The sequence below is a fragment of the Carassius auratus genome, unplaced genomic scaffold (assembly GCF_003368295.1).
Source record: "Carassius auratus strain Wakin unplaced genomic scaffold, ASM336829v1 scaf_tig00006687, whole genome shotgun sequence".
Classification (NCBI taxonomy): Eukaryota; Metazoa; Chordata; class Actinopteri; order Cypriniformes; family Cyprinidae; genus Carassius; species Carassius auratus.
In genome coordinates, this window is record NW_020523778.1 from 1 (window position 1) to 52883 (window position 52883).

At 34.9% G+C, this 52883-nt stretch overlaps 2 protein-coding genes across 2 annotated transcripts; both read left to right on the top strand.

Moving 5' to 3' along the window:
- The first annotated feature begins 4699 nt into the window (after window positions 1-4699).
- LOC113071242 (ras-related protein Rab-31-like) lies at window positions 4700-11245 on the top strand. The gene is made up of 7 exons (XM_026244605.1): window positions 4700-4915; window positions 5840-5919; window positions 6289-6370; window positions 7240-7311; window positions 8292-8398; window positions 9054-9163; window positions 9391-11245. Exons 1-7 carry the CDS (start codon window positions 4880-4882, stop codon window positions 9486-9488), a joined length of 585 nt encoding a protein of 194 aa, XP_026100390.1. The 5' UTR covers window positions 4700-4879; the 3' UTR covers window positions 9489-11245.
- Window positions 11246-17694: 6449 nt separating this feature from the next.
- LOC113071243 (C2 calcium-dependent domain-containing protein 4C-like) lies at window positions 17695-24730 on the top strand. Its single transcript, XM_026244606.1, has 2 exons — window positions 17695-17797; window positions 19600-24730. The coding sequence occupies exon 2, from the start codon at window positions 19637-19639 to the stop codon at window positions 20900-20902; it is 1266 nt and encodes a 421-aa protein (XP_026100391.1). The 5' UTR covers window positions 17695-17797; window positions 19600-19636; the 3' UTR covers window positions 20903-24730.
- The last annotated feature ends 28153 nt before the right edge of the window (window positions 24731-52883 follow it).

A 52883-nucleotide genomic window follows, 5' to 3' on the forward strand; every position in this document is an offset into this window, starting at 1 on the left:
AACGAAGAGCTAGAGGTGAGAGCTTTGTTCATATGTTTTATTTGACCATTGCCGAGTCCTAACCTTTTTAGTTAATGTTGTTAACTTTTTCAAGCTTTCCTATTTGTGCTTGTTTTGTTGCATTGTCTGAATTACATTAGTTAATAATAAAAATGATAATAATCATTATTGTTATTATTCTTATTATTAAACGAGTCCTTAAAAAAAAAAAACTTGAAGTTTTAGAATCTTAAAAAAAAAACAAAAAAAAGAATCGTCTCTCAAATCTAACTGGATAACCATTTTAAAAACTGCTGAAAATAGTCAACATAACAGTTATTTTAATATAATTCAGATAGTATCGTTTTATTAATATTTTGAATTTTAATGTTTATATATAAAATTTAGTTAAAAATATATTTAAAAAAATTTTTGTGTGTTTTTGTCATTTTTATTAAACATTGTTTTGTTGAATATTGTACAAAAAATAAGTATTCTAATACATAAAGTTCAACTAAGTTAAAATTTGAAATGTTGAATTCAAGAAGCTTCCGATGGACAAATTCAAGTGCCATCCTACTTTTTTTTTATACTCAAGAATATATTGTTTTATAGAAATATATTGAGCCGCTTGGCTTCTGTAAATGGCTAATTACTTAATTATATTATTTGCTTCTTAGCATTTGGCCTAAACTACTCGTTGAATTCTGTGCATTAGTCTCATCTTTGTCTTTGTTTTGTGTCACTGCAGAATAAAAACACTCATCTGAATCAGGCCATTCACGAGGAACAGGAGGCCATATTGGAACTGCGTGTTCAGCTCCGCCTCCTTCAGACTCACAAGCTACAGCAAGAGCTCACATCCCCGCCCACTTCCGAACAGGCCCCACCTCCCAGCCCAGCCCAGAGGAGCGATCTAGAGCGGACGAGCCAATCAAACGTGCCGCAGCGGTCGCCATAGAACCCACTGCTGCTGCCGCCCCAGCCAATGGGAAGCCTGGAAAAGATGCCATGAGCCATCGCCCAGCAAAGACAAGAGGGAGGCCAACCAGTAAACCATCTGACCATCACTACACCTGCGCTTGTGTTAGCTCATCACATAACTGTGACATCTTGGGTCAAGGGTCAGCAAGGTGAAGTGAGACGGTCGTTACACTGGGAGAAAACTGGACAGCAGAGGACGATGGCGAGATGTGATGTGTAGGTCAATAGTCTAAAGAGAGGCGAGTAGGGGAAACATTTCTGATTGGTCATCGTCACAATGGAGTGAATTGGATTCTTTTGACACGTTTAAGCTTGTATGTGAAATTGCAGCAGCACATCAGCTCTTTTGTGAGTGCTCAGATTTGATCTGCCCTTTGACCCCCATCTAAAAAGATAGGCTACTTCTCTTTTTTCTAAATAGTTAAGAGTATTAGGGGTTTGTGTTTAAAAATCCAAGTTTGTTAAAACGTCCAGGTTGATTTTTACCTCCAAAAATCAAGAGAAAAAAATAGGTATTATATTATATTATATTATATTGCTTTTTTTTTTGGCATTCTAACATTATTTACATTACTATTAAGCACTTTTCTGCATAATTGACATTATCTTAATTTAAATAAAATGTCATTCTCATGACGGAAATAGAAAAAATATTGATATATTATTTACATTATGAAATATATATCATATTGTATCTATTATGTTGTACTGCTTTAATGCAGATTTAAATAGAAAACTTATTATTTTAAGTGCAAATTGTTCTTAATAGTCATTAAATTAATGTCACAATGCATAAGAAACAAAAAGTTTAATTTTCTTTATGCAAACATATTTTTATTTTCTATTTTGGGTTAAAATATATGAAAGCCTGTTTCCATGGAATAAAAATAAAGTGTAATTGCATCTCCCAATTTTGACAAAAAAGGTCTTCTCTTGCATTTTACTTGTTTTCTTCAGGATTTTGAGTTTACATTTCACAATTCAGTTTTTCCACTACATAAAAAAAAGAAAGAAGAAGAGCTAGTTGTGACTCAAAATTCAAAATTCTTTGTTTCCTGCAGTTGCTAGTTTAACTCATAATTCTGATGGAAAGATTCTAATTTTGATAGATGATTTCAACAGAGAACGTTTCAAGATAAAAAGTTGCTATTACCTTTTTATTTATTTACAGCATGAACAGGCTTTTATATAAATGTGAAATTTTTTTCTTAAAATAAATACTTCAAGCATTTCATGAAATACTAATAAGATGTTATGATTCACCAAACCACAGGTGACGAACATCCATAACTTCTGTGTTCACATTACATTTAGTGCAAAATTTCATTTCAGGCAAGCAGTTATACTTTATTTGGTTACAAATGCATTTTATTTATGCAGTTCTGCTCATAATTAAATCCCGAAGGAGTAAATACATTGAGAATATCCTGGATGTCTGTTGCCAATACAGAAATAAGGAGAAGAGAATTCTTAACGGGCTGCCAGCTCTCCAGTTGTGGGTCAGGTCTAGAACCGAGATCAAACTGAGTGAAAATCAGTGAAATGAAGTGCCATAGGTGACTGTGTGCAGCCGCACGGAAGAATTACTTTGAAGATGCTCTGGGACATTGTCATACAACTAGATTGTATTTGGAGCTATTAAGATATTCAAAGGAGATGGTTTTGAATGTTTATTATAAATTTCAATATTTAATAATCCTATAGAAACATCTAATCTGTAAATGCACTAAACAGTGCAGATCTGCACTTGTAGAATGAGAACGAGTTGATTGCCGTTTGTTGTGGAGTTGATACGTTTTTGTCAGTTTCCGTACGTGTCACGCAATGTTTTTTAAAACAAATTTCGTGAAGCACAAGAATATATTTGATCCGTGATAAAGTTTGAGGGCTTATTATGGGTGAAGTTCAGGTGATCAGAATCAAAGAAAAGATATTGCATGAATAAAATGATTCTTATATTTGAAAGAAAGCTTCATTTTCTTTCTGCATAATATCTTATTTTGAAATATGAACAACTTTTTTTCTGCTCCTGAAGTTTTGGCACAGTTGTTACAGATGTTCTGAAACACTGATCAATAGTCATTTTGGAAACTTGCTGTAGATTGTCACCAATTCTTAATTTTTTTTTACTACCAATATTCTCTGTTTCATTTTTTTGTGTGATTTATTATTATTTTTGTCTAAAGTGCTTGTTGAATGCTAGTGTACTACTGGACTTTTGTATGTTCTTATTCTCTTTCAGATATAACACATTTCCTCCCTCATTTTGCTTTTGGTTTGTTTTTTTATTTTACTATCTTGTCATGCTATCAGATCCTGTTCTAATCCAAGCTATTGACAGACTGTTTGTCAACTACATTGTATGTGTGGAAAAATAGAAAAAAAGAAAGAAAAGCTCTTATTTCCCCCCAGATTTCTCTCTGTTAGAACTGATCTCAAAGAGATACACACCTGCTCATCTACTTTTGGAAATGATAGTTTTTCATATTATAAACAAAGCTTTAGCCCATGATCATTGTGGACAGAATGCTGCCATCTAAAATAAAATGATAGGTTGGACATTAATTCAAGTCTGAAGATTTTTGACTGGAACACAGAATATGAAGGTGGAGATCATGCTGCTGTGATTAGTGTTACCACAGTTATGGACAGACAGGACAGGTATGTGGTCTTATTTAACACAAGGTGAAGGTTTTCTCTGTCTAGGTTCCTACTGTAGGCCTTGTTTGATTTACATACTATTTAGTGTAAGTTACAGGCAGAGAAAACCTCTGGATACAAAGTCATCTAATCATACTGTGATTTAAACAGCATTCATTTTCTTGTGTTATTGCATATGAATTTGCATGATAATGACTATTATGATAATGAATAGCAAAATATATGTTATTTATTCATGTTACATTAGTAATTTTATTATTATTATACAAGTATATTATGGCTTTATAAAGTATCCACATAATTATGCATTAATCCATCACGTTAAAATGTGAGCATGGACCACAAAATCAGTCTTAATAAGTCGCTGGGGTATATTTGTAGCAATAGCCAAAAATATTGCCTATTGTATGAGTCAAAATGATTGATTTTTCTTAAATTACAAAAATCATTAGTATATTAAGTAAATATCTTGTTCCATAAAGATATTATGTAAATGTCCTACCGTAAATACATCAAAACTTAATTTTTCATAAGTACTGTCCGTTGCTAAGAACTTCATTTGGACAAATTTAAAGGTGATTTTCTCAGTATTTAGATTTTTTCTTTCTGCACCTCAGATTGCAGATTTTCAAATAGCTGTATCTCAGCCAAATACCGTCCTATCCAAACAAACCATACCATAAGCAAAATAAAAAAGCCCCTTACGATTGGTTTTGTGTTATATAAATAAAACAAAATTAAATGATTGAAATAAAGTTTACCTCGAATTCAATTGAAACATTGATCAGTAAGATACGTATACAGTAAAAACGTAGGCCTTGGTGTACAGACAGACAGACTGACAGATAGATAGATAGATAGATAGATAATAGATAGATAGATAGATAGATAGATAGATAGATAGATAGATAGATAGATAGATAAAGGTAACTAGACTAAATACTAAAAATATGAAAAAATAAAATCATATGCGAATAACAGTAATCAAGAGCGTACATTTGTTCAATTCACACTGTTTTATTATTATAATTTATATTATTTGAACACTCTCTCTTTGAGGCGTGGTTTATGTCACGTGATGTAAGTGACAGCTCGGTCGAAATTCTCCAGTCGGTTTCCGTTAGCTTTGGGAAGAGATGGTCAGAGTTTGTTTTTTACGGATGAACAGTCCGCTGGCACCGTGATGGATGAGAGTCGACAAAACAATACAGGAGACTGCTAAAATAATGTTTCAGCTGCCCTAACGTGCTTTCCAATGGCCATCAGGGAACTGAAAGTGTGTCTGCTCGGGGTGAGTTGAGATTCCTCCGTCTGCGGCTTCAGGATCATCGACACAAACACACCGACTGACTGGAACTCCTTATTTCTGAGTCGTTTTCTCATACTCAACACGCACCGTCACGAAATTCCTCTTTCAGTCATGTGAACCATCGTGATTTGTACATACAATATCGTCGGGTGTTTTATAAGAGAGCTGGAGCTAAAGCTGGACGTGGTTTCGCATAAATTCATTCTTTTGGAATGTTTGCGGCCATGACGTCACCGCCGGCTGTGTTCGAAATGGAATTCTAGCGCCCTGCGCTCTTCACATTGCGCAGTATATACTGCGTGTTGCATGTTATTTAAAAATGAACAGAAGAAAATACTACCATACTACTTTCTGACTGTGTCTGCACTATGTATACTGTGCACAGATTTTCTTTTTACATTGAATACCCAAGCTGTAACAAACTGTGATTTAAAGGTCTTAATGACTTTTCGTCTGAAACTAACATAAAGTAAAAGACATTTTATGCAAAGTTTGATTTAAAATACATTTCAAATTGATAACCAATGTGATTAAAGCAAACATTATATAATAAAACCAAATGAAAACAATACAGCATACAAAAGTTCAAAACACTTATTCACTAGAAACTGATGTTAAGTGCTTTGTGGATATGGTATTTTGTAAAGCATGCTGTGTGTTATGGCAAAAGTATGGCAGCCAGGTATTTTATACATTCATACATTTCTATTCCATACAGTGTACAGTATGCATACTTCAGAAGTTACATACTGAAAAAAAAACTTGAAATCTCTAATTCTTAATGTCCACATCATTTTATGTAGTTCTATGATAGTCACACACCGAAAGACATGTAAACATTGATCATTGGTCGTATATTTCATATTTCACAATCTTTCAGTGCTTTTGTTTTTCTCATAATCACAGGACACGGGTGTGGGGAAATCAAGTATCGTGTGTCGATTCGTTCAAGATCACTTTGACCACAACATCAGTCCAACGATAGGGTAGGTGCATCTGGTGAGGTGAAGAAATCACATCTGGAAGAGGAAGAATGTGTGCCTAAATATACCTTCATGAGTCAAACCAACAGTTTTAAACAGCTGACTCAGAGTCAGTTCAGTTGTTTCCTCTCAGTTTTGTTTACATCAGCACATGCTGATTTTCTCGGTTATGTTACTCATTACACTTGGATAGAAGAATATTTTTAGCTTTGCACAATTTGCATTTAAACTCTTTTTTCTTTCATATTTTAGTCACTGTTACTGCAAGATAATTTCCTGCTTAAATGAAGACTGTATTACACATTTTATATACATGTATACTATAACAAATAAATTCATATGTTTATCATGATAATGTAATCTGTTTTGCAGTGCATCTTTTTTAACTAAGACTGTCCCCTGTGGAAATGAACTTCACAAGTTTCTGATTTGGGACACCGCGGGGCAGGAACGAGTGAGTGAATTTTTATTTTGTTTTATTCATTTAGAAATTGAAGTTTAGGTATATGTATCTTTTATGAACCTTTTACTTATATATATGTGTTTGTTCATTTTTGTTTAATCTGAGACAGTCTTTTTCTTCCTTAATGTCATAATTCTGTAAAAATTTCATGCAACCTGAACCAAATTTATTAGCTAAAAAACTATATCCCATGATTCCATAGCATACAGCTTCTGTTTTTCACCCACATATATACACACACACAGGTTTGGGTTCCTGTCAGTGTATCTGTGCCCCTTAACACCCAGCCAAAATCAATAGTTCAGAAAGGAAAATGCTCTTATTTCTGTTTGGAACATCTTGTGGGTGAGTAAATGATGACAAAAGTTTATTTTTTGGATGAACTCTCTCTTTAACACAAGATTAAAAGATGTCAGAAGATTCTAAGTCATCCCTGTGTGGCACATTTGACATCACAGTTGTTATTTAGAGAAATCTCATTTCATTTCCAACACACACACTCAGAGTTAAGAGTTCACTGTAGGTGTGACTCATCGGGTGTGTGTGAGTTTGGGAAGTTCTGGCAAGACTTTGTGTTCACGTCTGTATGTCCAATATTACTGTCTGTTCAGATCACTCGGAAAATATGTGTCTCCTTTTGAACTTTACATCATCTTCTTTACAGCACACATATAAGTCATCCTAATATGCTTTATTAAAACAATACTACAGGAGCTACATTTTTTTTTTAATTTGCCTCTAACCCCATGTAAGAGCAAAAGTATTAGAGATGCTTGCCTTATTAAAAAATATAATCATCAAAATGAAAATGTGAATCTTTGAAAGCTCCCAACATTGACATGTATGTTATTTTTCTGCAGTTTCATTCGTTGGCTCCCATGTATTACAGGGGCTCTGCAGCAGCCGTCATTGTTTACGACATCACAAAGCTCGTAAGTTGTATTATAGTATGTTTGCGCAATTCATTTTCAAGTTGCTTCTATTTCAAAACCATGTGTTTAAGGTGCAGTACACTGAAATGTGTCATTTTGATTGATTTCATGTGTATTTGTTTATAATCGTGGAAGGAATTAAGAAGTTTTGAAAGAGCAATCACAATTGAGATTCTTTGTTTCTTAAACTGATTTCGCATCAATGTCTCAAACTGTGCTCAAACTTTTCAAAACAAAAGTCAAAGATATCAGTATGAATATTTCTCTTCAAATTCATCCAAGATCAAATAATCTGAGCTGCTATCCACGTTTTATAACTGGAATCAATTTCATAGCTCTGTACTCTTACGGGATGACAATTACTGATGCATTGGTGTCTATTTCATTTGATCTCCTCTGGAATATCAGGGGCTGTTTACATAAACGGGTGTTTTGACTGTTCGTTTACATCAAAACAGCGTTTTGGGGACTGAAAATGCATATTTTTGTAAAGAGGTTTCAAAGTGTTTTTAAAAAACTGCACCGTTATCATTTCTGTGTAAACACCCAATACAGGAATCTTTGAAAACGATGACATCATGGGCGTGTGTAGCACGTGTTAAGTATGTAGACATGTGCTGTATGTGTCGATTTTAAAAGCAAGTGTGAACAAACATTCACAACAGTGGCGGAGTACATGGTACTGTTGTTGCTGCTCAAGAGTTTGCTAACACTTCTTCAGCAGACTGTGGATTTTACTTCACCAGTATTACAACCAACAGTCATACACAACATATAATTGTTTCTCTTTTCTGTTATTGTTTACTAAGAAGATGACAGCGCCAACTACTGGCCTGGATTATGTAATAGAGCGTTTTGGGCCATTGCATCCTTGTCGTGTAAACATAGCATCAGAAGCATCTTAGACAAAGTTGATACTTAAATGAAATGTACAGTATTTTGAAGCTCCATGTGTTTTGTGATGTGTCTGGTTTCTGAAGGACTCTTTCCAGACGTTGAAGAAGTGGGTGAAGGAGCTGAAGGAACACGGGCCGGAGAATATAGTCGTGGCTATAGCAGGAAATAAAACCGATCTGGGTGATATCAGGTTAAAAACAAACCTTCCTCTTTCTGAAAATGCATTATACTCTCTAAAGTTTCTTTCCAAAACCTGCAGCCGCTCAGCTTACATTTTCATATTTGATATGTAGTATGTGATCATTTCACCTGAAGTCGACATGAAATCAAAATTGCACATTAAGAGCTGATCAAATTTATCAAAATGTCCATAACTAATGTTCACAACTTCATAAATAAAACGTAATAGTTTGCTATCCAGCCAGTTCCTAAAGTGTAAACACAAGTGCTGCTTTCACATTGTGGTGGTAAACAATGGTCTGCGAATGCTGTTTCACTTTAGTTGTGATTATTATAGAGTTTTTTTTTTTTTTTGACTTTTCACTTCTGAGAAACTTGGACTCACCATCATCTCAATGGCAGCAAACTGATCCTTCAAGACCGTGTCACTGTTAATTCAGCAATTTCCATTTAGAAATTTTTAATCACTTTTCCCAATTCTCTGTCTTTGTGTTTGTTTAACTATTCGACATTTGCAGCAGTCCAGTGCTCGTTTACCACAATCCCCCCTGATGTTTGTGTCAGCCCTGTCCTCAATTGAACACCTTCCTCAGGCTAATCAAACACTCAATGATTTCTGAGTGAGCTGATGGTTTACTAATATTCAATGGGGTTCTTTATTTTAGGGAGGTTCCTACTAAAGAGGCAAAAGATTTTGCAGAGTCCATTGCAGCCATATTTATGGAGACCAGTGCCAGAAATGCAGTAAACATAGAAGAGCTGTTTCAGAAAATCAGTAAGTATTACCAAGACTAGTCAAGTCTCCACTCTATATCTGGCCCACTGTAGTAAACCCGAACACTATAGCGTATAGTGATTTGTCGCATCTTCTCCCTCAAGTCAGTATGGATGTTTATTTCTTGCATATTAAGTTTGCATCTTTTCCCCCTGAATTTTTAAGCAGAATTCAGAGTAAAAAAAAGTCAAAATTCATGACATGTTCATGTTCTCACCTCTGTGTAGGTCGACAGATCCCTCCACTTGAGAACACAGATGCTGACAGCCATGAGTCTTTTAAACTGACACGGCAGCCTCCTCCCTCAAGCAGACGCTGCTGTTAGACATCCATCCATCCATCCATCTGCAAGTCACTACAAACACCCTACAACATGACTTCATGTGGCACTTGACCCAAGTGATACATAGATGAGGATCACAGTACACACAAATCAATGTGTGTTAATGTAGGAGTCTGTTAGTCTGATGTGGATACGGTCACATGACTGATAGACACATAATGCATTAGGAAACACAGCAATTCTGCCTCTGAACCATTTTGTACCAAGTCAGAATGGTTTCTGAATATCGTTTTTTTCATGCTGAGCAACTCTTGAGACATGAGTTATCTCAACATGGAATAATTTTCTTATCAAGTCTTTTTAAATGCAGCACAGATTTGTGACAAATAGAAATGCTAGTAGTTAGCCCGAAGTTTACACAAGAATAAGTGCCTTAGAAAATGCCATTTTTATGTTTGGCATTGCCGCTTTGATTCATAAAAACAATAGTTTTAATAGGTTATTTCTAATCTGGCTTTGACCGTTTACGATGACATAGGATCTGATGAAGCCTAGATGAAAGATTGACATTCGCAAATGTGTTAGTCACACACAGTGTTGTTTATTGTATTATGTATTTACATACCACTACTGCTTCATACTAATAAACCGTGGGTCTAATATGTCATTTTTGTAAAGCTGTGTGTAATTGCACATTGTTTTTATTTCAATAATTTTAATTAATTATACGGACACTGTAAAATAAAGTGTTTGTCAATTTATTCATTCTTAAAATAAATAAAGGTTAAAACTGGTTATTGGTAAAAAATGCAAAACATCAATATAATGTAGAAATTTTCCTTTATTAAATGGAAATATGTGGAAATCAGCCACCAGGGGGCACAACTGGCTTTAAAGTGAACACATGTTTTGTTAGTTCTTCTGCAAACCTCTGCTTACCTGTTGCTGTCAATGTTGAAAAGCCTCAACTGTCCATATTCTCCCCACTAAAATTTCGGAGGTTGGTGATTTTTTTCAATTTGCAACCGAGAAAATGCCGTTCATCTGTTAAACAGGTACACTTGTTATCTGGTCAGATAGTTTGCAAGTAAAACAAACCATCACTAGGTTGATTCCCCCATAAAGGTAAAACACTGATTCAGTGGCACTTTCTCTCGTGAGTTACAGGAATCGGTTCGACTGATCTGTGGCACATGGGGATCATGCCGATGGTTGGGTCATTATTTTTGCAATTCCATTTGGTGACACTAGTGCTTCAGAAATTACACACTTCACCTTTAAGGCTAAAAGCATAAAAGCAGGGTAATTGTGCACTCTTATATAACCAGCCTACCTTGGTGTGGTCGTGAGTGGATTGATTGCCTGTCCTGTGCAGTAGTTTTTTTAATTTAGTAATCAGAATGATCTTTTCTGTCAGTCACACGCAGCACTGGTTCTCCTCTAACAGTTTAGTTTTTTTGTTCATAAATCATCGCAGTCATTATTGACAAAGCATCACATGTAATTTAACATTTAATATATCTGTCTAATTATATCTCTTTTCTAAGTTAGAAAGACTAAAAGTTGGTGTGAATGCACATGGATGCCTTAACGTAGCAAATTCAGTCTGAATCATAAGAGCTAGACAAGATCTGGTGATAATGGTCATATTCAGTTAAACATTTTGTAAATAACTTTATATTTGTATTTTTAAGTCTACCTTTTCTTAGTTAACTTAATGTTTCCATTATGTGATATAACAATGGTATCAAACACACTTTGTACCAGAAGTCATCAATAAACTACAAATGCAGAATGCAGATGTTTGCTTGAAATATTATTGCATATTTTCTTCTTATTTAACTGTTTTTATTGATGAGTATTCATACAGATTTGGACAGTGCTGAAGATGTAATAGTTTTGGGAGATAAAAGTCAAGTTTGTTAGTGTGGTGGTCCTATCTAAAGGTTACAGTAACAATAGGTTTTATAAATCCCAAAGGAGCAATTTAGCACATAGGCAGCTACAGCTGTCCAATTTTTTTCTTCTTTAAGTGAACTATGGGTCTAAACTTTTCGGCACTGTTGCTGTATCTCAGCATTAGACTTTCCAGAGCAAAATATCTGATTCAGTTAAGTGGGTTTTTAGTTTTGTTTTGATTTTCTCTGTGTGGTGTTTGGAACTGGTACCATTTGAACATTTTAATAGTGCTGTGGACGCTTTTTAAAAACAACATGAACCAGCATTTGCAACACAAAAGTCAAAAGTTTGGACACTTGACTGAACTGATATTTTGCAGTTTCCTAAAACCTGTGAAAATAGTTTTACAGAAATAGACAATGTATGTACGTATTTATGGTACTATTCAAAATTTTGGGTTTTGAAAGAAGCTCAGTAAGGCTGCATTTATTTAATCAATACAGTAGTACATTAAAACTGGTTTTATTGTGAAAAACAAAAACGTACGTTTTTTATTGTAATATAATATATAATGTAATTTATTCCTGATGCAAAGCTGAATTTTTAGCATTACTCCAGCCTTTAGACTGCAGTCACATTATCCTTTAGCAATAATTTTAATATGCTGATTTGCAGCTTAATAAATATTTCTTAATATTTTTTTGGAAACTGCCATCTACTTAATTTTCAGGATTCTTTGAAAAATAAAAAATTTAAAATAGCATTTATTTGACATAGAAATCTTTTGCGACATTATAAATGTCACTTTTGATCAATTTAACTTCGGAATAAAAGTATTAATTTCTTTACAATTAAATTAAATCTTTCTGACTCACAATCTCACATCTCTTTACAATTTCCACAAACATCATTGGCTTCTTGTACATTATTTTTTACCGCTGCACTGACAACAAAAAAATCAACAAATTTTTTGCACCTTAGGTTGCTAGAGTGTTTTGAGTGGTCGCCAGTTGGTTGCTTACTGACCCAAGTTAAAATATATATGAAATTCTGATATGGCTCAGCTCCCTTCTTTAAAGCTTATGGGATTTTTCCTGTTTTACCATCCGCCAGTTGGAAATGGTAAGTCCAAACCTCAGAAAAGTAATTGCACACCGCAACAAGCTGTACAATTTGAGGTTTCATGTTTTTAACACAAATTGTGTGGCATGGAACAAACAAGCTACAGGAAAGATTTTAGGCTTAGTAAATGCCCCTAATTAAGACTCTTCTTTTTCCATCTTGTTTGTCACATCACAGTAAAAGACAACCAACTATTTTCTCTTATACACTCTTATAAATAAAGCTTCTTTATTGACATCTATGGTTCCATGAAGAAGCTTTAACAACCATGGAATCTTTCCATTTAGTTTTTATAGTTGAAAGGGTTATTTAGACTGTTAATGTTATGCCAAAAATGGTTCTTTTAAGACTTCTTCACTGCAAAGTGTGGTATCTAAATTGCACCAATGGGGAACCTCAGGGTTCGGTGCTTGGTCCTCTTCTCTTTACAAGTTCCAAACACATCACTGGGTCTCAGGCACATGAATTTATACATATTACTTGTGCACTGACAATGTAAAACCTGTTCTTTAGCACCTTGCTATATGGTTGCTAGTGTGATTTTAATGGCTGCTTACTGACCCAAGTCAAAGTCTATACATGTATTTCCTTATACACGCATATGGTTGCATGAAGAAGCTCTAACAACCGTGAATTCTTTAAAATTCCTCTTTTATAGTAGAAAGGTTCTTTTAGATTATTTATTTTCATTCTGATTTTCTGGGCCATGATATTGTGTTTGCGACATCTGCTGGGTCAGAGCTGTGTCAAGCACAACTCGATCCGATGTTCAAGTATTGTTTTGATTAGGAACCTTTGGAAAGCCCTTGAAAAGAAAGGAAATGGAACAATGTGTCTTACTCTTCTTGCTTCCTATTGCTTCTGCCATGAAAATAAAGGCTTTTGTTCTGTGCAGATTACTTCTTAAGCTCAGCTAACTCTCTGGCTGACCCCGCAGACCCTCTTTCATCTCAGGTAAAACAGCTGTAATACCTGAGTGACCTTTGTGATGGCCAGAGGTGATGCAGGTGTTCTTGGCCGGTGGGTGTTTGTGACAGGTTGACGTTGGGGTTTATTATGCTCGTCTCCACACTTCTTGTGTCTAACAGATCCACGTGCGGACGCCCACTGCTTGCCTGGACTTTCTCGCTGATGAGACAAGTGGGCGATTCAAGAGAGGAGAGCAGAACAAAATAACTTGTGGCCAAATGTCAGTAAATCTTGTAGCCTGCATCACCATGGGAACGAGCTGGGAAGAGACAACAACAGCGGCGACGTCGGACCGGGAAGCAGGTTTTTTACTGCTCCGTGTCTGCTGTTTCCTGAGATGATCTTTTTATTCTTTCTCAGAGGTTCAGATGTTATTGTCATGCATGCTTTGACTATTTTTCTACCTCACAAAGCACCTGGAAAATGGCTCTATTTTAGTCGGAGCCATGCTTTTAGAAGAATCTCACTTAATGAGTGTAATTTTGAGTCTTTGCACACCGGCATGAATGGATGTTAATATAGCATTGTGTGCCATATGGCAGTTATCATTTCATCTCTGTCATTGCAAGCATGTTCTGTAGATGTATGTGGAAGCAAAGGTTTTTCGTCTCCTGCTCCCAGAGTTCAACTGGGTTCAGTAAGTGTGAGAATGCCCCGACAGAGATCATTAGACCTGTTGTTTAGGCTGCTTGTTAAAATATCATACCGTGACATTTGCTCAAACATGTTCGGTGGCTCCTGCTCTTGTTAAAATAAAAGTTCCCAAATGAGGAGAGCAAGTGTTGCCTCCTGTAAATCAGTGGTCAGTGTTTTTGTCTTAAACAACACTGAATTTGAAGGTATATACATTAATGTTTCCTGTTATGTTAAAAGTTTGATAAAGCAGCTTGATTTTGAGCTTTTTTATTTATAGAAACTGGTGTCAGTACATATTAAATTGATTAAGCACAGCTATTTTTGTGTTTCTAGAAATTTGAATAAAACAGTAGTTCATAATAATTACTATTATAAATGAAGTAAGATGATGGTTATTGAATTTTTTTTCATATATGGTAAAATTGCATTAGCAAATATTAAATGCATATGTTAAATTATCCATAAAACAAAATTCAAGCATTTAAACATAGGCCTTTAGATCATTTTTAAAGTTTATAATGGATTCAGACTTATAATATATAAATATTAGAACAGATTCAGTCCAACCTAGAGATGACAGAAAAAAACTGGCTTTAGATTCTAATAAAAATTAGACTCCTCAAAAAAGCGTTGGTTTACTTTACACATAAGATTTAATTTGTTAACATTCGTTTGGATGAACTAACAATGAACAGTACTTCTACAGCATTTATTAATCTTAATCTTACCCTTTTACAAACACATTTTTTAAATAACGCATAGATAATGTAGTCAGTTAACAACAAACTGTTTAATTTATGATGTTCCGTATGACACAACCTTCATAAAAAATGTGAATTTTTTTTTTTTAGTTAGTTTGTGTATTCTGAACTATTTATTTAAATGTTTTCAGTGATATCACTGCAAAGTGGCAGCAAAAAAAATAAAATAATTAAAAACAATCAACTTTTGCTGCACAAAGAAAGTGTGAAAACATAACAATGTGTCCATATTTGGATATTTCTGAATTGGTCTGAAGCCATTACCCTCTCTGTGATGATAGACTTTAGATCTGTAAACACTATCATCAGCGCAGAATGGGCCGCAGTTGGACACCAGCTTTTGTTATGCCACAGTTAAAGTGGATGATTATCTCAGTTGTGTATAATACTTTCTGCAGATAAAAGTACAGTCTATAATTAATATCTAACCCCCCTCATTGTTTCATAGAGAGATACTGTGGGCAAAGCCACCAACCCGCTTTTGCAAGCTCATCTGTGCATGATGAAGACTTTTTAGATGATGAAATAGAAATGAAAGCGTAAATTGTGTGACAGTAGCTCTGCCCATGATGCATCCTGGGAAATCAGAGTGAATGTGATCAACGCTGTACTTTCATAGCCATAATGCTCCTCACCTCTCCAGGCAATTAGTTAATTGCATTTTAATGTTAAGCCCAGACAGCAGATGAGAGACGCCAGAGAGAGAGATGGAGAGAGGATAATAAAAACGCCATACCTGGGGATGTGCTGCTGAACACAATTTGTATTTTGCGTTAAAAAGGAGAAAGACACATTTCTCTACTCAATATCATATAAATAGATGCATGTATTAATTACTCACATGGTTCTGGATTTCATTTTCTGCTGTTTTGGTTGTTTTGTAGTGATTTTGATGAACAGTTTATGGAATAGTTCACCCAAAAATGAAACTGTACTCACCCTCAAGCCATCCAAAACATAGGTGTGTTTGTTTTTTCAACAGATTTATATACATGTAGCATTCCAACACTTGCGCACCAACAGTGTGCAGTGAATGGGTGCCGTCAGAATGAGTGTCCAAACTGCTGATAAAAACATCACAGTAATCCACACCACTCCAGTCCATCAGTTAACATCTTGTGAAGCAAATAGCTTTGTGTTTGTAAGAAACAAATCCATCATTACTGTGTTTTAACTTACAATAGTCATTTCTGGCCAAAATACGAGTCCATAATCCATACTTCTTTTTGTGCAAAGTCTATCTCCTGTTGTCCTCTCACATCGATATCCATCCATATCTTAGTTTAGAACTGTTTTGGACTGTTTTAGCTTGATTTGTGTGTATTTTTCTCCTGATTCAGACCATATGACTGGAGAAAGGAGTGCAACAGGTTCTATTATGGATAGAAGACTCGCATTTTAACTGGAAGAAACTTAAAAATTGTCTTGATTTATTTATTACAGACATGCAGCTGGAGTGGTGTGGATTACTTGAGGATTATTGTGATGTTTCTATCAGCTGTTTGGACTCTCATTCTGACGGCACCCATTCAGTGCAAAGCATCCATTGGTGAGCAATTGATGCAGTGCTGCATTTCTCCAAATTTTAAAACTCATCTACACCTCAGATAGCTTGAAGGCATTTTCTTTCTTGTGTGATCTATTTCTTTAACTGAGCCAATATGTATTAATATAAATAATTCAGGATTTAAAAGATGTCATAATCTTTCCTTGTTTTTTCTTGACATGAGCTAGCCATACGTTTACATGCACAGACCTGAAAAGATTGTGTGTCTGCTGTGACTTTAACATGTGCTTTCTCCAATCAGCTGACTTTTGGAAAAGTTGTCTGCTTTTGCATGAACAATATGGGTGTGCGTTTCCATAGTCCTCTCTCCAAGTTTCCAGGGAAACAGCAGATCAGAGAACAGCAAATCAAACACAATTATGCATCATCTCAGAGCATTATTTCATTCAAAACGCTTCTCTCTCACTGGCCAGCTATAAGATTCCACCAATTGTGAATAAAAGACAAAAAAAAGGTTTAATTGATGAAGCGCTTTGAACAGTGTCTGTTGCAGAACGCTCACAGTTATCTATGCATCATGATTTCCCTGACAGAGAGATGTGGTTTTTCACTGCCCATTTCTGATTGATTCAGTCATGCTATTTTCTGCTGTATGCATATTACAGTATGTGAAGTATGTAATGCCTATGATCCTTATTTATAAATGTATTGGACTGTTTTGGCTTGTAAACCGTGCTTGATCTGTGCATATCTCTCCTATAATTCACACGGTGATTTTTTCACAGCTGGAGAAAGCAATATTATGCAAAGAAAGTTTTAGCTGAAATATTTTATCTGAAAGGAATGATTTGAAGTAAAAAAAAAAAAAAATGTCTTGGGTTTGTTTCTTACAAACATTCAGCTTTTGGCTTCACAAGACATTAACTGATGTACTTGAGTGGTGTGGATTATTGTGATGTTTTTATCATTCACTGCAGATGATCCACTTGGTGAGCAAGTGATGTAATTCTAAATTTGTTTGGATTTAGTTGGATGGCCTGCAGGTAATTAGCCTACATTTCCAGATTTTTTTCTTTCTTTTATGAGCTAACCTAGTCAATATGTGCTCATTTACTGACTATTTTCATCTTTACTTTTTGCATATATTTTTTAAATATAATGCAATGATATACATGTAGTATTTGGTAAGCAGTCTGTTCTGTTCCTGTTGCACTCCTTAAGTAGTAGGCAGTATACAGAAGGCTATACTAGTATTCATTCCGAACTCACTGACGGACTGCGAGTAATTCCAGAGTGGTGCGCGTTACCGCGCGCGCGCACGGTGCGCTATTAAAGCCTCGAATCCACGCGCAGTGCCAACACACAGCTCTGTCCTGGAGTGAGAGGTGAGAGGAGCAATAACCCATGGATTGAAGCGAGGACGCTTACTTCAGATCCCCACCCACAGACCACTTCACGTAAGTTCAACTGAAATCCAACAGGGTTTTAATACAGGAACAGCTTTGAAAAAGTTCAAATGCATTATATATTTGTATATTTAATACATATGTTTATAAAAACTAATTATCGGAGCAAAATATCTGAGTATCAAACTATTGCTCATTATAATGTGTTGTGCAATATGAAAAATAGCAATCGCGTCAGTTTTACCGCGTTATAGCTGTTGGAAATTATTGTCAAATAAGGTTTTTGCGAAGCCTATTTGTTGAGTTCGTTGAGTTTTTGGAGAACAGAAAATGCCACCTGTTGAACATTTTTTTCTCTTCAAAAAATATACCAGGTCCGCCAAATATATTTTATGAAAAATTAGAACGTAACTAATTAACACTTACAAAATACTTGCCTTTATTCCGTCACTGCTTGTGGGAGGCCCCATATTCATTTTATTATTATTATTATTCTAAGTTTTAATGTAGTCATATATTAAAAAATTATATTATCTGTGTAATCACATTAAAAGTCTCTCATGTGCCAATTTAGACGACGCATATGTTTTTTTTAAATAGACAGCGACTGGTAGCTATTATGAATATGATTTACTTTTGATCAGGTAAAGTCTTTGCAGCTCCGTCTTACTTTTGCGCTTTTGCAGTCGCAGAGTAAATGCTGCGCAGTCCATATTTCACATCACTGCGGTCTCCACACGTTAACACTGACCTGAAGTGCAGCTGTTGCGCAGAGGACTCTTTCAATGAGGAAAAAGATCCATGCATCAAGTGTATGGAGAAATTACGTAATAAAGAAAGTGTTTTCAACGTTTACAGAGCCAGAGACTCGCACCAGGAAAAAAAAATATATATATTTTTTAAATTAAAATTATTATTACATTTTTATTAATTAAATTTAATTATTGTTTTATCAGTTAAATATTTAATATGACTAATTCAACTGACTTCATTTGGTTATGCCAGTAAAAATAATTGTTATGGGTCAGATCAGGAGGAAATTACTCACTAATGTGCACAGATTCAGTTTTTTTACAATGCAGAAACGTCATTAAATCTTTCAGTCTCTTTAATATAACCTCATTGTAAAGGTTGCAGTACCCAATGCAGTACCTTCATGGACCCCAGGTGTCCACAGACCTCTGCTTGAGAATCATGGGAATTGAAAGTAAAAACTGTATATTCAAATGTGTGGCAGGACATTGTGATACTGGAAATACAACAAAAATCAATATAGAAATATTAGGTAGTACTTAATGCAATGATGTCTAAACCTACTAGGTTTTATTGAAGTCAAAAATAAAATGTAATATGCCTGAATTAAACTGAATTGCAGAAGAAAAAAAATCTATTTTAAGATGAGAAAAGGGAGAAATAGCTAATTAAGATAAAGTCATTTTCATGTTTTTATTTATTTATTTTTATGCAGAGTGCCTGCACTTACAGTTAATAAAATGCACACATAGTGTTCATTAGCTTTTTGAAACCATCTGTGTACATTCTGCATATATTTCTTATGTAAATAAGCTTTGTGGATTGAATGTGTAATGAAAGCATGATGCTGAGCTGCATCTCCACAAGGTGACAGTGTGCAATTGATAACAGAAAAGGAGACAGGTGTCAGTTGTCTTTAACAATTGCTTTTTAGTGTTAGCAATGTGTTAACATAGTATCAGAATCTTCCAAGAATCCACTGGGTGACAGTGTACGCAAAGCAGCGAGGAGCTGGACAGAATTCAGTTTGTATTTGCATTCATGAATCGCAGGTGTCGGTGTGGGTTGATGATATTTCATCTCACTCTCTGTGCCCATAGGGTGCAATTGCACATCTCTTCCAGACCCCACGGAGAGATGTGGCTGCTGGAAAAGATCCGCGGTTCAGTAGAGGGAAACATTCTCCGGCAGGGAGACTCGGCTGACAAACAGAGCAAAGCCCCCACCTACAGCAACGTCCTCACCCCTGACAAGATTCCAGACTTCTTTATTCCGCCCAAATTGGTGTGCTGCCCTCCAGAAGAGGAGACGCCAGAAATGAAGCCAAAAAACGGGCTCCATTCTTCCTCGTCAGAGCAGACCATATGCTGCAAGACGCCACAGGGCAGTCCGCGCAGCCCGCGTCTCATTAACAAGCTGGCTGGAGACACCAAGAACTTGCTCAAAGCTGCAAACCGCCACATCATCCAGATTGAGAGCGCAGATGACTTGGTGGTTGGGGAAGTGGGGGATCTCAACACAAACGCTGATCCCCAGTCGCAGACGGCCATGTCCTTGCCCTATGTACCCAAAGCACAAACCTCTTATGGTTTCGCTACGCTCATGGAAAGTCCTCACACGAGACGTAAAGAGTCCCTCTTCCATAGCGACCCCACAAGCCCGCTCACCTCGCCCAACACCCAACGCAAGTCACAGGGTAACCACTTAAACCCCAGCGACTGTAACGCCTCCCATTCCAACCCCTACCGGTACTTCAGTGGAGGGGAGAGCGACACTTGCTCCTCGGCTGAGTCCTCCCCGTTCAACTCCCCTCTGTTGTCCCGCTCCGCATCCCTCATCAAGATGTTCACCCACGAAACCCAAGCCAAAGTGTCTCGAGCCAAGCGCTCCTTCGGCCGGCACAGCTCTCTCTCCACAGATGAGTGCAGCTCTGTGGAGACAAGCCCGAATATTCAGAGGCGCTTCCGTTGCCCTCCTTCTCCGGCATTCCGAGGACGCAAACACGGGGGCAACATGGATCGCTTCACACAGCACACCGTCAACCTCCACAAGGGAGGTACGTTACGCATCTGCACAGACTACGACATTGACGCTGCCAGGCTTCACGTCCGCGTGCTGGCGGCCGAGGCCCTCTACGATAAGCAGTACGATGCAAAGAGCATCAACTGTTGCGTGGCTTTGTACCTGAACCCGGGAAAGCTCCAGAAACAGCGGAGCACTATTATCAAGAACAGCCGCAACCCTGTCTTCAACGAGGACTTCTACTTTGACGCCCTTCCGGTTGTGCAGGTGAAAAACCTCGCCATCAAGATGAAGGTAGTCAACAAAGGCACCAGTCTGAAGAGAGATACCTTATTGGGAGAGAGGGAGGTACCCCTCAAGGAGTTGCTTTCTGGGATCTAGAGGTCAAATTTTGTCCTCCAGACACACCAATGCGGTCTTCACCTAACAGAACCAGACAAGGAAATATCCCAGCTTTGAGTCCTCAAAGTGATTCGGTCCCTTTGGTTGCAGAACTCTCCAACTAACTGTGTGCAGCTTCCCAACATGTTTACCAGCAGTGAGAGATTTTATGGATGTGCAGTACTGTATGTGTCAGATATTATGTAGATTTGGCCCTTGAGTGTACAGGCATGCTTCGATTGTATACATGATTTCCCAGGGTTTGTTGAGACCAGTGTCTTCTTGATTCCAGACCCTGTTGGGTCTCATTTTTGTAGACACAGATAGATAAAACAGCTCCCCATCCACATGGTGTATCTTGACAACAAAAGCACATTATTGTAGACTGATGCTTTGAAGTCACTTAAGGCCAGATGCAAATGCATGATTCATCAGCCGTTTGAGCCTTAAAATGAAGAGAGTGACAAATATATATTTGTCTCCAATATTGCTATAATAACAGTGTTTTGCCTTATGCCTCTTTCATTCCGCTCTTGAGACTGTGACATTTCTCTCAATCACACTGTAAAACTGGACTTTTGATGTTTTCATTTTTTTCTTTTTGAAAGCTGAATCTGTGCAGTTCAAAACCACCCTTCAGCCTTATTGAGTGACAAGCTGCTCACTTTGAGTGACACAGAACTTTAGAAAGGGCGTGATTGGACAGAGCATATGACATCATCATTTCTGTAAATAGAAGGCTCTTTAAATCTGCTTCTGTGTAGCTGCATCGGAAATCATTCCCTATTACCTATAATGTTGACTAAATATTACGCAGTTTGGGAAAACAGTTCAAAATACTACAGGAAACAAATGTGCCAAAAATGACCATGGTATTACCATGTTTATTTGGACATGCTTGTGACAATGCTATGGCATTTTTTGCAGTTACTTGGATTGGCATAGGTTCTTGGGCATGTTACATAGTTTTGACATGTACTATGGAGATTTATATGAAAATGGTAATCATGCAGTAACATAGTATATGTCAAAGTATTGTAGTATTGCGATACCTGATCTAATACTATTTCTTAACCATGGTAATATCATTGTTTTTTTTTGTTTGTTTTTTTTTTTGGGCATATACTGTGTAAATATATTGCTTTTGGACAAGTGCAATGCTGATACCATAAAGTACCATATTTACATGGCAGTCTTAACTCTGATTGCTTCGCATGGCCCACATTTTTGTACATGTAACATGAATATATCATAGTATGCTTTGAAGTACCATGATACTGTGTATTTCAAAATATTGCTTTACCATGGTACTGTTTTTGCAAGGGATATACTAGTAACCAAAAGTTGCAAAGGTTGAACTGTTATACCGAGGCTATGCTAACATACACAATGCTTGCAAAGAAGTTCTTCAGAACAACAATGTACATGTTTACGTTTCTGAAGGATATTAACGGTGCCCACTAGTGCCATTTTAGCTTAAATCTCAGGTTAGGGAACATATTGCATTTTCGTATGTGTGCAGTTTAATATGTTGTTGACTTGCAACAGTTTATGGTGCATTGTGGGTATCGTTTAGTAAAGTATAAAATTGTTCAATAAGATGGACGAATATCCCCCAAGGAAATATGGAGTTTTTTCATACAGCGTCTATGTTCAGAAAGTGTTCAGATGATTATTCTTTTATTAAATATGTGCACAGAGTTTTGGCATGTTTATAGTAGATGTGTTTGTAGATGTTTTCCAATGGGAGCTGTTGCATGACAAAATGTTCAAGCCCACATGTTTTCTTTTCTATTGTTATTACGTCAGATGGTGAACATGTAAGATATAAGCTCACATCATTTCTTCACGTAATCCCCTATATTGGATCCACAGCACAACACTATTTTGTATATTGTACGTGAAACTCATTTTTACCACAGAGCACAACAGTGACAGTGCATTCATTCCCCAGTTTTGGACATGTACTTTTCTCATTCATTTTCTCCACTGGTAAATTGAGAAAAAGGTGTTAAATGCTAATAGGCTGAAATGAAATGTCTTGAAAGGTTTATATCTTACAGTTAAAAAACTGAAAATGAATTTTCACCTCGCCCTAAGGTTTCACTTGAATGCTGTTGATTAAAGCCAGGTCAGATCAATTTGGAGTTGTATAAGACACTGTAATGCGTCATACATGGCAAGCTCTTTGTTTGACCTAAAGAGTGTCCGGTAATATCAGTGTCCTCTTCAATCAGGTTGCCACACTCTTCGGTTCTTAAGTGGATTCACAAATTGCAGTGCTATTAGAAGTGAGACAGATTGTTTCGCAGTTTTGGCTTCAGCTCAAGGTAACACATCTGTGTGTTTTTTGATGAATCATTTGCATATCCTTAAGAGTGAAGTGTGTAATTTATGTGCCACATGCGACACCAAATGGAATTGCAAATAGTTTTTCATGTTTTGTTTTTCCAATGAAATGTGAGTGATTTCCTTGTGCAAAAGTTTCTAGGGAGTTATTGTTGGCTGCCACCTTTGAAAATCAGCTTTTGATCAAAGATTATTAAGATTTGTTTTTTATTTTTATTTTTTTGAGTAACATGCAGATGAATCATGCACAATAAAGTTGCAGTCACAGTAGCAAAATTTCAGCAAGATTTTGCATGCAAAACTTGGCCCATTGTCAGTAGTGTAGCAATGCATGAATTACATCTCACTTTCAAACCAAACATCTTGCATGACCATTTTTAACCTGTTGCAAAATGGCTAAACCTTTCTTCCAAATGCAAAATTCCCTTTTAATATGGCTGGATTTTGACTGCAAAAATGTTAAACCTTAATGCTCATTAAGTGCATTAAGAAAACAGTCAGTTTTTAATTAATCTTGACTTCAATTGCTCTTTTAGATTTAGTTTTATGATATAGCACGTGGCATACTGTACATTTGAATGATCAGTCTTAGTGCTATACAGTCTTTCCCTTTAAATGCAGTTATGTTGTAATTTCCGTTTTCCATTTTTCTTTCATTCATTGATTTGTCCCCGGGCATTTTCTGCTCAGTTGAGTTACCATCTTTCATCATTCATTGAAAGCACTTCCACGTCACTTTTGCCAAGCTGAAAACATGTATTATATGAAAAGGGGGGAAAAGGCACTTTGAGCAAACGGTCTGCAATTACATGAATCAGTCCATGGGTGCTTCATGGGATTTTTTTTCCACTGTACTCTATACTTCGAGGGTACAATGATTCATTTATTACATTATTTCCATTTCTATTTTCAGTGCTCTTTCAAAAAAAGCCAAATTAGAAAGCCTTATTCCTGTCGGAGATCGAGCTCTTTTTGATTGGCAGAGAATTCAATTTAGAAGATGAGAAACAGATTCCAGAAGGGATTCAATATGGGGGGTGTTAAATCACATTCATTTCCGCAACCATCTTCCTGTACGTGAGATTAAAGTGTCTCGCACTTGTGTTTCGGATAAGTCATGGAAAATGAAGTGCCTATCCACTGTACTTGATTCCCGTTCCTTCCCTGAGCCCGTCACCAGCCGCAGCGTTCCTATGCATGTGTAGATAAACACCCCTCACCTGTGATGTGCCGACTCAAACCCGGAAAACAAACATTCCTAAATAGTGTGGTGTTTCGCTTGCTGTTATTCTGAAGACAGATGTGGTTTGGATTAGATGCACTATTGTCATGCCGTTTTAGCTTATTTCCAGTGGTTTATTCTCTCTCTGTATCTCTTCTTCTTTTCCAGACTGATTTTCTATCCATATCTTTACTGGGATCATGCTATTGCTTTGTCTATTTTCTTACTTTGCTCAATAAAAGTTGTGTATATGGTGTACAACGGTTGATCTCTGTTCTTTAACCTTCAGTTTTGAATCCAGTCCAGAATTTTTCTAGAGTGGGGAAAATGATTTTATGTGTATTTTCTGCTTTTCGTTTACACATACAGTACATTTTTGTATAGACACTTGTATAGACATACAATTTCAACAAAATCTGAATCTTTAGAGACATACAAATCATTTAAGCTTAAAAAAATATCAAATTCATAGTGTTGTTTTATTGCATTTCTATTCATTGTAAACTCAAAGCAGAATTTAATTGTCGGGAAACTCTACAGAAAGAGTGCAATTACATTACATTTATAAGTCTCATCAGGATTTCATTTATATATAAATTTTCCATTAAAAACTTCATTATCAGACAAAGTTTCTTCATCTTTTATTGCTAAATGAGAGTTGCACTATGGCATTGTGTATTAAAGTCCAACACCTGCATTACAAACTCACCCATTTCCAATTATAAGCAGATTTTAATGGATTTGTAATATTTCTAATCACTAAGAAATGTCCGTCCCAATTTACAGAAATAATTTTCTGTACTGATTTTCCACTGCTACAGTTTTGAATTATGCATATTGAAGGAAATGTTCGTACAGTATGTAAAAGATACTATTAATTGTCTAATTGTGTTGCTTTTTTTTTATTTAACAGTTGCTGAGATGTTAAAATTGAATGCTATACATGCAAAAGCCTACAGAAAGTGGATGAGACCACTGCAAAATGTGGTAACTGTTGCCTGTTGACGATTCCCGATCTAGTCTAATCAAATAAGAAAAACTTTCTTTAGAACATCAGTACGTTCTGTCTGAGCCTGAGAAATCATAATTGGACACATTATGTGTTCTGGGCTTGTGTCCAAATGGCAGATTTGCTGTTTGTGTTTCTCCAGGTGCGCTGACGAAACATCTGAAGATGCGGTTTATAGTGAAATAACAAAAAATGTGTACTTTGCGATCACAAAAGTAGGTTTGCACAGATGCACAGTGTGTTTTCTGATGGTTTGGTTTCATCACACCGTAAAACCTTCTTGCAGCTGCTTTAGTCTCCAACAGACCTTCTGGCTAACCATATCTGAGATGTCAGATGGCTTCTTTGACAGCAGCTTGTCTTTGCTGCCGTCCTATAAACCTGTGGCTAGAGAAACACCTGAGATGCTTGCTGCTATTTCAGATTCGTCATTGGTTTCTCGGTATCTCTGGTTAGCAAGATCAAGTTATTTTTGTGTCGTTAGAATGCAAACAGCTGATAAAAACATCACCCACAAGCAGTGTTGGGGTAATGCATTACAAATAACGGGAGTTCTGTAATCAGATTACTTTTTTCAAGTAACTAGTAAAGTAAAGCATTAATTTTTAGTTTAAAAGAAAATATCTGAGTTACATTTTCAAAAATGTTCCCATTCATTGACTGGTGAGTCTCCTGTCCCCATATTGGGAGAAATAGGAAGTACAGAGGCGTTGTGTAGTTCTAGACTAAATGTGAATGTGCATTAATTCATCCCACTCGCAAAACAACAAAAACAACAAAATAAAACAGATTTAGTATTCATCAAAATGAATTAAAACTCAGAATATGATGCAAACCTACAATAATTAAATATGTTAAATAACACAAATGTATCTAATGCCATTTCATTAACTTATGTCTTTGCTGCTGACCTTTGATGATTCAGTTCAAGCATACTAATAAGCAAAAATGTCTTCATTTTAAACTTGATAAACTAACAATTGTGCTTCATTGTTTTTTTTATTGCTGAAGAGTGTTGAACCTTCTTCTCCTGTGTTCTTCTGCACACAGAATTATAATATTAAAAACAATCAAGCCTTGCTCATATTTATATTGTAATGCATTGCTTTTAAAAGTAACTTTCCCCAACACTGCCCACAAGTAATCCACACCACTCCTGTCCATCAGTTAACATATTTTTGAAGCTTTTCAACTTCTGGCTAACATTTCTCCAGATCTATTGTGATGGAGAAACAAACTCATTTACATCTTGGAATTCTTTCAATAAGATATTATTATTATTATTATTATTATTATTATTATTATTATTTACCTTCTTTGCACACACACACACACACACACACACACACATAGAGAGAGAGAGAGAGAGAGCTGTGCTAACAAAAGCCAGTGCTTGTAAACTGATAGGTTGCTTTTGTTTCACTGGCAGCCTATTTTATCAAAGTTAAAACGGTGCTTAAGTTGCTCTGTTAAATCAATTAGGAGGACAAGATGCAAAGAAAATGAAAGAATGATGTGCTGTTAGTAGCATAGCTCTGACAGATCCTAGTTTATTGGTAGAAGATACAAGACAGTTAGGAATCTCAGGACAGTTTTTAGAGAAGTGATAAAGTCTTTTTCTTGGCTTATAACCCCATAATGAGTTTTTGGATTAGATTTCAGAGTTCTTTCTACTAGTCTTTCTACTTTCTTCTAGTAAGTGAGTTTGATGTCTTTAAATGTGCTGCAGAGAAGTGCACAAGTGGGACAAAAGAAAACACTGAAAATAGTTCAAAGGAAATTTCACACACACAAAAATTATATGTGCATTATATATAATCAGTTTTTTTCCATTCAATTGAACATGCTTCATGCCGAGCAAATCAGGTCAGAGAGGTACAAACCTCCAACTAATGCTCAACAAGTCAAGAATCAATTCATATTACAATAAATATTACATGCACATAAAATGTGTTACATTTATCTCAACAATGCACTCAAATTAGAGGCGCTCTCGAGATGTAACAGCATCATTTTGCATTATGAATGCTCATAGACATAAGTTATATTTATGCTAATTATAGCTTTCATGCTTGTCTGTGATTGATTGTGTCTCATTATGGAAGAAATCGTTTGTCAGTCTTTCAAATGGCTTTTCTGCAGAACAACAGCCAACTGAGAAAAGTCGGCCATATTGTGTTATGGATTGTGGGCTTGGCCGAGGGTTTCTATGGCAACTGCGCAGAACATTTGCAGTCCGGTTTGGAACCCATTTGGTCGGATCTGTGTGAGCAGTATGTTCCATTCATCTGCTCCGAAACATGTTTTGAGAGAAGCTTCTGGAGCGACAGCCAAGACAGATGCAGAATTTAGTCCGGTTTAGTCTGAACTAGACTTTTCGGAAATAATTATTCTCTATTCGGTTCATATATTGCCAACATAGACTTTTACTTAATTACATGGCTTTTTACAAAGCATTTCAACATTCTCAGAATAAAAGGAACAAAACCTGTCACTGGGGAGTACATTTTTAACAAGCACACCTTTTGTACCTAAAGATACATATAAGTACCTAAAGTGTATAGTACCTAAAAAGTGTCCCTTTTGTACCTGAGTGAAGTTGAAATTGTTGTTATAATTGCCTCAGCTGGTAGACAAGCACAATAATACAAAAGCTCTGTTAAAATAGGTTTTGTTATATCTGACAGACTAGGTTATGAATCAAAACCAAGGTTGTTGTTTTTTGAATAACTGATTGAATTATTCATATTTATTTATATTAATAATGAAAATATATGTTGTTTTTTAGATGTTTTTTTTTTTTTTTTTTTTTTTTTTTACTTCAGTGGCAGCAATACGCTGTGTTTTCCACTAACTGGCAACCGGCCTGTTACAAATCAGTGGGCGGAGTCACACATACCAAAACAAAAACAGACATTCCGACACAGAATACATTGAAAGTAGAATAACTGTCTGGAGAGACACTGAACTTGGCATGTTTCCTAAATATCTGTGAACATACTATGGTATTTTTATGCTTCGGTACAGTCAACAACAACAACAACAAAAATTACATACAGAACCTTTAATCATGAACATTACTTATCAATAGAAAACTTTGTAGAGTGTTGATGGTGTTGCTTTATGCTTGCCAAGGTTTTCTGGTGGTAACTAGGTGTTTTGGGGGGATTTGGGCTAGTTGTTTAGGTTTAGTGTTGATCTTTACTGGCCCGTCTTCAAGTCTCTGTTATTCTGATCTATAAAAACTGTGTCCCTCATTCAGATTTTATAAATGCATTTTGTATTTCACATATGCATTCATAATTCATAATGTATTTTCTGCCTGCCGTGTCTCTGTTCCTAGGCCGTGTTGGAAACACAGTAGTAACTTGGTTAACTGGTAAGAATACTCCTCCACCAAGTAGAAAATGTTGCTATGGCAACAAAGGAACCATTGTCTCCCGATGCAAAGGGTGAATGTTCTGAGAGTGGCCATATTTCATCTGATCACATGAGCCATAAAAGTTCAGCGTAACTCACAGAAGTTTAGGAAATGTTTCCTCTAAGGCTTGTTATGGTCATTAAGCAGACGCTGTGATCTTTCACCGGTATTCCCCGACGCCGCTCACTGAAAACAACTGCATGTTTATTCTTGATTGGCTGAGCCAATATGGACTCAGTCGCTTTCAGAGTCAATGCAAAAGGGCATTAAACCAACATAAATGACTCCGAGGGGAGGGAAACTGCAGTCTGGAGTCAAACCAGATGCATTTTAAGAAAAAAAAAAACGCAAACTGAAAATGAAGTTCACTGGGACTCTTTAGAACTGAGAATTCTGTTGATTTTATTTCTATTTATTTATGACCAGTGATCAAACATTCATGAACTTGGCATGATTGTGTAAAATGTTTTTTACAAATAAATATAATGAAGTTTGGTCTATTGTGCCATGATTAGACACCATCTAGAGCAAATTTTAACATTTTTATGAAGATTCAGCTTCAGCTATGATATATATGATATATATATATATTCTTCAGTTTATGATTTTAGTTTTAGGTTTCAGATTTTCATGGTTGATTTTATTTCAGAACATAAATGTAATTTTATGTAAATAAATTAGTTTAGTTGATCGCTAATTTATCTAATTAACAATTTTCTAATTAATATTTTCAATTAGCTGTTATTTTTTATATTATATGTTTTTGTTTTAATTTAGTTTTAGTAATTGAATGTATTTTTTAAATAATTTTTATTAGTTTTATTTATATTTTATATACTATTCTATTTTTTTTCCGATTGATTGATTTATTTTACTTAAACTTACTTCAGTTAGTTGCCAAGTTTAAGAAAACTGCTTGTGTTTATACTTGCCGCAAGTAAACCAAATTTAATTTAATCTAGGTTATATTTATCTTTTACATTTCAGTTTTGATCATAGTCTTTGAAGATGATATGCATATTTGATTGAACGTTGACATCACATTTTAACAATGTACAATTATATGAGTAATTGAATTATATTATTTGCATGCAGCATTGTTTTCCCCTGCTGTCTGTGAGCATCAACACAGACCTGTGACCCACCAGCAGAATTACTGATCTGGAGCTGCGTTAAATGATGTGCTGCTCAATTTCCAGAAGGGTCTTTCTGTGTCGAGCGGTCTTGACATCTGTAACTTTCATTCTCTTGAATTCCACTTTTCTCCCCAGCTCTCACTGTGCCATTACTGTAAATAGATCTGCATGAGTGTATGTGAGTGGGTTTGTGCACATGAGTGTCTCTGGTGTTTGTGTGTGCATGTGGGCATTTATGGAAACCATCTTCACATGATATAAATAACATGACATATCCAGGCATATCCATTCTGTAATGTTTGAATTTGTTTCAGAAAAGAAACCATCAAAATATGTTTTTGAGCTAAAATATGGGATAAATCCATTCATTAATTCTGAAAGGCAGTTTTGCAAATCTCAACATTATTTTCCTGTAAACGCACAAGGCAAGATTGTATTAATGAAACATTGCAGCTTTTTTTCAGTTTTAGGTTTTAATTTCAGGTTTCAGATTGTCATAGTTCATTTTATTTGAAAAGATAAAAGTAGTGCTCTGCAACAATTAATCACTTTTTAATATTTTTCATAAATATACATGCATAATAAATACAGTACTCACACATATATTATGTGCACAAAAACTTATTTAAATGCAATTAATCACAATTAATCACTGCCCAGCACTAGATAAGCTAAATTTGACTCATGTTATACAGGTGCATCTTAATAAATTAGAATGTTGTTGAAAAGTTAATTTGTTTCAGTAATTCAACTCAAATTGTGAAACTCCTGTATTAAATAAAACCAAAGACTTAAACTACTTCAGTCTGTCTGCATTGAATTTATTTAATACACGAGTTTCACAATTTGAATTGAATTGTGTTTACTTTAAACCAGGTTTATTAAAATGTACAAGATTTTGTACTAAAACCAAGCGAAAACAAAAACAAAATCAACTTTAACTAAACTAAACTTTTTAAAAAATATTTTTAATTAGCTGCAAAGGCAACATTAAAATAAAAGTTCATTACAACTAGACATTAAAAACTACAAACAATTACAAAAAAGCACAACAAATCAACTAAAACTTTAAAATGAAAGCAAAAACAGAGATATAAATATAAATATAACTATTTCAAAATGTAAATACAAAACTATAATAGAAAATGATGCTAAAATACCCCTGCTTTTAACTTTAATTTACTTTATTTCAGTTAGCTGCCAGAATTTTTTTTTTTGACTTTTTTTTAGTTTATGTCTGTCCATCAAATTTTATTTTATTTTATTTTATTTTATTTTCATGACACCCCCAACATGAGGATAATAAGTAATATAAATAATGAATACATATGAGATTGTTCATTGGACCACCTTCTACCAGTCTGGTCAAGATGAAGGCGTGAATTTTTTCTGAAACTGAAGTGCTGGTTTACAACAATACAAGCGAGAGCAGACAATAATTTAGTCCAAATTTGAGCACTAATGTAAAACACAGGGCTCTTTACTCAACCTACCGTGGAGAAGGAACTGGTGCAGGCTGAGAGTTGTTTGATTGGTTAGAGTTCTCCTCCCAGACGCCTTTGAGTGTGTAGATGAAAGCTCGCGTGGTGAGTTTTGATGATTGCGAGGCAATGGTGAATAAAGGAGCCAAAACGCAGCCGCACACCAATCACAGCCTAATCAACATGAGCAGTGCGCTATCTGCTCTAAAGGCACAGGATTCAGCTGCTATTTACAAAAGATCAAATGCTGCTGGCCGCTCACTGATATTTCGGTCAAAGCACAGCGCTGTGTTTTTATTAGATGGCAATTTATATTCGACCCCAGAGCTTTTGTGTCCAGCTTTTGCTGGGTCCTTATGACCCACTTTATATCCTGAAGTGTGCATGTATATAAATACATAGGTGTGCATGTTGTGCACTTTTTTGCTTGTGTGTTGATGCCATAGCAACCTGAGAAGATATTTTGTTATTTTATTTCTAATTTGGGTATGTAGAATTGATTAAATGGATATGTTTGTAGGCACTTCAGCTCAAAAACCTTGGTTTCCAGTTAATGATACAACTTGACCTTTAAATAGTTTCTTTTAAAGCAACCGTATGAACATTCATGTATTTTTGTGACTTTGGAGCTCCTACAGTTAAGTGAGTGGAATTCAGTTTCGTGATTATATAGCTGTCACATTTATAGTAAATAGCTGTGTGTGCGCATTCGTTGCTGCTGTAAAGCGCTCCTTTTGCAGGATTTCGTACCCAGCTCATCAATTACATAAAGTCATTCACATTATTAGATGTCAGTGAATGATCTGAATGATTTTGAAACTGACATAAAAAAAACAAAAACTTACAGTGGCTTTAAACAAGTGACACTGTGTTTAGAGGATCTGTAGGCTATTGGCAGTCATTTCAGTGAGAATTTCTACATCTCGCCTATGTAAACAATATTTCATAATCCACAGATAATGTGTGGGACGAGGCTTTTCTTGGCAGGCTCCTCACTTCAAGGTGAAGTGTGTGATTTCTGTACAACTACTGTAAGCATCGCTGTTGGATGAGCCAATGTTTCTGAAACGGAGCAATGTTTTGATAGAGCTGCAGTCTTTACTCTCTTAAGGAAAAGCTACTTACACATGTTTGCTGCATATTAAGGGGAAATTACACACATCATCTTCAACATAATTCACGGTGATCCAAGCATGAAGTGCTGATATTACAGCTTGTGGCATAGAATTATTTGTATCTGAGTTTATATTTGGTATAAAACAAGTGTACAATTATACCTATGATTTAGTTTAACATATTGTAATTCTATCTTTGGAAGGCAATTGGCTTTATTAACTTAATACACATTTCTGAGCTTATTGTGAATGATTGATTATTTGAAAGAAATCTGCACCATTTATATAAAGATCAAAAAAAGTAGAATCTAATTAACTACTGGTGAAGTGTTATGCTCACCAGTGGATTCTCTGCAGTGAATGGGTGCCGTAAGGGCAAAAAGCTGATTAAAACACAATAATCCACAAGTAAATCACAGGACTCCAGTGTATTGATTAATATCCTGTGACGTGAAAACCTGTATGTTTGTAAGAAAGAAATCTATCATTATGATGTTTTTTAACCTAAAGGCTTCTAGTTAGAAATATGAATCCATAATAATAAGAGTTGCTTTAATGGAGAAAGTCCATCCTCTGTTGTCATCTCACAGTGAAAACCACAGACATTTGTTTTGGACTGTTTTGGTTTGTAAGCATTGCTGGATCTGTGCATATTTTTCTCCTGATTCAAATGAGGCTCTTTTTTTTAAATAATGTACAAAGTAATATAAGAGATAAAATACTCATATTTTAGCCAGAGGTTTTGCTTTAATGTTCGTTTCATGCTGTTTTCTTTTTTTTTTTTTTTTTACATTATACAGCTCCTGGTGTATCTTCATAAATAAACAGCATACATCAAAACATCCCAGAAGAAAGAAAGTCAAGTTTGGACTGATGTGAGTGTGAGTAAATTACATCTGGGTGAAGTAACCATCTAAAAAGATGGAGACTGACAACATTATTCAAACATCATTCCATAGGCTATCATGCACATTTTCCCACAAAACTAGCACTCATCTGCATTTAAAGCAGGCATATTCAGTTTCAGAACTGCTCTGTCATCATAGCAATGAAGAAGTGTCTTGCTGTGCTTACAGTTCATGAGTGTATGATTATGTGATATTGATTTGTCCAGTGTGCTGGTTATGTGGGATTTGGCCTCAAGTTCATTTCAAAAGAAAATTCCCCAAAATTTTTTTATCAAATTTGAATATGAAAAAAAATACATAATAATAAAACTACAAAAGATAAAACAAATGTTTTCTATTGCAGTGTTTAAAAAAAAAAACTAAATTTCTTATTATGGAAAAATTAGAAGATCAGCTTTTTGTATAGGAAACAAGTGTGAACAATAAAGCCAGTAAATATTATTTATGAGTGAAGATAGGACAGTGGCAATAGTGTTGATTTGAGTCCCAGCTATTTGGTGAATGGAATTAGATGGCATTAAGTTTTTTTTTTTTAAGCTTTTATTTTCTACCTGTTGACCTTTGAAAGTTGCCATTTCTCGGACATAAATAGCTCACGTTGAACAGTGGCATCTCTGCATGGGGCTAATAATGCACATTCAGGCACTGTGAACATTTGCAGCTGGTGTTAAATTGTGTTGTGTAGTGAATTTGTTTTTGTAGTCTGAATTTGTGTGTTCAGTTCGTTAGAATCATTGATATGCTATTATAGTGTTTGTCAATATCTTGAATTAAGTTTTATTTTTCACATTTTCTTCCATTTTTTAAATATCTTTTTTAAATTATGTTTTAGGTATTTTAATACTCTAAGCAAATGATATATTGCAACTAGCTAAAATAAAGTGTTTAGGTTTTTAGATATTTTATTTTTTATAAATTTTGTTTGTAGGTGACACTTTGTTTCAGCAGTACTCTATATAAAAGTAGAATCACACAACATAATAAGACATGCAACTGAAAAATAAACAAAAGAATATGTGATTGCATTTCTTTCTTTTTTTCAGAAGTGAAAATGATACAATCTTAACATTCATGGAACGTAATGGGATTCCGCTGGGTTGTCATGGCAACCTACAGAAGCAAACACCTGTGAATTAGAAGCGCTCCGCTCGCCCTCCGCCAACAGGAAGTGCTTTAATTAGAGCCAGAACAGGAGAGCGGAGGGGACAATGTGCTTCATTTCTGCAACCCACCAATTAACACCAGCCATCTATCAAATCACATAGAATTAGATCCCGGCTCAACAATTCTGACATGTGCTGGAGAGCGAAATTATGCTTAATATTCATATCAAAACTCATCTTTTCTAAGGCGAAGTCTCTATTAAGCGCTCATCTCTTGATTATGGGTTTCTCTACAGATGTAGATGCACTTTTCTTGTTGGGATTGGAGTTCACAGCGTGCGATGACGTTATCACGATCGCTAACTAGGACAGAGAGTAAATATTATAATGGGTTATAATATGAACAGATAATAGACTGGGAAAAAGTAAGAAACTTTAATGATGTTATGACGTGCTTTTCAAAGGGGCAGCAATTTTTGAAAGCGTTTCCACACATTTTCCACCCTCTTTCTGAACCCAAAATAAAATGAGTAATTTTTAAAGGTTATTTTATCTCTACGAATTCAATGCCTTCTGTTATAAAAAAAAAACATGGTTCACCCAAAAATTTGCAGAAATTTGCAAATAAATAAAAAATAAATAAATAAAAAAACTCACTCTCAAGCCATCCAAGATGTAGATGAGTTTGTTTCTTCATTAGAGATGAAGCGTTTGGAGAAGCATTGCATCACTTGCTCACCAATGGATCCTCACAGTGAATGGGTGCCGTCAGAATGAGAACATAAACAGCAGAAAACAAAATCACAATAATGCACACAACTCCAGATCAATTAAAGTCTTGTGAAGTGAAAAGCTGCATGCTTGTAATAATCAAATCCATCATTAAAGATTGAACTTTTTTATCTTCAAACTGTTGATTCTGGCTAAAATACCAGTCTATAATCATAATAACCATTTCTTCATGATAGAGTCGATCTCCTGTTGTCCTCTCATATAAAAATCCAATGACAACAGTTTTGGACTGCTTGTGCATTTTTCATAAAATATTACTTTTTCACTGGAGAAAGCAATAATACTCATAATTTAAGCCAGAAGCAAAGGTTTAAAGTTTAAAAATAAGTAAATGATGGATAAGTTTATTACAAACCCAGTTTTTCATATCACAAGATGTTAATTGATGGACTGGAGTGGTGTGGATTATAATGATGTTTTTATCAGCTGTTTGGACTCTCATTCTGACGGCACCCATTCACTGAAAAGCATCAGTTGGAGAGCAAGTCATGTAATGCGTCATTTCTCTAAATGGGTTCTGATGAAGAAACAAACTCATCTACATCTTGGTGAACAGTAAATTGTGTCACGCTTACATACATGACATGAATCTTGCACAATGCTGGAAATAAACTTCAGCCATGCACTCAATCCTAACATTGGTATCCTTTGGAAGTCAGGTAGTAGTTGATGTGTATATGTAGGTGTGGATGTGTTAATGTGGGGGCAGTCATTAATTTCAATTATGTTATAAGCTGACAGAAGTGCAGAGCCACTCATTTTTGTAGCCTTCTTTCAATGAATAATGTTTTTGGACTAGTGAGGAAGTTGTGCAAATGTTTTCACAGTCTACTGAGCTTTTTGTCACAAAAGATCAAATACAATTATATTCCTTGTATGACTATTTGTTCCCTTTGGATTAACCATCAAAACCACAGTTGCATCGCAAAAGACGCTAAACCAGTTTATTCAGATTCAAGCAGCTGTGAGAAATGCATTACATTTACATTTATTCATTTAGCTGACACTTTTATCCAAAGCGACTTACAATTGCTATATATGTCAGAGGTCGCATGCCTCTGGAGCAACTAAGGTTAAGTCTCTTGCTCAGGGACAGATAGGTGTCTCACAGTGGATTCGAACCCAGGTCTCCCACACCACAGACGTGTGTCTTATCCACTGCGCTAACACTACCTATTACACTATAATAAGTGTGTGGTCAGGAATAACGCTACAAATTATATATCAGCATCATTAAGGGTTCACTTCCACCGGTTAAAATGGATTGCTTTCATACCAATTGGAAAGTGCATACTGGAGTTCACATGAACTGGACCTTTAGAAACAGACCTTTTTATCTTCAGTATAAAGCTTTCGAATCAAACTCTGATGTCAAACTGACTCAGGATCACAACAAAAAGGAGTGAAAGTGGCCTAAAACTCGAGCCATTCTGAGTTTGACATTAAAGTTTGCTTTTTTTGCAAGACTTGTAGTTGCATTATAAAAAATGGAAATGTTCTGTCTAGTTTCAGTGCAGAATTTCTCCTAATGAGCATGCTGTGCTGAATGTGGCTGTTTCACTTAGACGGACTGATGAATCAGCCTCAAATAAACACATGTCCATCCGTCCTTACTGCACCTCGCTTCTGATATCTGCATATGTCAACTGTGCTTATCATTTGAAATTCAGAGAAGATGGATACAGTATATGGTAGATAGTCGGCCTAAAAAAAAATCGTTTATCCTGGAAAGCAATAAAACTCCTGCATTTCTGAAGAAAATGACCACAGTGATATGTATGAAGGCACAATAGGAAGAATTCTGTGTGAAATGTCATTATTATCTTATTTTGCTTTGTAATTATTCTTGTTTTTTGTGTTTTGAAACAGTGGAGTTGTAATATGAATGTGTATTTATTTGCATAAACAGGGCGCAGTGTTCCGCTCACAGGAAGACAATTTAGAGATGTGGGGAAAGTCAGTTCATTTAGAGTCAGATGTTATTCCAGTAACCACTGATGAGTGATGGAGTTGGTCATTCATTAAAAAATATGTCAAAACTGAGACAAAGCAGTACCTGATTATATCCAGCCCATATGAGTCATTTATTTGTGAATCAGATAAAAGAGGATTCAATATTTTTTTATGCCCTTAAAAGAAGCAGCTCATAAGAGTCATTTCTTTCATCAGTCGGATTGTTTGCGCTGTATGTTTTTGGTTCACTAAAAAGAACTGACTTGTAAGTCAACTGTTGTTAATTTTGACAAATTGACAAAGAAGAATTATTTTTCATGAATCAGACAACACTAGTTATGAGTTATGTGTTTATTTCACTTAAAAGAACCAGCTTGCTAGAGTCTTTTTTTTTTTTTTTCGTGAATCAAGCTACTGTTTATGCTGTATATTTTTGATTCACTTAAAAAGAACCGGCTCATAAGAGTCATTTGTTCACTAAATATGAATCTTTTTAGCATTTGTATACGTGTTTAAGTCAGCAAAATGAAACTAGCTGAATGCTGTATGTTTTTTGTTCGTTTTAATTGTTTGTGAATCTGAAACGTTTTTGCGCTGTAGGCAATCATTTTAATTCAATAAAAGGAGCTCAGAAGAGACATTTGTGTTGCTTGTTTAATTTGTCCAACGACTGTCTAGAAACCATCCAGAACAAGTTTTCCCAGCTTAAATGCTTCACCAATGTCTGATAAACAGCCTTAGTTTAGTCTTCTCTGCTTGTTTACTGCGTTCTTCTCCTGTCAACAACTAATCCATGCAATGATTTCTTGCCTAAAACCACTGGGGTCCAGAACTGAGTGTCTGTTCACAAAGACGGTGGTCTACAAATCATGTACTTCTGATGGGTCCTGTGCCAGTCGACCAATGTATACATTTCTCCAGGTATGATGGATCTGCTTGCACATACAGAAGGTTTATTGGGGAACAATATATACTACTACTTTAAAAACGTAGTATTCCAAAATTAGTATTCCATTCCCAACATCGGCGAAGAGCCAGTGTGTCCAGTGTTATTCCGGTCAGAGCATTAGGTTCTCCCAAATCAACCCACTGGCTCTGTGGCTGCTGAACTGATGGCCATCTGTGTTGTGTCAAAAGCACCAAATTAACCCACACAGATAGCAGTAATTGCTCTAGTGTGTCCTCCCAACGGGTTTATATGTGTCTGTGTGCGCACACAGTTTGGCATCAGGATTCAGGGTTTTCTCTTGTTATTGTGAAGCCGTGTAGAGACTTTCTCCTTATCTGTAGTAAAAAGACATCTACTTGTTTATTTGGGTCTTATTTCGGTGGCATGAACAGGAATGATCAATGTAATTTGAAGTGTAGTATCACAAGTTTTATCTATTTTATTTTTCCCCAAGGTCTAGTGACTATGTTAGTCATGGTTTCTTGTGCCAGACCAGTTTAGTTTTCCACTTTCTCTTTGACCCTTAGACATAAACAGGCTATTTCTGCTGACGTGCCTTAATGAGTGTGTGTAAACACTCTTTTCACTTACGCTTTGCTGCGTTTCCTCATGAGCTGAGGATTTAGAAATTATAGAAATAAATGAGTCCACTTCACTAATTGACTTATCATTCTTGTTTTTATGTTATAGTCTGTTTTATGGTTTAGTCTCAGTTCCATTGCCACACATTTAGATTTCTTAATTATGCTTTTAATGACCAATAAGAGTGCAGCACTTTTCAGAGGTATTTTAGTATTATTTATATATGATAGTTTTTATTCAGATTTAAAACTGTATTTTACATTTTCTGTTTTCATTTTAATTGTAGTTTAATTATGAGTATTTTTTATGTGCTTTTGTTTAATAATGAGGTTTTTTTTCTTTACAGTTTGATTATGCTTCCAGTTGTCAGTAAGAATGTAGTACTTTCTTGTTATTTTAGTATTATGTAAATACTATTATATATTTTATTCATATTTTTAATTGGCTTTTATTTTTCTATTTTCATTTTTATTTGAACTTAATATTTTAAGTGACTTTGTCATTTTTATTATTATTGTTTTTAAATATGACTATTTAGGTTTTTTATTTCAATTGTAGAGTGGTTATGTATTCTAGTTATTAATTTTAGTGCTTAAACTTATTCCAGTTAGTTGCCAAGCAGGCAACATTTTTCATTTTCAATTTTCAGTTTAATTTTTCATTTAAAATTTTCATGTAATATTTAAATTGTATTATTAAATTAGTTTTAAAGGTAGAATTCCACAGATTTGTCCTTATATCAATCATGCTTCATAAAAACAATCTCTTTCTTTCTGAAGCAATTAAGTAAAGGCCTATCTCTGTATTTCCCGTGTTCACTCTGTGAAACAGAAATTGTTCACGTAATCATTCAGGGGATGTTTTGTGCTCATTAGGAGACGTGTGAATGTCGTTTACACTCATTTAGTGTTACTGTCACTAACCTTCCCAGCCTTACTTAATGAGTGTGTGGCACATCAGTGCCGGTATTCAAAACACCCCCCATCTCCTTTTCCTTCTGTGCAGTTTTTTTTTCTCCCAGAGATGTGGACTTGGAGTTATGAATAGTCGAGCTATTAGTGCCGGGAGGAAGAACAGGACGCAAGAACCATGTCTCGTAAATCGACCACCAACAATGCTGCAAACCATAGCAGTAAATGTTTTCCAGGAAATTAAAGTTTGAAGATGACTGGAACCACAGAAAGGAAATGGTTACCTTATTATCATTTTCCCTCCCCTCCTGAAAAAAGAAAAACGTAGAAATGCTTAGAATTTAAGACAGGTGGTTGAGAAATTAAATGTGTCCAGAAACATGCTATATGTTTACACCAAGTCTTGTTGAGAAATAGTGCTCTTGTGGTTTATTTCAGTCAAACGTAGCGTCTGAATGTGATTTATAAATAAACCAACTCATTTAGTTTGTTCTTCAGCTTCATATGCTTCCAGCCTCAGAGTTTATTTCTCTTTCTGTTCATATTAACATGGCTCTGAAGAGTCAAACTCTAGATTGATAAGGAATGATGTCCTGTAGCGTGAATAATACAGACATAGTCAAAACATAATGCTCACATGAAATAATTTATTCATGTTTTTATGATTTTTATTTACAATATTTTATTCCTGTTTTTATTTTAGGATGGGTAACCATAACAGAAAAAGTCTAAAAACATGGGAAAATTTATTATTTTTATTTATTGTATCATTATTAATAATTATTATTATCAAGTAGCGCTATATTGGATATTATGGTTTTTACTGTAAATATAATTTTTAATGGTTTTCTGCTTAACAGTGGTAAAACTGATTATTTTATTTATTTGTATTCTGTTGTATTACTTTTGCTTTATTATTATTATTATTATTATTATAGTTGTGTTTTATTTTATTTTTCAATGAGTGCTAAAAATAATATTTTTTGTTTTTACTCTCAATATCACTGTTAATTTTCCCCTTTTTAAATTATTTCTATTTTTTTTTTAGACAAAGGTAATTGGTAAAATTTCCTCACCCATGGTAAATGGTATTATTTTATTTATTTTTCTCTTTCAGATCAGTTACTGTCATGAATCTTGTTGCAAAGATTTTTTTTAATTATTGACGTTCATCACCTGACACAATGCATGTAAAATATGTGCAACAGGCTGTGCTCTTTCAAGGCATTGAGCATGCTTTCACATTTTCATGCCTGCACAGAATATATTTCTTCCCTGACTGCAAATTAGCAGGTTAACAGAAGCAGGTGCTGAAGCAATAAGTTCAGCATCATCAGACAAAACTGTACCTCTCTCCAGCTGTTCTACTCTGTGCCTGTTAAATCAGCTCTGCATTTCTGATTATGTGTCTATTTGAGTGTGTATTTATGTCTGTTTACTCGCTGGCTGTATAGCAAGCTTTGTAATGTGCTGCATTAGAAAAACAGCAGGAGGACTATATGAGCAGAGCGGCGCTTCTAACAACTCAATGTCAGGATGGATTTCTAGAACATGTCACACTGCTGCAGCTGGGAATTGTGTGTTCATAGCATTGTTTTTGTATAGTATGTACTGTACTTGTGTATTCTTGCATATTTCAGAGTGAAACGAGATCTTAAACCAAAAATGTGGGGTGATACTTGACTTTATCCATCAAGAATTTATTAATCATGGAAAACTGGGTGTTATGTACAAGAATGGATGAAGAATGGGAAAAGTAAAAGGGATCTGTGATGTCATTGGAAAGGAAAAGTTGTTCTAGAGGTAGAGCAAATTATCGTATTTTCATAAATGATTACAATGACATAACTTTTTATTTTTAAAGCCATAGGCGAGGTGCTTTGATCTTTAAATTCTTAAAATAATCTCCCTAGCAAAGTAGGAATATACACAAAAATCTAAGGTTGCACAACTGTTTTCAACATTATTAAAATCAGAAATGTTTCTTGAACAGCAAATCAGCGTTTTAGAATGATTTCTGAAGGATTCAACCTGGTCTCACAGAATTCCGTGAAATGTCCACGGGTCCTTAACTCAAAATCCGTGAAGCCATCACGGAATTGCCCCAAATTCCGTGACCCGGCCACGGATATTTCTCCAACGCAAGTCAATGACACTGACCTCCCGTGATCCACACACGGATATACCCGTTTCAATGACGGAGTACAGAACTCGCTGAACGGACGTGCTTTCTCATTTGGAAACGCAACATTTGAAGTATTTGTTTCTTTTCCAATATCAAATGCCATAATGACGTTAACCAGACAGCTGTTGTAGTTATTGCATTGTCCTGTCATCATAAAAATTACGTTTGTTTCAGTTACAAAAGTCCCGTGATGGCACGGACCTCCACAACCTGACCTCACTCACTTGTTTAGGAACTTACAAGCTTTTCGTCGACACTGTTGCAATGGCATGTAATTAACTTGGCATTTTTTCTCGTCCTGTCATCATAAAATCCAGTTTGATGGCGTTTTACACACATTTTGGCTATAGTCAGAACTAAAATCTGTGATAGGAGCACGGAGTGAGTCTGTGCTGAGATCACGGATAACTCTAACGCAAGTCAATGACACTCTTCTTCCGTGGTCCACACACGGATCGTTTCAGTGATGGAGTACAGACCTCACTCAATGGACGTGCTATCTCATCTGGAAACGCAACATTTGAAGTATTTATTTTTTTCAACACCAAATACCATGACCAACCTGACTGTTATTGTAACTATTGCATTGTCCTGCCATCATACAGATTCACTTTGATTCTGTTAGCCTAACTAAAATCTGTGATACGAGCACGGAGTGAGTCTGTGCTGAGATCACGGATAACTCTAACGCAAGTCAATGACACTCTTCTTCCGTGGTCCACACACGGAAACCCAGTCTCACGGCAGTTCGTGATTTTGTCACGTAATTTAATCTATTTATTCGTGGCAGGCACACGTTTATTTCCTTATTTTCATGATTGCAGCACGTTTTTTTAAACTAATGCATTTCAACTGGAGGCATCTTTCGTGCATCAGCACAATATTTTCTGATTAATTATTATTATTATTATTTAATTTTTCACAGGACAACAGAAGAAACTCACTGAAACTTGAAAAAAAATCGGAGCTTAACTTACTGTACAAAACTGAGCAACATACTGTATTGCTGGTGACAAAAACACATTAAAACTTTTTTAGCTGTAAAATGCGCAATGGTTCTTTTTTTACTTTTTCATTGATTTTTATTTTTTTCATAGGCCTAGATTATTATTTTTTTATTACAGAATTCAATATCAAGTCCTTGACACATAACTGTAACACATTTTTACATTAAGAAACAATTTAGTTTAAATAAAAAGAACAAAAAAAAATAAAAAATAAATAAATAAATAAATTATTTATTAGCGATAGGCCTACAGATTTATTAATAGTTTTTATTAAGGCTATTGTAAAGGCTTCTTAAAAATGATGTCGCTGATGAGCCTCTGATCGCTGTCAGATTCTGTGATATGAATGTCCGCTAATGGGTTTAGAATGAGCCCCGCTCGGCCTGTGTTCTGGCTTACTGTAATATTTCACCTGTAATAAGACCGAAATAATATAATTAAAATAAAGAAATGAATGAATACATGATAACATCTAAATAAATGTTGATAGATTTAGCGTTATAGTTTTAAAAATATTAATAAACAGCAAATCAACACAGAAAGACCTAAATAATAATAATACATAATTAATAAACAGCGCCGCCCCTCCAACTACGCGCATCACGCGCTGTGCGTCAACCCCAAAGCGTCAAAAACTGAAGCGTGGTCAAGCGCATAGACATATAAATAACTAGACGCCTCATTGGCCGCTCTGAGCCGTTGCTGCGATACGTCAACGCCGCCGCCATGTTAGTGAGGGCAAGACTGCCTTAAAAATACTTGGAAGTAAACGGGGAGCTCCGGTTTTTTCTGAATAAAAACACGATAACGTTCACATTTATCAACCGATTTCAGGTTTGTGATCTACGTGCAGTTAAAAACTTTGCCTCCAGTTATTTAGTTAGGTTTGGAAAATTATTAATTTTCGTAAGGAATTGTGAAAGCTCACATTTGTCTCACTTCTTGATTTCGTTTATTATTTTCGGTTTACAATTCTAATGTTAATTTAGTATAACTGTGACATATGAATGTAATTTAATTTGAATATTCATTTAATTAAATGTATTTGATTTTATTGCCTTGTCTGTGTTCAATCCCAACATTTTTCTCTTTTTTCTCTCTTTCGTGTCTCAGATCAGAACACAGCTCATTCCCTTTGAAATTATGTGATAAAATCTAAGTAATACATCTTTAAACACTAATAATTTACTATTGTTGAGAAAATTTTATAAAACAAGTAAATACAAATCAAAAAGTGACACACTAGCCTACAGATGAACTCCACAACAAATAATAACACATGTAACTGATGAGGCTATGGATCCAGTGAAAATATGGACTGATACAGTGCACAGTAGAAATATAGTAAAAGTGATATGTTATATTAAAAAGTACATGTAGTACAACTTAAAGTAAAGTGAATAATATGAAAAGCGAGTACAATGCTACAATAACATATTCGATATAATAGATTTATAATAGTATAAAATTATTTGTATAATATGAATAATACCATAATAAATAACTGAACAACAATAGGTTAACAATAACTAAACAACAATAGGTTAACAATAGCAAGAAGAATATGTAATATCAAGGGTGGAATAATACAGAATAGAAAAAAATGAAGAATAAATTAATAGTAACTGAAAGAGTAAAATAAAAAATGTAATTTTAAAATACTATTTGTGTAATAGTTATTAATCAAATTCAGACACAATATAAAAAAATTGTGGACATGAGTTCCAGATTGTGTTTAATTAATGAGGTCCTTAAGTAAAATATATACATGTATAATATATACATGTACACACACACACACACACACACACACACACACACACACACATATATATATATATATATATATATATATATATATATATATATGTGTGTATGTATATATATATATATATATATATATATATATATATATATATATATATATATATGTATATATATATGTTCTATAATGCACATTACACACACTCATGCAGAAAACACACACATTTTGAAACAGTGATTTATTTTTCCATGTATGTTAACACATATAAATGTTTGGGTGTGAGTGTGTAAGGTTTACCTTGCACAACAAAATCTCGAAGTATAGTTGTTTATCACAGACCAGAATATGAGATGCTCCCCTCAAAAACTTGATATTAATCAAAATAAATAATAATTATAACAACATCACAATGAGTTTATCATGATATTGCAGCTGGATTCACTATGAGTTCCTGTGTTTTTAATTTCTAGGCTATTAACATCATGTAGTTTTTGTGTAAAGACACACGCAGTACATTATCAGCATTAAACAGCCTGTGCAAAGCTTTTTAAAAGCAGTCTATAGTATTAGAATATGAGCTGGTCATTCTGTCGATTCATTCAGGGCTGCTCTGGGTTTAGTACAAACACAACACAAGTCTAGGGAGGTATAGTCTTGTCTCCGAGAACAGCTTTCCTCAGCTTTCCTTATAAGACTGTCCTTGTCCTGTTTGCAAATGACTAAAAGAGAAGAAAAAAGAATACATAGAATCAGTTCACAGTTTTATGAAAAGCAATGAAATCCTTATAATCAAGTGATGATAAACTTAATCTGTAACACTTTTGAAAAACGGTCCATTAGTTAATATTAGTTAACTACTTTAGTTAACATGATCTAAGCAAGAACAATCCTACAGCATTTATTAATCTTAGTTGATGTTCATTTCAACATTTACTAATGCATTATTTAAAACAAAAGCTGTGCTTGTTAACATTAGTTAATGCACTGTGAATTAGCATGAACTAACGATGAAAAACTGTATTTTCATTAACTAACATGAACAAAGATGAATAAATACAGTAATAAATGTATTGTTCATTGTTTGTTCATGTTAATTAATACATTAACTAACATTAACTAAAGGACTAGTATTCTAAAGTGTTACCACTTCATCTTTGTAAATAAGTAACGGTAGTGAAATTAAAGAGAGAAGCTTTAGCTCCATCATTAATCTAGACAGTCAAAGGGCTCACTCTGTATATTGTGCTCATAACACCATTTAGTTTATTATATAAATGGCAATATAAGTTAAAACGTAATAAGAATTCATTTAAACTCTGAGTTCTTATGAAGTCTCAGCCTTCACTGCTAACTACGCTAGCGATATTATTAATCGTCTGACACTGGTGGTTAATTAAGCTGTCAACATAAAGTTAAAAATGACCAAAAACATCGAGAAAGAACAGCTGAGTCTTACCTGTGAAAGATAACACCCCGAGATCTGTTTTTATTATCGTGTGACGGTTTGTAGGTGTCCAATCTGTCGATGAGTCAGATATGTTTTCTTCTGTCCTGATTTGAGAGTTATGACAGTTGCCCGCTCCAATATGGCGGCGACGTTGACGTGCGGTCGAGCGGCCAATGAGGCGTCTAGTTATTTATATGTCTATGGTCAAGCGCCTCTAGCGTCACTGACATGAGATGTTTATCGCTTTGAAATCACGTTCAAGAAGTCTCAATCAGCACACATCGCGATACTTTCCATCAGTTTGCAAGAGCCGCAGGTTGGGTGAGTTATACAGTCTATGGTGAGTAGTAGTAAATATGCTCTTTTAATGCCTGTCATAAAACGTATTCTGTCTTCTTTATTAATCAGATGAGCGCCTTATGTTTACTCTCTGTATTACATCGGTCATCCGAGGCTGTCTTTGAGTTTCATTGTGTTTAACTAAATGAGCACAGCTGCTAACTGGTTAAACTCTATCGGTCACGTGACGTGACGTGACGTGCCACAGACCTGGGATCCGTTTTATATTCATTTCAGGTTCAAAGATGTAAGTTGTATTTGTAGTAAAATCATGGTAACCATGACACCTACAAAAGTAGGTAAAACCCAGTAAACAAGACATTTACCATGTTTTTTTTTTGTTTGTTTTTTTACCACAGTAACTGTAGCTTTACTGTAGTATAGTAATAGCACATTAATCACCAAATTAACTATAGTTGTACCACTGTAATGGTAGTGTTTTAATGTGCTTTTATATGACTTATTTCACAGTAATCACATTTACTGTACCATGCTTTTAATACCTTTTTAATGTAAAAAAAATAAAAAAAAAAAAAATTTTCCCATCTTGCAGTTCAATTCATATTTGTTTATATCTTAAATATTTTGCTCACAGATCACTATTAACATTCTGTATATAATTCTGTTTTATTTTCTTTCCCCTTGTATTAATTTTTTAGCTGAAAAGACGTAAAGTAAGCAGTCACCCCAGTGGTGTTTGTGGAGAGGTATTCCTTCAGAAATGGAGAAGACAGAAAGCTGCAGAGGCAGGTTGGTCTGTGATAGTTTGTCCCTTTTATCAAATATTCCTGTTGTTATCATTTGCACAGCATTTTGTTGTTTCTTAAACTGTTGTACGGTCCAAATACCCACACTTGCCATCTTTGCACATTTCCTTTATTTGGCCCAAGTGAGCATGAAGATCACAATGTGTGTCGATCTTAACATGACAAAGTTCGTTTCAACTTTGTATTTTAAAAGAAACTTCTAAATGTCTTTTCAATAGTCCCTAATAATACATTTTAATGCGCTTTTCTAGAACCCAAAGCGCTAAAATTAGCGTCCTATTAACCCTATTAAAGATGACAATTTATTTTGTGGTGCTTCTAATTAAGTGATAAAAAGAAGTTACAAATGATGTACAAAATAAATATACTTTTCTGTGCACCAAGAAAACATGCAAAAAACTTTGTTTTACTACTAAATTAGTCTCAATTTCTAATTATTATAATTAATATTTCACAAACATTGGAAAGTTGCGTGACCTCTTGTTAAACCCCTGCAAAAAGTCTCACATTAATTCCAAAACGTGATGCATGATGGGATACACTAAGCGTTGTATAGCGCTCCGGAGCAGTATTGGAGAGGTTTAGTGTGTGTTAAGGACACCGTGCTTTGGCATTATTAAGACCGAGGACAGTCTCATAGTCACGTACACACACTCTCAAGTGAATAAGACCTCAAGTGTGGGTATCTGGAAAGGGGAAAAGTCTTTAAAATGATCCCTAAATACAGTCGCACGTCAAAGTCTTAATAATTCACTAATGCTTTCATGGTCTAAAAAATAATGTATGTAAGTAATGTATAAGTTAAAGTATATAGTAATGTATAAGTTGCATGTAATGAAATAATATTTCCTTTCTTTCTGTCTTACAGGATTGTTTGCAGATAATGCTGTTCTTCTTTTTCAGAAGTTTTTGGTGGGCCAACCCTCACAAACCTTCCTAAAAACTAAAAGAGCTATTACTGAGTCTCAGCGACTCTTGCCACGATCAGCTCTTCCCAGGTACATTTGTTTACTCATCAAATGCTCTGGTCTGAATCTTACTTTAAATTAACTTAATTATATGTTTAATGAGCAATATTGCTCATTGCACACAGAGTAAGATTATCTTGTTTCACAGAAGAGAAGGAAGACCAAGGAAATGATTTGCTCAGGATGAGAAATGAAGATGGTCATCTTGTGCTCAAGCAAACAGAAGTCCTCTGGTATGTGTGTGTTGAAGCAATGATGTGTTACAGGACTTTATGATGATCTCTCACAGGACTGGTCATGTCAGCCGTAATTATTCTTTCCAATGTTTTTTTATTTATTTTGTTTTATTTGATACAGCTATAATAATTATAGCATGTTAGCAAAGTTTGACTGGAACATTTTTAATCTAAAGTTTTAAAAAAACACCACCTGTTATTCTTAAAAGCATACAAGTGTCATAAAAGTGGTTTAATTGATATAAACACCAATTGACATTATCTTACTGTTTTGTGAATGTTGTGTTATAAATTGTGAATTGATAGTTGATTGGTTTGAGCAAAGCCTTACACTGCACAGACTAAAACACATTTGTGAGAGAAGTCATTAGCTCTGGAGAAAGATTCTAGAGGAAGAAAACACATTTACTGCAACAATAGATGAATTCTAGAGTCTCTGAGAACTACACATGCTAATGGAGTCTCATGAGCAAGTCCTTTGCCTCTGTAACTTTTTATAAATTCTTGCATAATGAAATTGTTTATTGCAGTATTTTAACAATTGTACTTTGTACAGATGATCTCATCAACCAAATGAGGGGTTTTGACCAAGTGATGCTCTTGAAAGGACTGAAAGAAGAGGATGTGGTAAATTGTCTTCAGAGAAAAAGCTTCTCAAAAGATCTTAAAACAGCTTGAAGAATGGTAAGTGTACAGTACTACAAGGGTCATAGTTACTCACCCTGCTAAAATCACACAGAACATAAGATGAGCTCTATGTCCATTAAACAACTTCATCTGGATTGTTTGTTTCACTTGACCAGGTCTGGGATCTTAGGACTGGGAGATCTCACTTGCACCCAGTTAACCTCCATAGAGAACATTTATCAGAAGCGCTGTCTGGGCAGGGCAAGAAACATCATCAAGGATGCCTCTCACCCTAACCATGGACCTTTCACCCTCCCTTCCATCCGGCAGGCGTTTCAGGAGCCTACGCTCTCGAACTAGTAGACTCAGGAAGAGCTTCTTCCCCGAGGCTCTGACACTCCTGAACACCGCACCACCTATCTAACCTGCACCTGCTCTTTTACTGCACTGGTCACAGTACTTTACATACATGTATTGCACTACTCATATTTTGCACAGACTGCACATGGTTAAATCCATTACACTATAAACTGTCTAAAGCTGTTACTGTACAAGCACAGTAAACTATTTCTACAATAAATATAATTGCACTACTATTATTTTGCATATAATAAATTGTTAAACTATACTTTTGCACACTCATTCAACTGTATTTATTACCACTGTTCTCAAGTTCCTGCTATTCATAATGTATATATAATTCTCTTTGCTCTGTTCATAATGTACATACAATCCCTACATTACATTCATATTTATATTCTGTATATACTCTGATCAATATTGTATATAGTAACTCCACTGTATATTCTGTATATCATAGCTTCACTTACTCTGCACTTTTATGTATATAAAACACTATATTCTTGCACTTCTGGTTAGATGCTAACTGCATTTCATTAGCTCTGTACTTGTACTCTGCATAATGACAATAAAGTTGAATCTAATCTAATCTAATCTAATCTTCTGGCTGAGAACAAGCTACACCACATCAGTGTTGGATATCAACCACAAACTGTTTCCAGACACGACAGAAGATCACGATGAAACCAGTTTAGATGTGTTGATAAGGAATCATTATTTTCTGAAACAGTATCAAATGTCTTATATGTATCACATGATCTGTATCACAGTTGACTGGATGGGACTGTGACTTTTAAGGACATTTCATCACTCATCTGTGTGAACTGATTAATATAGTTAAAATAGGTTAATGTATTTTTGATTATGAATAATTATTTTCCTTGAATCTTATTTGTCTTGATGCTACTTTATCATCTTTATAGTCTATGCTTCAATAAAATGAATATGACGAATATTGTGTTCTGAAGATTCTTGTTAAATACATCATTTTACTAGGTAGGCTCATATGTGTTTATTTTAGACTTGGAAAAACTACATAATCATTATTGGGGATTATTTTTTACTTAAGACATAAAAATATTTGATCAGATTAATGACATCTGGGACATCAGTACACCAGAAAGTTATTATTGTTTATATTTAGTAACAAATGCCAATTGTTTTGTGAAAGAAAGGGAGTTACGGGATTAATTATTTGCATTACAAGATGGTGCCATGGGCTTTATAGTTACAAACACTTGAGGGATAACTGAGAATGTAGCAGGAATGATCAACGTGGATCTTGTACTGCATTAAAACCAAGAGCACACACATTACTGATGTCCAGCACCTGAGGAGCAAGATACGGGGGTGAGGAGGACATTTTTACACTGATTTTTGCTAATTAGTTATTAGTAATATATATATATATATATATATATATATATATATATATATATATATATATATATATATATGAATGAATTTGTCCTTGTGTAATAGTGAAGTATCACAATGTGTATACATTGTCCTTGATTACTGCTTAAGAGTGGGGAATAGATAATGGCATGTTGTTGCAGGTTCATCCATTATATTTATTGATGTTTACTTCAAAAATCAAATAAATAATCTATTATTTTTATTATCAAAACATTTCTTTATAATTTTTCCATGTTCATCAGATGCCTCACAATGTCCGGTGTCAAAAGGTATATAGCAATGATGTAAGAATTAGAAAACAGAGGACTGTGAAAACTGTCAGATATAAATGTGACTCAGCTCAGTTTGTTGTCCATGATGAGGAGAATACATATATGGTAGGTTTTACTGCCCTTCTACCCCCAGGGGCCCAGTAGCACCCCCCGGAAGAGCCAAACACTGTACATTTCAAATGGCTGTAAATCAGAGTCCAATTAACATATCAAAGCGAAAATCAGCATGATTACTACTTATGCTATGCTGATAAAATAATGTTGGGCACAGTTTTCAGAAATGAATGGAAAGGTGGCATAAAGGCATTTTAAATATTGGCATACTCTAAAATACTAAATTTCACCATGCCTCTCAAATATATCATAGTGGTTTACACAGTGAACATATTTATATGTCTAGTTTACCATTCAATATATTATTTATTTCATTTCGTTAATAAAACTTTTTAAACTACATTACCCATAAGCCTCCATCGTTCTATCTATGGAAAGGGAATACTAGGCGCTGTTTTTTGTAGTTCATTGAAGTTATTCTTAGGGTTAGTGTTAGGATCTCGGTAAAAAGGTGATTTTTTCCAACATAGAAACACCCAATGTTGACTTAATATATTTACTAATGTGATAATAGCAGCAAAACATACTTTTGTAACATGATCCGCTGTTTAATATGGGTTAAAAGATAATCCAACCACAGACAGTCCTGCGATGACAAGGGACATTCACAGCCAATGACATCAAAAGCTGAGCAGCATCATCACACTTCCTTAACCATTTATTGTCATTCATGAACGCAGTTGTATCTTATCTAACCAATAGATTCATTTCATTCAATTTAAAAGATAATTTTTTTCCTGACCAAAGACAAGAGCATTTACTAATAAAAAGTAAAGAGTGAAATTAAGTTATTAAATTATTTAAATTTGTTTCTGTGATTTGCCTTGCTTTACCAATTCATCTCTAGTAATAAAAACTGAAATAAAGCATAATGAACATACATAATTTTGTAAGAGTTTTCCAGTATTATAGATATGTCAAACTCATTTAAAGACAAAGTGCGCATATTACTGCCACTGTCACCAAGCTCGTTTTTAAAGAATAAAACTATGAAGAAAAAAAAGGCAGTTATGTTGTAAACGTTAACATTTTTTCAGTGTGCAAATTTATTTTATTTAAAAAACAAAACATTATAAATATGGTATATATCTTTCAGAGAACACCGTAAAAATATACTTTTCTTAAAAGATTCTATTGACCAAAAAGTGATACAACACAATGTAAATGTTTCAAACTCACAAAAAACATCATGAAGACATGCATGTCAAGTGTGCGAATATCATCTATAAAACTCAATCAGCAGAGCATCACGTAAACACTGATTGTCCGAACAATGGAAGAAAGATAAAGTGTTCAGGAAACAAACACCTGCTACATAAAAATGCAGAAATATAACTTTAACAATAACATCATTCACTTCATGACTGGAACTAGGGGATTGCTGTGCATGAATATGTCCTTTACTAAAACTCCTGATGAGAACTGAAGCTTTTTTATGATAAAGCACCAGAAGTAAAGTTTACTGTATGAAGCTTGACAAAGAGAACACAATGCTTTATCAATATGATAAATGCTATTTTTAACTATTGTTGTCATCACTGGTT

Bases quoted from the DNA above. Each gene is read 5' to 3' on its own strand.
- LOC113071242 (XM_026244605.1), top strand. From the start codon at position 4,880: ATGGCCATCAGGGAACTGAAAGTGTGTCTGCTCGGG. The intron at 5,920-6,288 runs GTAGGTGCATCT...TCTGTTTTGCAG, and splicing joins AACATCAGTCCAACGATAGG to TGCATCTTTTTTAACTAAGA. The intron at 8,399-9,053 runs GTTAAAAACAAA...TCTTTATTTTAG, and splicing joins ACCGATCTGGGTGATATCAG to GGAGGTTCCTACTAAAGAGG.
- LOC113071243 (XM_026244606.1), top strand. From the start codon at position 19,637: ATGTGGCTGCTGGAAAAGATCCGCGGTTCAGTAGAGGGAAACATTCTC.